This window comes from Hemibagrus wyckioides, linkage group LG25 (assembly GCF_019097595.1).
Source record: "Hemibagrus wyckioides isolate EC202008001 linkage group LG25, SWU_Hwy_1.0, whole genome shotgun sequence".
NCBI classification, from domain to species: Eukaryota; Metazoa; Chordata; class Actinopteri; order Siluriformes; family Bagridae; genus Hemibagrus; species Hemibagrus wyckioides.
The window spans coordinates 13,602,697-13,663,644 of NC_080734.1; the positions used below are offsets into that span (position 1 = coordinate 13,602,697).

The 60,948-nt window shown below is 41.3% G+C and overlaps 1 protein-coding gene across 2 annotated transcripts; it reads right to left on the reverse strand.

Moving 5' to 3' along the window:
* Positions 1-13,795: 13,795 nt before the first annotated feature.
* Positions 13,796-51,794, reverse strand: jag2b (jagged canonical Notch ligand 2b). 2 transcript variants are annotated; one of them, XM_058379011.1, is made up of 25 exons: positions 51,498-51,794; positions 50,594-50,914; positions 41,086-41,140; positions 34,104-34,358; positions 33,325-33,385; positions 30,287-30,417; positions 29,385-29,504; positions 29,164-29,277; positions 28,057-28,170; positions 26,615-26,728; positions 26,154-26,200; positions 25,875-26,051; positions 23,965-24,124; positions 23,636-23,800; positions 23,430-23,543; positions 23,117-23,344; positions 22,831-22,947; positions 22,626-22,653; positions 21,783-21,868; positions 21,267-21,380; positions 21,030-21,145; positions 20,445-20,696; positions 20,172-20,303; positions 18,642-18,792; positions 13,796-18,010 (listed from the first exon to the last, which is right to left on the reverse strand). In XM_058379011.1, the coding sequence occupies exons 1-25, from the start codon at positions 51,564-51,566 to the stop codon at positions 17,499-17,501; spliced, it is 3,753 nt and encodes a 1,250-aa protein (XP_058234994.1). In that variant the 5' UTR covers positions 51,567-51,794; the 3' UTR covers positions 13,796-17,498. The 2 variants fall into 2 exon arrangements, with proteins under 2 accessions (XP_058234994.1, XP_058234995.1); XM_058379012.1 differs by lacking the exon at positions 26,615-26,728.
* Positions 51,795-60,948: the final 9,154 nt, after the last annotated feature.

Sequence of the window (60,948 nt, forward strand, 5' to 3'; positions counted from 1 at the left end):
GTGCTAAGCAGAGAAACAGACTGTAAAACTAAAACTAAAGACTGTAACATAGCCAGAAACTGCAGGCATGGACAAAACAGCCAGAGCGGTCATTCAGTGGTCCATCACAGCATGAAACAACATCATGTAGACACAGATACAGACAAGCTACTTGGCTTCATTATGATTTGTTGAAACAAGTCTGCTGTGAAATAGTACTGGAGAGAGCTATATAGTGACCAATCCAGGACGGGGTCCTGTTTCTTTTAACACTATTGTTTTTTGATGATTTGGAGATGACTATTTTGATGTCTGTTTGAAGAGCAAGTTGAGATTGTTGTAACTGCAGGTGTATTCTTGCGGTTATTCCAATACCATTGCAAAATATCCTATGTATTAGGTGGTATTTGTGAGGTACAAATAAAGCACAAATTATTCTGCTTCAGGTGATAAAACATTAACCCAAAAAATTTCTAAACTTTTCTTAGGTCTACGTTGAGGCTGGGTTTGTAATGCTTTCTGTTAAACCTCCATCACACTATTGTAGTACCTCTTTAGGGTGCAATTGTACCCAAAGAACCCTTAAGGAACCTATTTTTCTAGTGTACACAGGCACAGAATGCCATGCTGATGAGTCTTGCATGCATCCATCTCAGATCATGTCTTAAAATCCTGTTTGCTTGGAAGAATTTTCAGCCCTTTGATGCTTATCCACACTTGGCTATTTATACACCAACACTGTTGTCCCCTTTCGACTGAAAGATTGTTTTCACCCAATGTCCAAATGCACATAAACACTACTTGGCTACTAACAGCCAACAGCTTATCAACAGGAACCCAGAGTTCCTTCTATGGAAATGACATTGTTCCCTTGCTACAATACACATTATGGAACTTTCTGTAATCAGTTATGAGAACTTAGAGGCTGGGAGAGAATTTTCTCCATTCAGCCAGAAGGGTGGTTTACAATCATAAACTTTGAGGGTACTTTAACTAAACCAAACAAAGACAAAAACGAACAATGGCTCATATCTGGAAAAGGGTAGAGGGGGAAAACCCTACATCATTAAATCCTAAATAAATACTCAAACTAAGCTCTTAATTCATCTGGGTTTTCATCCTTGTAATGTTGTACAAAGAATATCAATGTAACCTGCTTCTCTCTGCTGCCTGAATTCTGTTATTCACTATGAAGGTAGTGAACAATAACACTTGATAATCTTGATCAAAAGCTTATTATGAATAAGAATGCACAATATTTAGCAGCATCTTCAAGTCACAATTCTATACATAAGGCAGGTTATTGCTGGAAAGCTCCTGAATTACATTAATTAAAAATTTATTCTATTCAAAACCAGCAGGCATTAAATGGCCTCTGTTACTGTTGGAATGTGAGAACATTTTTAGGGTGTGTAAAAGACGAGCCTGTGTGAAGGCTCAAGATGTCCTCCCTTCATAATTATTTTCCTCACAGCAACAATCCAGCAGGTTTGGAGAACATGAATGTTGTTATGGAGTTCTTTTATTATTAACTCCATTACTTCTCAACATACCTAGATCACACTGACATAATCAGACAGGATACTACAGTAAACATATTCAACCCTGAATTCTGTTCTTTCTTTATCCTTTACCTTAGACTCTCTTTATCAAATTATTGAAGTTAGACACATGCAGGATTTGCACACAGGGCAAATAGCTTGATGTAAATCTTGAGAGAAGCATTCTGGTTTCCCAGACAGACAGAACGATGTGACTCTAATTCAGACGATTAGCATTAAAAACAGGAAATAAGCTGTGGGCATTTGTATAGTGAAAAGACACATTGAAAAGGTGCATTATGTAAAAAATAGGAAGCATAAAATGGTCTTAAAGATGTATAGCGTTTAGTCCAAGACATCCTTATTTACTGCTATTACATAACAACATGATTTTGTTCAGGAGCCATGTCCTCACTGACTTGACTACTCCATTGTGAAACCTGTATAAAGGGTTGTTTTTTGGAGGATATTTTCAGAAGAAATATTTTGTTTTGCAAAGGGAATGGGAGTTTCACAGTTTAATGAAAAAAGAAGGACTCGAAGGATTTGCGTTTAAGCAACAGAGAACATTTTGGCAAACACTGCATTATCACATAATACAATGAACATGCACATATTCTCTATATTTTCTCTAAAATACTTTATCAAAGGAAAGATATCATGAAAGATACAAGCAAAAATAGATATACCATATATATAGTGTATGTATATGAATAGTGTACCATTTTTGGAAGGATTCTCTAATGTATTTTTGATGTAACTATTCCTTAAAGTGTTTTGACTCAAAAAATTCTTTAGGACAGAGGATTTTGTGAATTCTGATTTATCTGTACTATGACAGGGTGCTATGACGGGAGAGAGAGAGAGAGAGAGAGAGAGAGAGAGACAGAGAGAAAGAAAGAACCAGCTTGTGTAAATGTAAATTGATTAAAAAAAAAGTTATATCTAGCATTGGAAAATTGCTGTGGTAAGAGGAATTAAATAATCTTGCTGTCAACAGAGGCGTAGTGCCTGTCATGTCTTACTCTTAACTTTACAGATCTCCAAATGCTTTGATTGACTTTATGGTATTACATAATAAAACCATGTTTGGATATAAGCATTATAAAATCCTGTCATATTTTTTTAGCACTCACAATATTCTCTTAAACACACACAATCCCAAAACACTATCAGACGTCTCTCAATGAAATGTTAGAAAGGTATGACATGACTGTATTTTCAAAAGAAACTACTGTTTTGGACATGAACTGTGTCATTTAAAAAAAAAAAAAACCCGAATGCTAATGGATGTGAATTCATGTCAGAAGCTTACATCACATAAAACTGAAGAATTGGCTCAGTTCCAGTTTAAATCTTCCTTCATTTCTTCATGTGTTATTCACAAAACAGAACACCCTGCAGAGGTCCTGCAGACTGACCATGCCCACATTTTGCAAAGCTCCTCCTTCAACTCTGCAGGCAAACTGAAGATCCAGAAAAGCTTGACACACATCTCTGTCCTCGTTACTTGATACTGAAACTCTTTGGGCAACAGTAAGGAGACATTTTAATGGTTTGAAAACCCATTAAATAATTGCATCAGTGCGATTTGTGATTGCAGATTAGAGACCAGTAAACACAGTGTGATCCAGAAAGCTGGAAAGTAATGTAGCTGAAGTAACAGAGAGAGGAGGTGAATGAGATAGTGGAGACTTTGTAAAACGAGGAAAGACAGAGAGAGAGAGAGAGAGAGAGAGAGAGAGAGAGAGAGCGAGGGCAGGTTGGAGAGGGCAGCGAAGCCATAACGCCTGCAGGAGGTTTAATTTTAGCACTAATCAATGGCACAGGCCTCCTAATGTGTTTCCACCTTTTGTCCACCCATTAGTGCAGTGTGTCATGCTCACAAATCTGTCCAAAATTTTGTCATAATTTCAATGTTCCATTAAGTGGTAGTAGCATATTTAAGACAAAGTTATAAATTAGTTTTAGTATATCTATTTCTTCAAAACTATTTCAAGAAATTACTGTTTTATGGTACACATTGCCTCCCAGGGAGCAGGGCCATTATCTCAGTGGCTAAATGTGGGTCTATTATTCTTTTGCGAAGTTGCCGGTACGGTATCTAAGGGCGTTTTCATACTTTGCCTGAATGAATCTGCATCTGTGCAATTCTGGGCTTGTTTTAAGGAGGTCATCTTTAGGGTATTAATTTATTACCATCCATAGCAATCTCACAGAAAACATTAGGCAAGAAAGAGACTTTAGAGAGAGACAGACAGAAGACAGAGTATTAGGTCCTGTAGTGTTTTGAGTAGATGTACCCTGTGCTTAGTGTGCAAACAGGGACATCAGCAAGACAAGCTATGTCAGCATGATTAAAAGGTCAATCTAAAGGTAACACAGGCATGAAGCGACCCTCCACTGACAACAAACCTGAGTGAGTGGGGTGACACCATTCAAATATCCCAGTTCACCAAAACACCCTATGCTCATAGAACATTTGAGATCTAAGCTAGATGTCAAGTCTAGTAGAAAGTCTACTAACAAAAGATGTGACAAAACAAATAGGTTTTTAGCATAGCGTTAAAGATTGAGACTCTGTCTGGATCCAAGACATTAATTGGAAGGTGGTTCAATAGCTGTGGGGCTTTGTAACAAAAAGCTATGCCCCTACTGTATTCTTCAGTATTCAAGGTACCAACAAAGAGCTGGCACCTTATGATTAAAGCATGTGTGTCAGATGATAAAAGACCAAAAGTTCGCATAAGTACTGCAGCACAAAACCATTGAGTTAAACATCATTAACAGTATTTTGTAATAGACACAACCTCGATTGTCATCAGTGTCAGCTGACTAGCTAATGAAATTTCAGTAGCTTGCTAGGTCAATAATCTATCAAATACATGTTAATAGCTACACAGTCACTTACCTGTGAAGATGTCCTTTACACATTATCCTGAGCATTACCTGTAGGCTGTACAAGCATTTTAACACAAACATGTTAAGTTTAATAAATAACATTCATAAAGGTAAATTAAACATCAAAATACTGGCTAGCTATTCTATCCCACTCACCTAGCTAATGGCTTGCCTGTTTAATTTCTTCAGGTGGGCTGTGAAATGCTCATACTACCACAGGTTTTGCCTTGCATAATTTGAAGATATTTTATTTAAAAAAAACCTCAAATGAACCATGTACGTCAAGTACAGTAATGTGAATGCATTTTGTACACTACTTCTCTGCTGTTTGCAAACTAATAGCATCCAGGAACCTCCACAGGTCCTGTGATGTGATGGGAAATATCCAATGTATTATACAATTGCATAACTGCCTTGTGAATTCTTCTAACTGGGAGATTCTCAAGAAAATGAATAATATAACTAATCAAAATCTCTCTATAACATTCTTTAATACATCTCTCTCACACACATGCACACAACTCCTTGATTCTGGCCATATGTCTTGTCAGCCAGAGCTCATGTGGTTTAATGTTTTTTTTTTCTCTTCTAAAGCAACAGTCAGCCTGCTCCTCACATCCCTGATCAGTGGGGTGCTGCATTACCAGACTTTATGTAATGTAATGTACCATGGCAGTCTGCCATTTCACTTCTTTCTGTCTTCCTCCCCTTTCTCATCATCACCTTATATCTTTTTAACTCTAAGGGTCTGTTCTAACTATGATGAATGATGTGCCTGAATGAGATGTGATAAGGGCAGGTCAGTTGTCTGGAAGAGTAAATGAAAGCCTACTTTACATGGACAGAAACAGGAATAAATCAGGTGTTGTCTATGACCAATGCATCCCCGCAGCAGGAATGTTTCTTATAACATGGTATGTGGCCAGTCCAGAATTGGTGGGATTTAGCATTACACTGAGATAATCTGAAAAAGCAGATTACTGCCTTTTTTTAAACTTTTTTTTTTACAGTCCTCACTTCCCCGCTACCTATTTTGCATAATCATTGGGAACACATGGCACTGGTACAAACTGCTGTCTTGCTATGGCCTCTTTGAAAGTGTAATACTCACCCCTTGCCTATCTACTCAGACAGGGTTCACTGGCTCAGCTGGACAGTGTTTCAGAGAGTAAGATGATGACACTTCCTCAGTTGGAATCAATAACTGGAAAGCATACCACTTCTCAAATGGAGTAAAGAACTGAAAGGCATATCAGATGTGGGAGAAATCTAAAGCATATGAGAGGCAAACTAAAATGAAAGCAGACAGCTGAAGAGATGGGGAATCTGGGACCTGATCCTGTGCCAGGTGGGGAAGCACACCTTCCACTCATTTCACCGGAGACAACATTTAGACAGCAGCAAGGTCCACATTTGGTGGCAAAGATCAAAGTTCTGCACCTCTGGCAGCTGGACAGGGGACCAGCCCACATGTACATGAGGACCTGCCAACCCCAGCTATTTGTGCCACTGCGATTATGTTTCTTATGAGAGCAAGACTAATCGTTCACATCACAACCAGTATCCCAGTGTGGAAGTTTTTTGTTGAACATGCTGCCAAAAAACTTATACATTATGACCTCCTCAAGTCCCATATGGACATCCATATGAAAAGCCATTAGCATATCACAGTCAGGACAAGAGTAGCACGTAACCTTTGGTGGATTTAGATTACTTCTACAAAAAAGATGTTCTTCCCTCAGAGAGCTACCACTCCCCAATCTTTTGTAGAAATACGTCTGAGAAAATGAAACATCTGTTGGAGTCAGCTCAGGAGTCCAGAGTTGCTGAAGCCCAACCCTGCTTTGGCATTCAAACAACTCCTTCATCTTAATTCATCTCACACTGATAAAGTTCCCTCTGAAGTCTCTTCACTCTCTCAACAGAAAAGAGGGTGTAGGAGGACAGAAAAATAGGCTTATTACCAGAATTAGAGATTGATGGACTGTACATTATTAGCAAAATGTATTCTATGAGGGTTATTTGATTTTAACATACTTGGATCTGTATGTAGAATAGGGAATAATAAATACTCTGCTGTCCTCAGAATGTACTATTCTGTGTATTATTAGCAAATACATTCCTTGCATTTTGAAGCACTATCTAGGATCCATCATGGCTCACAGTGGACTTGAAAAGTGATTAAAAAATAATAGCAGATCTCATGGGTGACAACAAGCCTATAATATCTCCAAATGTAATTTATCACTTCAATCGTTTATTCTCTGCTTTTTGGACGATTTACTTTATGGGAACAGAGTATGACTGGAAGACATGTCTAAACTGATACAGGAATGTGTTATTACAAACTTCTTTGTTTAAACCCTCATTTAGATTCCTGAATACTGCCTGGAAAAAATAAGAAGGAAATGTCAAGGGATGTCAAGCATAAATCGCTGGATTTTCATAGCTAATTTCATTTGCAGCTTTGTATGTTTGCTAGAAAATGAGTTCCATAACTTCTATTTGAAATATACTCACCAGTCATCACATCATTCAAATGAATTCACTTTGAAAACAAAATATACAAGACCCAGTCTATATTATGCAATAGCTTTGCAAGTCTGGCATTTTGCTTGAAATGAATTTGCTCTCTGATATTTTATTGTAGTAGCAATACCTCACAAGCAGGTTTGGACATTGCTGTACTGGCAGACAAAACCATATGATCTATTCAAAGTAAATATGTTGTGACCGCAGAGAGAGATAAGATTACCATTAGCTCATCACAACCAAGTTAATTGTGGACTCCCACAGACATATAACAGAAACAGGGAACATGAATTCCTATTTTTAGACCCAGTGTGTGTTGTGCAGTTGTACATGCTTGAAAATGTCAAAGAGTCTTTAGTGTGTGCTAAGAATCAAGTAGGTCAGTGTATCTATTCCTAATAGAAAATTTGAAATTCAGTGCAAATTTCAAGGAAGATATTTACCAAAATTGGCTTGTACAACAAATCCTGTGTGAAGAATCTAGTGATGTAGAACGACATTCGCGTTTGTCACCGTCTAAACTGTCAGTTTGACCTTGTCAAGTTCCCATAAAAAGTCTAATCAGACAAGAGCAACAGAACAAAGCTCACATATGGTTGTTAAAATGCATTGAAAAAAGGAAACTGGAGCGGTTACTGAATAAGTTACATCAGGATCGCCAAATCTCTTTCAAGTTCTTTTTGATGTCCAGGGGAAGAGAGAACCTGTGGATATTTGAGAGCTGAATCTGCCACAGAGTGTATATTTTGGAAACTCCTCTCTTTGATGTCCTGTTGGACTATTTCCATATACCAAGACAGTGGTCCCCAATCGTTCTATTTGCATTTTGAGAAAAGCACGAGATCTGAATGTCAGCTGGTCATAAAATGGGTAGATCTGGCCTGATGAGGAGGAAGCAAAGCAGACCAAAGTCAACAGCTCAGTATGTTGGGCGAGTGGACAAGGGCTTTAACACTAGCCTTTCTGTTCTTCTTTCTTTTTTCTTATTTATCTCTTCAGCTGGAACAATAACATCTCTGCAGGTTCTTGGGATTGTAGGTCCCACTAGCTGCTAGTTGTGTGGCTTTAGATCATATTTTTACCAATATTCTGCTTCTAATCTAAACTGGATGCAAAATTTACTTTTTCACTTTGGGAATTGCAAAAATGAAGATCCATAAATCATGACTGTGCTTTTTTTTCCCCCCAGAAACAATTTAATGAGTTTCCATACTGTGTGGAGACAGTCTTGAACTATTATTTTGAAGGTGACAATCATATGGGGCTCATGACCTTTTTCATGCTGCCAAAACCAGAACCCATGAGGATGAGCTGCATAATCCATGCCTAATCTCTGAAACAGAGGCCCCTAGGTGGGGTTCATCTGCTCTGGTCCATATTATAGTGGAGTTAGTAGGTAATAAGTATAGAAACACTTGTGTTTTATTTTCTCTAAATGGCATTCAGATGAAGAAATCCCCAATAAAGCTGTGTTCAAGGTCTTTGAAGATCTTTTTCTGCTACCCTACTTCACAATTGATCTCACTGTAGCAGGCACAGCAGATGGTTTACATAGACAAACATCCAATACTATGATGGATTGTAGGGCATGGGGAGAGGTTAAACAGCAAAAGGGGTATCTAAACACTTTGTCAGTGACCACCCCTGTGGGCAATCACCTCACTACTGGCTATGGGCCAGCACATGTTTGCCTGTTTGTTAAGCCCTGACTGCTGCCCCAGCTCAGAACAGATTTTGTCAGTGTGTCTTTAAGGTAAAGAAAATAATATGCAAAAAATGTTTCAACATTTTATGACAAAACTGTATACTGTCTGTGTTTGCTTTAATAGGGCAAATGAATAATTTATTAATGTAGTAGGACAGCCTGTAGTATTATATAGGACAATATTGCCTTTCAGTAGCTAATAAATATTATACCTGTGTGGCATACAACGTTATAAATCAAATTAAAAACTATGAAGCTTCTGCTAGTGTAAACATCTTCAGTATAAACGGTAGGTACATGGGTAACTGGGTCACCAGCATAATATATTGTACTAGTGTAATATGAGCCCTGGCAGCTGAGTGATCAGCAGTGTCATTTTCCACTCCTTTGGTTTGTTATATGCAAGAGTTATCAGAAGAAAAAAAAACTGACCCTGAAACAAACCAAAAATAAATACTAATTAAAATGGCTTAATGGAAATAATTAGAGATTTACTAATTCACTGGTTTCACAATAGCTTTTATTAAATAATCACCAGCATTTTAGTTTTATGTGCGCTAAAATTCTGATGGCAGCATGTGACTGATTCTGAATGTTTGGTGGTTTTCTAACAGGATTTAAAGCATGTGAATCTGTAATGATCTTGGATCTACCCATTACGGAGGACAATCAGCCATTTATTACAATTTAAATCAAATTAAAAACTCAATAGGATCTATGGTGAAAAATCATGAAAACAACGGTTCACTTCCAGATGATCAAGAAAACCCCATGGAAACACTTACCTAACAACATGGAAACAGACTCAAAACAGGTTCACTACATCTGGAACAGGTTCAAAACAGGTTCACTACATCTGGAACAGGTTCAAAGTAGGTTCACTACATCTGGAACAGGTTCAAAACAGGTTCACTACATCTGGAATTGTGCTACAGTAATAAACACCATTCTTTCAGTGGATATTCCCTCTGTTGGTGTTTGGATGAAGGTTGGTCCAACACCCATAGTTAGAGTTTAGTAGGGTTGATTTACATCATTTTTATTATGTATAATTAAAATGCATAATGTAGAATTTTATTAAACCATCAAATTTAGTGAGCCCTTGTGCCCTGTGAAACATGGCCATCCTGGAAGACACTTCTATACTTAAATCAGTATAGAAATGTTTCCTTTAAAGAACAAAAGTGATCAGTCAGAAGGCTTTTATATGAATTTGCGGTGATGACTGCCTCTAAGGGGACAAGTGTAACCTCACCATGCCAGCAAAATGCCTACATGCTGTGCTTGCCAAAATTCAAAGAGACTTTTACGAGCCCTGGGACAGTGGGTACCAATTATATGAAATGGGGGAAAAAAGTCAAAATTGAAAAGAAAAAAAAGCAAGACACGAAATAGAAACAAAAGTCTGAAACACAGAAATGGGGGATGTTAAATAAAAACATTTAAAAGAGAAAGAGAAGAAAAAAAGAGAGATAAAAGTTAGGTACTGGAAGAAAGTGAGAAAAAATGATGAGAAAAGTGATTAACTGTTTTTTGTGAGTCTGTGCCCACTGCAGCCTCAGCTTTCTGTTCTTGGTTGAGAGAAGTGGAAGTCGACCTGGTCTTCTGCTGTTGCAGCTTCTCCACCTCAAGCTTTGACGTGTTGTACATTCTGAAATGCTTTCTACTCCTCTAGCCCAGTCCCTTTCAACAAAACATTATAGTGTAATATTTTATTCATTCATTTGAAGTAATCAGTTCATCCTGGTCAGGGACTGGAGGCTGTAGAGCCTGGCTAGATGGGATGGCTGTAATGACACACAGAGAACAGGAGAACTCCATTCAGCCACCTTAACATCCCTAATGTCTATTTCAGCAGAGTAATCAAATCCATTCAGCTCGGATGAACTCCATAAGGAAATTGATCTTTAATCTCTAGTCCTTCTTTGCTCTTCAAACACTTGAACTCATAACCCATATGGGTTTGGGAAGCCCATAAATCTATCAGTTCGAGCATTCTGGTCTCGAACCCTTTGGGCTATCTATTTTCCACTGCCGTCATTGTTCATTCCACAGACTGCACACATTTTTAACACCGGAAGCTTCTATACTAACTGGTCAAAAAGGTCATTTACTCGGCAGATCACACCAAAACCAGTTATGTAATCATTGTAGTGTTAATGTGCATGTAACATGAGTTCAAAGACCCTGGTTCAAATATCTCTGCATGATCATTTGTACCTTACTGTCTGGAAGTACAACTCATTGAGTAAACAGTCTAGTGTAGTATTTGCTGTTAGCTTTTATGAGGACACTAGGAGCATGCTATGCTCATTCATGATAAACCTGAGAGTCAGGATTAAGGTTGTTAAAAACAGATTTTTACAGTTTTAAGCAGATGCAGCCATAAACACATTTATGTACTGAAAAATATCTTGCAATACGATGGAGTCATGCCAAGGGTAATGTGAGCTATGAGCAATACAAAGAGTAGTACTGTGCAAGAGCATTTGATCTCTTCGGCATTAGCATTTCAGTAGAAAAAAAAAGATTATTTTCCAAAAAAGAAATCTTACATCCTAAAAGCCACATGTTAAATAAGAGATGAAATTTCAGACAAACCAAATACGATGATTATGTAGTTTTTTTTTCCTGTTCAATCTGTTCAGTTTCATAGCACCATTTTTTTTTTTTAAATAATCTTTCAAAAATGATTTTACATTGGATAGTAAATAATTAAATAATGTCTTGACCAAGTTTTTCTTGAATATGAAAACATATTCTATTAAAAGGAATGGGAATTAAAAATTTTTGAAAGTCAAAATAGTTGAGTACATACTCGAGTAAAAGTAACTGTATTAACTGGTGAAATTAAATAATGTCACATTTTTATGTGAACAAAACTTTTACTACTTTTCCAAATCTGTCATTTTAAAGCAGCTACCCATGTTAGCTGGTGACTAATGATCTCAACAGTTATTCTGCAATTCTCTACATAACTACATGGTCTGCTCATGAATCACTCAGACGTAACATATCCTCTGAATACCAGTATTTACAACCATTAGACTTGTTGTCTAGCCAAATATGTTAGCTAAAGGAATCAATGGTAGTCTAACCTAGCAAAAGCAAAAAATCAGGCCATCTTAGGTAAATATAACAAAGTTGATTAGCAAAATCTCCCATAACATGCCTTCTATGGAGGCTGAGGGGACACCACATTTTATACAAGTTTATGCTTACTGAAAGAATTTACTGGGGAAAGGCCAAGACACTCATCCTCCAAGTCAACACACATTCAAACACAAACAAATAGCTGTAGCCTTAACTGCATTTTGTAGCAGCAGACAAATAGTCATAGCACAATTCTTGAAAGAGAAATGTAAACACTAATGAACACTGGGTGACAAAGTGAAATGTACATGAATTGTCCTGGGGCCAAATCTATCAATGTACAGCATATAGTCACTTGCTGGATGGGAGGAGGAGTGACCTTCAATATTTGTAATAAATACTTTAACAGAAATAAATATTTAAGTTAAGTAGCCTTTATTTGTCACATATACATTACGGCACAGAGAAATTCTTTCTTCACATAGCCTATGCTTGGAGGATCGGGGTCAGAGCGCAGGGTCAGCCATGATGCAGCACCCCTGGAGCATAATGGGGGGGTGGGGGGGGGGGGTGGGGCCCTTGCTCAAGGGCCCAACAGTGGCAGCTTGGTGGTGTTGGGGCTTGAATCCCGATCTTCCAATCAACAGCCCAGAGCCTTAACCACTTGAGCTACCACCTTTAAAAGGTTTGGAGCCTCATTACTCGGAAACTGCCAAACTGACTCATGCCAAACTTTACAGTGCTGACCAGGATCGAAGGACTCCAGCCATGATCCAATGGGACCTTGGGGCCCCAAGATACAGGCTTGGAATCTGACCACATTTAAAGCTGCGAACCATTTAAGAATAAATGCACCAAAACAAGTACAATAACTTAAGTATCCTCCACCTCGGCATGTTGTATCATCAGGTAATCTTCACAATACATTACAGAGATGGAATGATTAACTTGAAGATGAAATAATTAGCCAAACTGTCTGAAGTGACACCATTTTCAAACAAACTTGTTTGAGAAAAATATTCCTATTTGGATAGGAAATCAATAAGCTATAGTATAGAAATTATTAGGCTTGCGAATTTCAGAAATGAACAGCTTTTTATTCCTGTTGCGTGATTAAGATTTGTTTACAAGGTTAAGGTTTGTTTGATTACATTTGTATACAAAGATTTACTAGGATAAATTATCTAAACCTGTGGCGCAACATAAAATTTTCACTACTGAAATTTTTAAGTTTGTATAACAAAAAACATTTATACTCCTGACTAGGACTTACCTACGTCCATTATGTTCTAGTTGTTCTAGAAGCAGAAATGTGATGTATAGAAAACTAGTCTAGTTAATCTAGTACGATTTGAAATGGCAGATAATAAATGGGAGTGTGGCTGGGAAGTGTGGCTGTTTGATCAGCCCTCAGATTTAGGGACTGTGTTGCATCAAAGACTCACCAAAGCCCGAGTCAACCTAAATGGATTTGACTCTCCAACAAACTCTCATCCCTGCACTTCTGACAGCCTTTTTCCTGCACCAACTTGCCAGTGTGCCTGGGCAGACTCTGAAAGCATAACGGACTGTAATCAGTCAAATAGCCAATTTTGGGCCTGCTTTGAAATGGAAAATAGAGGAAGGAGGGATCTTGTGAGGTAGGAGTGGCTGTAGCAACCAAAGGATCTGACAGCAGACAGGCAGGCGTACCTGGCATTTCAGGTCATCATAGACACACACAGTGTTTATAAATGTGTGAGGGTCAGACGTCCTTGACTGCTGGGAGACGCTCCAGGAATCCGGTGTCAGCTTTCAGCCACATGCTGCAGTCTCACACAGCGAGACATGGAGCTGCTTTATGGCTCTCAGCACATGTGGGACAGTGATAGTGGGTACAATTCTGAATCGAGTAAATGACTCCATTTGCTTAGAAGCAGAGGGGGAAACTTTCACTTCTGTGCAGCATTTCCTAGAAGATGCGTCTTGTCTGTGATAAGCAGCGCTGATTGTGAATGATGAGGATATGATCAAAATGACGATGTCTCCAGAATTATTGGCACCCTTCACGGCAGTAATGATTTTATTAAAAGAATCACATACAATGAGTGATATTTTGAGCTCAAACATACAAGGGCATTGTATAGCTTTATTTAAACATGTCTTCCTTTTTCCAAACACTCACACACACACATACACAAAGATTTGTTTAAGTGGTCCAAATTTGCTCTGGAGAAAATGACTGCACTGAGTACAACCCTTCCTGTAATGTCTAAACAAGACTGAAAACACTTCTAAAGGGAACTTGGGGCACTCCTCATGCAGAGCTTTTTATGCTCCTTCAGGTTTTCAGTAGGATTTCAAAATGAATGATTTTGTTTGTTATTAACAATTATTTCAGTGTATTTAAATGTTAGTTTTAACTCATATCAAATATATGTTTGGACTTCTCATCACATGACAGTGTAATCTAAGGCCAGGTCTGGAAGACGGAATTAGAGGTTTTAGACTTAAATATCCTAGTACTTAGCCCCTAAATTACCAGTCACAAAATTGTCCAAAACGTATAGATAAACCATCACCAAATAATACTGCCCTCGTCTGTCATCTGAACATGCCGCGAATTAGCAAAAAGATTAATTTTGGTCTTCTCTGACCACAAGACACGAGGCAAATTCTAGTGCTAATGATGCTTGGTGAATTTCAGATATTTCAGATATCTCAGCATTATGTAACTAACAGGAATGGCTACTTTCTCACTGTTATAAATGTAGTAGCAGTTCATTTTGAAACTTTTGAAACAACCACAAGAATCAAGAATCATTTTAATTTTTTAATTAATTGTGCTCCAGAGGTTAAGTGACAAATTTTCCACCCTTTTAGACGTTTTTCTTCTTTACGTGGTTTGTGAAGGTCAACAAGCATCAATACCTTTTGAGTTGAAAATTCTTTGGTTTGGTTTGGATTTTAAACCCCAGGAAACAAGACATGGTTAAAGGAGTTCCTGACGACTGAGCTAATAAATAAAAAGTTTTCAAAAATAATCTATTTGTTTGCATGTATTTTAAATATAATCCTCAGGGGTGTCATATACAGGTTTGTGAGAAATTCTAATTCTTTCAATTAGTTCTAAGATGATTTTTTTTGTAATACTTTATTCTTTCTCTAAACTTTACACATTTTTTTTTTGAAAAAACAAATATTTATGAAAGGTGCAAATCATTCTGCAGGGCATTGAAAATGCTGCCGTCTGCTTATTATATGCTACACACAAGCCCACGATGCTCATAATTGTGCCGGAAAAGCGCAGTAGTACACCAATTTATCAGCCGTCTGTTCACTGGTGTTATTACCCTGCTGTATTCTATATTAACTCCCCCAGCTCTTCGTTTAGATGTACTACCGTAAGTGAAGCAAATTACAGTATTAGAAACACCTACGCAGTCTCAGCCCTCCCCTCTGAGATGTGAAACCCGACGCCATTATTCCACCAGAAGCATCCCATTAGTGGCAGCTCATGAGACAAAACCATAACAAACTCTCAGCATCATCATACGCATCCTCATGAAACATTCAGAATGGATGAAGCCACAAGAAAGCCGAAGAGCTCATTGGTCTGCGTGTAGTCAGCCGAGAACTGGAGAGCCGTTGCTATTGGTCGTTTCCTCTCAGGGCCGTCCTGACTGGAAGAAGAAAGACAGTTCCTGTATTGATCGTCTTGCTGCTCACCTCTGGCTACAGCAAGGGCAAGTAGGGTTATTTATACGGTTGATTTATTATGAAACTCTGCCCAGAGTTTCATCATTTTTGTTCCAACACCATAACCTTAGCAAATCAGAAATGAGCAGAGAAGAGCTATGGAAGAGAAAAATGATTCCTACTTCTCCTCACAGGTGAGTTAAAAGATGTTGAGTAAAAAAAAAAAATGCTAATTTCACACTAAATACCAGAACACTGTGGTTTTCTTGAGCATATTGTTATAAAATGCTTTAATAAATAGTTTGATTTATTTCTAAGAACAAACATAAATTTGACTAAATCAACCAAAACATTTGCAGAGCAATTCTTCTGTACAAAAAAAAAAAAAAAAAAATGAAAGACGACATTTTTGTTTTCCAATCTTCGTCAGACCCCGAACCCATTCCTTCCCATAATGCACATCTAGATTTTCTGTGAGCTTATTTTACCAGCTGTTCAGATTAATTCAGCATAATATTTGAATTCTTTTATTTTGAATCCTCTCATATGTGGCAGCAAGAAGCCACCCACAAGAGTAATATATTCAACATGAAAATGAAAGGGGAGAAGAAAAAAAAATATATAATAAATCAGCCACTTCTGAGGTAATCCATATTTTTTGTTTGGAGTTGGTACCTCAAACACAAATTGCTTTACAACAAAATTTGTTCCCTTCATGGAGAAAAAAAACAAACAAAACAAGCAGGAGCAAGCACAGAGTTTCACATCGTAGGAGAGACCAGCGCCGTAACCGAGGCACGTTTGGCCCCGTAGGCCTCGACACGTATCAGGAATTTCTGCAGGTTTCCAGAATTCTATTACAGCAAGGAAGGACAGATGCTGAAAGGGGCACAGAGGATTTTTTTTTTTTTGTCGGAAGCAAAAAAAAAACAAAAACAAAACAAAAAAAAAACACACACCACAATATACCATCTAAATTTAAAGAATTACTTTCGTCAATGTGAAAACAAAATCAACAACATAAAAAGAAGAAAAAAAAAAGTGAACTTTGATTACATTACTGCTCTGACTGTGGGATGCTGTATACTTGTATAAAACCTGCCTATGTCAACTGGCATAAATAAAAGGAATGGCGTTGTAAAAAAAACAAAACAAAAAAAAACAACAAACAAACCCAAATAATCATAATAATAACAACAATAATATTAATAATAATAATAATTTCAATCATAATTATAATAGTAATAAAAAAAGTGTGACTTGTCTTAATTTACTAAATTCAAATATACACAGCGACTCCTTTACTATGTACAAATATTTACACGTTTTTCTTTCTTTCTTTGATCAAATACCTCGGTGGTACAAAATGGGAGACGAGCTCCCCTTGTGATCTATTGGGGTTGACCTCGGCAGCGAGAGACGCAACGGGCTTGTCAGAAGGCACTTGCTACCAACTCAAAATACTGCAATCCTTTATCGTTTAAGGAGTGTTCAGCCAAGACAACAGACACAAGAGAAAAAACAAGGCCACTTCACAGGCACTGACCTGCGAGCTGAGTAAGGCAAGCATGGAGTGAGGAGAGGTGACGAGATGAATGAAGGTGGGGAAAAAAAATATATCACGAGAAGTTCTTACTTCTGTCCATAGCGCCAGTGCACTTCACTGGCAGTCCCATCCAAAATACAGGCCACTCACAATAGAACAAAAGCAGAATCATCTGTAAACAGCAACGAAAAAGTCTTTACACAGTTTATATATTTTTCCTCGATTTCCTGCTCAATTTCTTTCAGCAGTACATTTTGAAAACAAAAAGTGGCCATTTCTGCGCTTTTCTTATAAAGTAAAACAAATTCACTTCATCTGTACATTAGAAATAAAAAATATTTCAACGGGGGGGGGGATCTCTGACTCAAAATATCTCAGCACTTATAAATATAAAGAAAGTGAAAATGAAAGAGGGGAAAAAACCATCCATCTCTCTCTCTCTCCCTCTCTCTAACTCAACAGTCTGTTGTTTTCTTCGACAGAAAAAGAGCCTCTCTCTGTGCCCGGGTCTGTGCAATAGCGTCTATACATACAGCTCTTTGGGGTCTTGGCCAGTGGTGCTGTTTGTGTTTTTCCAGCGGTTGTCTTTGTGGCTGTGGGCTGTCCGGTGAGGCGCTTTGAGGGGTGCATTGCTGCTGTGTGTGGTGCAGATCAGCTCGCTGTTCACTTGCACCGTTGCTTTCGTGTATTTTTGGATGGGCCTCTTGCTGCCCTCTTTCCCACACCACTCCTCGCACAGCTCTAGTTCCTCTTCCTCCACATCATCTTCCTCCGGCTGGTCTTCGTCACTGCCTTTGCACGCCCGCTCGTTGCCCATCAGCTTGGCGCGCTCGTATTCAGCATCGCGGTTGTCCTTGTGCTGCTGCCGGGTCACTGGTCGCAGTGGCTCCCACTGGTTGTTGACGCTCTCCTCAACAGGTGCACGCTCGATCCTCTCACGCTCTTTTCGTCGCTTGCGTGTCCACCACACGCACACGATCACGCAGAACACCCAGAGCGCAAAGAAGATCACACACAGCACAGGCACTAGGTAATCTGCATACAAAGAAAACACATTTTTTTCTTCATTATTCATCTTAAAAAAACACCATGACATAAGAATGATGGACAATCATCATTTATTAGCCTTCATTAAGACGAATTAAAAATATAATTAAGCATTAATTCTAATTCTTGGAGCTAATTAGAAAAGAATTTTGATCATTGCAATATGAATCACTTTGTACAGAAAGCTTTCCAATTCAATTTTATTTGTATCACAGCTTTAACAATAGACAGTCACATAACAGCTTTTCAGAAACACGGGTGTAGCTCTAGATCCCTAATGAGAACGATACGAGGAAGAAAGCTCGAAAGGAACCAGACTCCAAAGAGAATCCACCCTCTTCTACTTCAAAGCTTCTCACGATTTGAGGCACCTTTTAACCTTTTGGCTCCTAAAAATTACTGCACTTCCATCAGAGAAGGCCTTGTCATTTAGGACTCTTTAGGAGTCATTACTGCCTGAAAGCACGCAGACAGTGACTTCATCTTAGTCATGCTTTTCCCATGCAGCGTCAGTTACAGTGAGAGAAGAGAGGATGAATCACACTGGCTTTATGGCCTCTGGTCTCCCGGCGTCCTCCTGTCATAGCCGTTTAATCGGCGTGAATTGGTGGATACTCACCCACAGACTGAGGCACGACCCTCGTCTCCACTTTGACCTCGATGACAGCCAGCATGATGGTGCTGTTGTGGCGCTTGGACAGCGTGCTGACGATGGTGCTGGCCGCCTCCTGGATCCGACTGTGGTCAGGCTGCTCGTCCTGCTGGAAGGACTGCACAGAGCCAACATTGGATATGTTAAGAGTGTGTGCGTGGTGAAGAGACAGTCTGACGATAAGACAGGAAGAAGTAGAAAAAGCTACACATTGCAGGAGATCCTGATGGAGGACATGAGAACGAGGGACCATGTTTAAACTCGTGGAATACAGCCATCTAAACAGGTTGATCAGAAATGTTTCCTGGGAAAAGCATTTGCTGCTCCCTACAGAACTTACATTTACAATCATTCTCTCATTTTATGCCTCCATCCCATTGATTTTTATGAAATCTGCAACATGCAAAGACCTGCAGCTCAGCATACCTCAGCAGTTCCTGAAGCTGTGAGTCAGCTTGTTATAATGTGTGTATCATATAAATCCATACACAAGTACAGGCACTTAGCAATCCACATAAGCCACAATGACTCATAAAATAGCTGAAATGCAAAGCTTTACATGTATTACAGTACAAACCTCACACATACAAGTACACCAACAGGAGCGCATGACTGAACAAGAAAATTAAATTAACCTATTAGACATAACTATTTGGATAATCTCATGAAACTTCAGCTGGTCAGTAAAATAAATGTCTTTAAAACAAAATGAGCAATTCTGAAACCCCATGCCACACGTGTAGAGGAAAGACATATTTAAAAAGACGGAACCTGTGGTTTTTACTTCCATGTCCTCTAGATAGTCAACTTATAGGCTTTGTGTATTGCAGCAAAAATACAGACCAAGTCAGAAGCAGTATTATACACTAAATATAGCTAGGAGTATGTGGACACATGACCATAACACTCACTTATACACACTTCTCACAAACTGTTTGAAACTCACAATTGTCTATGTTCTTCATATACGGTAGTGTTAAGATTTCCTTTCACTGGAACTAAGAGGCTCAAACATGTTCTAGCATGACGATGTCCCTGAACGCCTTTGGGATGAAATGGAATGCCAGCTTCAAGCCAGAACATCAGTTCTTCACCTCTTGTGGCTGAATGGGCAAATAGCCATAGCCAAGCTTCAAAACCTAGTGGAGATCCTTCTCATATGTGTGGAGGATGAAAAAGCAGCAACGTGGGAACAACTCAATGCCCATAGTTTTTGAATGGGTTGTTTATTGGTCAGGTGTCTACATAGTTTTGGCTATAAGTGTACTACATACAAACACTTTACAAAATAGCAGGAAAAGGTGTGTGTGTAATAACTTCACAGCCATTGGATGTTTTATTTCTTAACATGCCCCGTACCTCAGTCAATCACTCCCTCCCTCCCTCCCTCCCTCCGTCACTAATCCTCCCAACCCTCGCTCCCTAACACCCTCCCTCTGACCCTCACTCACTTACTCACTCCCTCCCTCACTCACATGTATAAAGTGGTTCACTTACCATGGCCACCTCTACTGCATCCTGGTTGGAGTAGGAGAGTTCACAAAGAACCAATAGGGCATCGTCTTTGGCAAGGTTCCGCGTAGCAGGCAGGTACCGCAGCTCTGAGCATACATTTTCCACTGTCGTACCCTAGGAGAGGAATCAGTACTTAACAGAACATACTGTTTACATATAAGCTGCGAAATTCAGACACGTGCCACCGTGGAATGAAATGTTTTTAAACAAAGACAAATGACACAATCAGAATCAGGATACTAATCCCAAACTTACTGGGGGTAGCTTGTCCCGGTTGAAGATGAGTGTAATTCGGGCACAGCTGTTGCCCAGGTAGCCGGTGTTCGGTTCACACTTGGTGTTAAGTGCTGGTGGGGTGTCAGGACTTGAGCAGAAGCCCCAGTGGTGACATGGGGGAGAGAGGCAGGTGAGAAAGCCATGCTCTAGGCACTCGCGACCCGCTGGACAGGCGTGATGCTCTCTCCCAGGGGCTCCTGGCAATAGGCACGGCCGTCTGCCACACACCACCTGATGGAGGGGTACACAGGTCAGAGGTCATTCCCACAAGCAAAAATAGCCACCATGTTTCCATTAATATGAAATATGAAAATTAATAACTTTCACACTTTCAATAATGCATCCTAATCACTGTGGTCTTTCATTATGTTTCTTGTGCACTGTGTTTGCACTTTGTCTTTGCACAAATGTCTGTAATTAGGTGTATTTACTTGCTTCATTTCAAACCCCTGTTCCTTATAATCACCAGAGCCTAGAGCCATTGCTTGCCCAATGACCAATACTGTATTCTTCTATACAGACAGGAAAATAAGAAAGAGTAGTGTGAGAGAAAGTAAAATGTACCTTTGTACAATCTACTTTGCCATTAATACACTGGCAGGTGTTGCAGTCTTCCTCCCAGCGGCTGCCATGAGGGAACTGCAGTCCAGTATAATGACACGTCTTCCCAATGCCTATGACTGGATCACACAAATCAAATTCATACTGAATTTATCAAAATCCTAGTCATAGCTTAGAGTAGTACAGAACAAGGTTTTGGTTTTCATTCTATAGTTAGAAAGAAGCTCAGAAAAAACATACACTCTTGGCATCGTGATCCAGAGCGCCCGAGAGGACATATGCAGCGGAAGCCATTGATCTCATCCACACATGTAGCTCCGTAGGCACAAGGCGATGACTGGCATTCGTCAATGTCTGAGGAAAGAAGCATAAATTTATCTTTACAGAAAGGTATATATATCTGAAGACTGCTGTGAAACAACAACAAAAAACCCACAATTCAAATTTTTGATCATTTATAAAGCAGACAGTGGGTCATTTAGGCAACTCCATGGGATTGCTTTCTAGACATTAAATCAGAGAAATGCATGGAATCCTTAAGAGACCATTTTCTGTCAGAGGCATCAACAGTCAGATGAGACAAAGAGACAGCTCCTGGACAGCGGCGAGGAATTTCTGCCACCACTTGAATAATTCATCTCTTCTGTCTGTGTGTAAGCAAGGGTTAACCTTTGCTCCTCACAGAGGTCAAAGTACACGGGATGCTCTGTAATCTGCCATTCATCGCTCCCACTTTTCCTCCCTCTGAATACTCACTGATGCGGCAGTCAGGCCCGGCAAAGCCTGGGGCGCACTCACAGCGGAACCAGTTTATGCCATCCACGCAGATTCCTCCATTATAGCTGCGCAAGAGGAAAAAAATGCATAATTAGTGAAAACAGGCTGATTCACAGAACTAATTGAGAAAGCATTGATTATGCCTTCTTGACAGAAATGTAGCAATATAAAGGGATGCTATGCGATGCAAATATAAGGATGCAAAGAAAAAGAAGAAAAAGATAGATACAGAGCAGGATAGGAAAGGTTACAAAAGGCCTCATCCCATTCATCAATACTGCACTTTTCAGATGCTAATCCCTGCTGGCCCCATGCCGGGCTGCCCTCCCTGTCCCCTCCTCCCTTTTCCCGTCCCTATCCACAATCCCCTGCTTGCGGGTCAGCAGGGTAGAATGGCAGGAGGGCAACGAGGGCTGCGGGAGAAAGAGTCAGCCCCGCCTCCTCCTCCCAATCCTTCAAGCCCTCACCGCTGGGGGCACCCTTTTAGGGCCATCGGTTCTATTGTGTGCCCCATTAAAACCATCCTGCGCTCTCCCATGCTGTTGGCTTAAGGGAGATCTTCCCTTGGCTTTACAACACCCCCTCCCATCCTTCAGCCTGCCCAGCCTCCTCCTCCTCCTACATATCCGTTCACAGAGAATGGAGGGCAAGAACGGGGGGTGGAACTGGGCAGAAAGCCATGCAAGAGGGGTTATTCACAGCTGGTGGTGTTGTACAGGGAAGGGGAGGGTCACCACAGACAGCAGGGACAACAGAACCACCAACAGGCCTGATTAGAGTAGAGTAAATATGGTGGAGGCGGGGATACTGCAGCTCACTTACCAAGGGTGAGGGTTGCAATCATTGGTGTCTGTTAAGAAGGGAGAAAAACAGAAAAAAAGTAACGTCAGTCAGTCAGCTGGAACTGAATCTTAAAAGCTTGTATTAACAACATAAGTTACATAACATAAGTAACACATAATATACTCAAATCAGGCAATTGAAGGAAGTCTTAACAGAAGAAGAAAGAAAGACATTAGGAACTGACTCTGTGAGCAGGTAGGTCCCTCCCAGCCGTCCTTACAAATGCAGGTAAACGTGTCTCCACCTCCAACACACGTTCCACCATTAACACAAGGACTGGAAGCACATGTGCTGTTCTTTGCTGGAGCCAACAGAGAGAATGGGTTCACTGTTACCAAAACAGTCAAGTGCCACTCAAATGTATTCTCAGTTTAGCTCAATCAACACAACACTACACATACAAATAGAAGCCCTGCTTCCTTTCACTCCAACATTCTTTTATGATAAATGCCAGAGGTCAGCAAGCTTACCCGTGTTGCACGTGCGTCCACCCCAGCCAGGCAGACAAGCGCAGCGGAAGGTGTCTCCATGGTCATAGCAGGTGCCTCCGTTGGCACAAGTACTGGAGTCACACTGGCTCTCACGTGAGTGGCATGTCTTACCCTTCCAGCCATCAGCACACTCGCAATAGAAATCGTTGACCAGGTCTTGACAGCGGCCACCGTTCTTACATGGGTTCCTGCTGCATTCGTTTACGTCTAAAAGAGAGGAAAGCAAAGTGAGCAAGAACCAAAAGGAAATGGGACAGTTAAGAAGGAAGGTGGTGATGCCAGTTGCACTCACTGAGGTCACACAGTTTGCCCTCCCAGCCATCGGGACAGAAGCACTGAAAAGAGTTGACACCATCGATGCAGGTCCCACCATTGCGACATGGGCTACTCACACAGTCATTCACATCTGAAAGAGGAAACGAGGGATCAGAGGAGTAAGAACACATGTTCAGCATGGAAAAGCAAATGAAGAAGGAACTCAATGGCAGGAGGACTCACTTTCATGGCAATACGTGCCAGTAAAGCCAGGGTCGCAGGTGCAGGTGAAGTTGCCGCTGGGCTGACTGACGCACTGGCCATGAGACCCACATACGTTGGACGAGATGCGTCTCACGCCTCCGACTGAGGTGTTGCTCGCTACAGTGATTGTGCAGCTGTCAATCACTATGAGACAGAGGGGGAAAAAAGACCAAAGCTGCAGATCAGGCACATCTATGCATATATAACCTAGATCAGGACATTCAGTATGTGTTTTATGCTGAACGGTGGTAAAAGGAGAAATGGTTTATAGAGAACCAGTTTTAGTACAGAGGGATGGTTTTCATTACCCTGGCAGGGGGCAGTCCTGCAGTGGTCCTTGAGATCAGCACAGGTCTTTCCCTCATAGTCCTCAGTGCATGCACAGTAAAAATCTCCCAGCATACTGTGGCAGGTTGCATCATTTTTGCATGGGTTGGGCTCACAAAGGTTTGGGTACCGGCTTTGCACCTGTGAACACAGAAATGGGAATGAGGGGTTGGAAAAGGCAAAATAAATAATGACACAAACAGGACAGTGGGCCAGTGAAGGTAAATGAAGTCAAGATTTACTTGGTGTCTTGGCTCTTAAGATTCCAATCTTTTTAAAAGATGGTGATAAACAGAGTGGCGTAAGCTGTGGAAGCCTGCCAGCAGCTTACAGATTAGGGTGAGTGCAGCATCATCTTCACACTGGAGACTGATCCAAACAAACCATAAAACTGAACTTATCACCTGTCCTTCCTGATCCAGCAGGAATAAAAAACATTTACATTTTTATTAGCTGTAACCTCTAGGCCACAGCTAGAGTTTACAGATTTAGACAGAGTGTGGCTAGATGATTGTTTGCTCCATAATATTTCAAAATTCAGGGCAGATACTTTGGAGTGAAATCTGCTCCCCTTGTGCAAGCTGCTAGCTCCACATCATTTCAGCAGTCTATTTCCAGTCTCCATTATACACAAAACATTTTCAAGAGGGATGAACTTGGAGTGAATTCAAACAAGACTCTTAGCGGGACAGATCTTACCAGTTGCCATGTAAGGTGTTTTGTTGGGCTGCGGCCTGGCCGTTCTTCCCTTGCTACATGTCCATGAATTGGGCTGTCTGTGGCTCCGTCGATTTATTTATTTTATTAAGGATTTTCAGTTTATACATCGGGAGGCTTAGGCCTGTTAGCAGCACTTATCCCTGCAAAAGCTGATGACAGAATGGCAGACTGCTCCAAGAAAAAAAGAGTCCATACAAAGCTGTTCAAGTGCAGGTAATTCAGCATCCATTTCAGCTGGACTTTCAGTCACCCAATGCTTAATATTAAATGTTAGAATGTTAGCTGGAATTTGTTCCACAGGGTATCAGTTTAGGGCAGGACTATTGCACACCTCTGGCTTCAGCCCTAAATGTGCAGTGTTTCTTGAAGAGGGCTATCACAGATCAAACATTTGATCTGTCTCTGTGAACGAGGAGCTCTTTGCAGGCTAACAGGAGCGCAATGGCACGCCAAGCACGAATTGAACGTAAAAAATCAAGGCCTTCTCGTTCCTGGGCTGTACGTGGGCAGCCAGCCAGTCAGCCCAAAAAAAGAGTTGCCTCATTCACTACGTCCTTTATTTTTAGCCTGTACAGTAAGCCAAGACTGGCTCCGGACCAGCTTCTAGCACCTCCATAGAGATCCACTTCAAACTCTCCGCTGGGTGGCAACAGGCCCCAGACCAGACCATCAATAACAAGACCAATGTGGCAGGAATAAAAGCTTCCAGCTCCCACTTTTACCTGTGCTGGAATAGTAGCACTGATCTGCCCTGCATCAAGGCTCCAAATAAATTCGTGCTAATTGTGAAGAGGCTTATCTATAGCTAAAATACTACCAACACCTTTGCTTGCATTCCAGAAACTGTTTGAGTGTGAAGACTTGTCTCTATATATTGTACAAAGGAGCCGCAGAATATATTTTTAAAATAATTACTAAATATTATTACAAACTTTAGATCATATGAAGATCACTATTTTTTCCCCCCAAATTACAGACACATTGTGTTTCGTAGACCAACAAATTTTGCAAGTAGACACCAAAAAATTTTTGGCAATTTTATATCATCTCAAAAACATTGTTTTGTGTATATGTTGCATTAGGAGCATATGCATCATCTTAAACAGACGGCAATCTGGCAGACTTCATAAGCTACCCTTCCCCAATTTAAACACCCACTCATGATACTCACCTCGCATAGCATCCCAGCATAGTCAGGCATGCATTCGCACACGAAGCTATCCAGCACCACGTGACAGCGACCTCCATTCTGACAGGGGTTGCTGGCACATTTGTTCCTTTGGATCTCACAGTGGGTGCCTACAAAACCTGGTGGACACTGGCAGTGATATCCTCCCAGTGCTCCTTCCTGGAAATAAACCAAGTTATCGCTTAGGCCAAATGAAATGCGCACTACTTCTTGAAAAAGGAAATGTCAGTGAAAGACACTGACCAACTGAGAAAGTTCTACCTTGCAGGTTGCGCCGTTCTGGCATTGTCCATGGCAGCCATTTACATCTATGAGGAAAAGAGCAAACCAAACAGTAAACAAAGTGAAAACCAACCAGGGTCCGGGTTGTTAATAATTAACAGCATGCAGTTAAGATGACGAAAAGCTTGCATTAGTAGGCCAAAGACAGAAACGTTAGTTCAATCAGCACAAACTAACAGGCCACTAAGCAGAAAGCAAGAACCCAGCATGCAACAGGAGCTGAAGTCTATGACACCCTATGTGGTGTACATATCCCTCCAGAGTATCGAGTGCCTAGAGAGGAAACCCTGGCTGCGGAACGGGTCATCCGTGTGTGTGAATGTGTGCTCGGATATCAGAGATAGAGAGAGACAAAAGAAGAAGGAGAATGGTCAACGCTAAAGAGTGTGGAAAGAGAGCTGTGGCACAGTGAGCAGAAGAGAACATGAGGAGATACTGACTGATGTCACAGTTCTGTCCAGCCCATCCTTGAAAGCAGTCACAGTGATATCCACCAATCAAATTTTTGCAAGAGTAAGCATTTTTGCAAGGCTTCCCCATACATTCATTCTCGTCTGTGGATTAAGGAAAAAAGAGCAAGGATCAGAAAGTGGGAGGCAAAAAAAAGTCCAGGAAAGTGAGAGAAAAACCCCAAGATCTGGCATTGTAGCACCACCACCATCAAGCACTTTAAAAAAATTCCCTCAGCCCACATCTGTACCAATCGGCAAAACTTTGCATCAAGTTATGCCTGTTATTTTGTCCTGTCCTCTCCTCAATAACAAGACATAGCCAATTTCCACAGGAAAGATTCATCAGCTTTCAAAATTGACCCTGAGAAAAAAAATGGGTGGCATGACCCTCACAGACCCTGCCGTGAAAGAGTCCGAGCTTATTAGGTTGATTAAATATTCAGCAGGGGCCCCTGGCGAGGCACCTGTCCTTCGGGAAACCTGACTCCCAGCAGCAGCGGGGCCACGAAACGCGAGCCAAGGCTATGGTTCGACCCGTAAGCTGAGCGCTCAGGCTCTAGTTCCCTTTCCGCACTTGTTTACAGGTCATCCTCTGCTTCCTCTCTTGCATCCTGCACTTCCTATGACAAGAGCATGACGAGGAACAAAAGCAAGCAAACCCTGCAGTGCAGGTAACAAGGCTGGACTGATCGCAGAAAACAAACCGTCATCTCCAGGTCTGTCCTGTGGCCACTGTACATAGTACTATCCCATCCTCCACTGGCTGGTATTAGGTTACACTCTGCTTCTCATAAAGCTTCAGCAATTACTCTCCTCTAGCACAACACAGATATTGCTAGTCACCAACCATGCATGCAACAGCAGTAGTCAAACACAATTACGTTTACCAAGTCAGTCCAGATCAGACCAGATCATGCATCAACAGCCATGTTTGCCAACACAAACGGGATGCATGAAGACGGTAGAATGTTGCATGGAATATTAGAATCGGATACACTATTGTATTATTAAAATGAGTGAATACAGAGCAGATTTTTTTTCTGTTCAACTTCAGTTATGGCTACGGTTTCCTGACTGTTCTAATAATGACTAATCCTATAATCCCATCAAATCCCTTCGCCACTATAATAATAATCATTATAATCCTACCGAATCATTGTAAAAAGAGGTTTCTATTTATTATTCCTTTTAGATTATTTTCTTACAGTATTACATCTAAGCTGTTTGTTTCATACGCAGTGAGCTCAAAAAAGAGAAAAAATGAGAGAAAAATCCAGTGTTTATAAGACGACCCATTACTGCCGATTCTGTTACTCTGCTCTTTGACCAAATGTGTAGAAAATGTAGCAGTAAACCTTCAAACCCACACATAAATCAAATTCCAATTAATTCTAATGGAATGGATAATAGTAACCATGCATCAGTCTTACCAATTCTGCAGGTCTTCCCAGCCCACTGAGGAGGACAAAGACACTCAAAGCCGTTATCCAGGTCGATACACGTTCCTCCCTGGGCACAGGGACTGGAGGCACACTCGTCCATGTCTGCAATCCAAGCCAAAATAGAGCCCGCTTCACAACCATAATAGAAATCATGTACTGGAAACTTGCAGCCGGCTGTTTCTAACTCTCAGTTCTCTCTTAGCAAAACAGTTTCATCATTAAACCATTTCTGAGGTCGATGGATCCAAATGGATTCACAAGAACAGGATTTTACTGCACAGTAAATGAGCAGTAGCTTTCCATATAAAACATTGAAACGCTGTGATTATGTGGTGGGTGGTGGTCAGCAAAATCAGTGTAAACACAGACAGGGGACACACCAAGAGACAGACACACAAACAACAGAACTAAAACCAAAGTGTGTCAGTAAGAGAGCGCTGACTTCACACTGTAAAACAATTAATCCAAAGTCTAGCAGAGTAGCTAGTTTGTGGATTAGCTGCCCAAGCCTCACAATTCTGATGCTGGTACAAATAACAAGTGAGCACATGGGCACCACAAGTCCTTCAAGGAGCCAAACACAACAATGAAATAAAGGCAGACAACACTGCCTTTTTCTGTTTACGTTATGTACATGTTAGATTGTAAAGAACAACAAAGCATAGGTGCCAAATAGGTATCTCTGCATAGGTGCAAAATTTTAGGAGTTGTCCCTCCTGTTGCTATAGTAATGGCTAAACAGCTCTGCATGTCAGCTGGAGAAACCTGGCAGTTATATGAAAAGGGAACATGCAAAAGGGGAATTAAGAGTCTAAAACATTACATATTATCTTCTTATCACCTAAGAGAGAATGAGAATTTATGTAATGAGAAGTAATGGAGATAAAGTAAATGACGCTCCTAATTTGCAGAGGATGGACCTAAGCGAAATCAGATTACGCTGCTCCATCCTCTGTCAATCAACTTGATTACTTCACTGTAATCCAGATCCATACAAGCCCTCTTCAAGACCTGACTGAGCATCCAGAAACCTAATGTGTGACGACTCGAACCTCAATCATATATACACATTTATAATGACATGCAAATACCCACCTTTAGCACAGGTGGGACCCTCCCAGCCTGGAGGACACTGACATTCAAAGCCAGAAGAAACCTCATGGCAGGTGCCTCCGTTGGCACATGGGTTTGACACACAGGCATGTTCAGCTGCAAAGACAATTCCACAGAAAACAGTAGTTACTAATTCTGCCACGCATTTTTCCTTCAACCAGTTTCAGCATCCATGAATTGCTGTGCAGCACTCAATTACTCACCTATCTCACAGTTCTTGCCTGAGTATCCCTCAGGACAAGCGCAATTGTACTCATTTGGCTCTGAGTTTATGCAAGTGCCCCCGTTCACGCAGGGATGGTGTGTCCCACAGTAGTTCAGATCTGTATGAGGAATAAAAACACAAACGCCCATAAATCAAAACAGCAGTTGCTGAAACAACCTGGGCTTGCATGGTTTTAGCAATAAAACAATTTTGACCCCTATGACATGGCCTGTCAATTGGGAGGACATCTTTTTCTGGGAAAGGCAGCTGCTTAACCATGGGCATGGGGTCTGCATGCTCCCAGCATGCCTTATACGGTGAGGCCTAGCACATAAAGCCTGGTAAATAAATAAAGAGAGGGCCACAGGGAGCAGGGACTGACGACCTCACAGCCGCCTCACATTCCTAATCGCCTTCCAGGACGCACGTCGGCCGGGGGATCAGATGTCCGAGCTCCACTCCAATCACGACATCAATATCCAGCACGTTGCCGGGTGCACTCCATCACATGACTAGGAGCTACGCTGACAGTGCAGCCAACAAATCAGCTAAATGGAAGCGGCTGGAATTCCATTTGTTGTGCAGCTACATATTGGATGGTCTGATATCTGGTATGATCTTGGTATGCATATGAGCATTGATGACAAATTTTGTAAAAATCCCAACTAATGAGTGTCTGTGTAGGACTGCTGAAGTCTTGGAAATGTGAACTGACTCTTATTGATTTCTTCTTTAATTCAATTTTTATTGTTTTTGCTTGATATACTATGCTTTAACTTGTCATTATCGTACACAACTGCTATTGTGATTATTTTTGCTGTATGCAGTTGGTGTGTGATGATAAAATTATTTTATTCAAAAATATTTACATACAAATTATTCTACTGTTATTAGTCTTACCTTTATCACACAGAAGTCCCCCCCAGTTCTTTTCGCAGTTACAGTGCCACGGGATATCACAAGTCCCATGCACGCAGCCAGGGTAGGGCAGACACTCGTCGCAGAACGGACCCTGCCAGCCATAGTTACACCTGAAAACCACAAGAGCAGCATTATGAAAGATGACAAAACAAGCCTGCATTTTCTTGCCACTGCCTCAGAGTGCTGTCTCCAGACACCCAATCTGAGCAGGGTGGCAAAGGCTATGAACACTTCCAAGCTTATAAACACATGTTTGGTGTCTTGGTTGGAGCCAGAGTGGGGATGTGGAGGAGCAATGGTGAGGAGTTAGCTAATCACTGGTTTACAGCAGCACTCTGCTATTCCAAGGCCAGTGGTTTTCTCTCCCTCTCGTTCTGTCTCAGCTGTCTTGTCATTTCTGGAGAGGGCTATTTTAAGACGTTAAGTCCTATAGGACAAACACGGCCAAACTCTGGCTGCTGCCTACAGAGACATGGCTCCTGTAGTTGTACCTCAGTGCTCAGCAGCCACAGAGACAGTTTGCATGTGACGCAGGCATCTTTACGCAATATCAAAGAACTCCATTCAAATTCTAAGCTCTTGTCTTTGAAAAGACACCAGGCTAAACTGCAAGGAAAAACTCTTGTACTTTAAAACAGTAATTGTATATGAATGAGCCACAATCTCATTTAAAGAGTAAACCATATCATGCAGTACTGTTTAACACCCTTCTACCAGTTAATGTTGTTTTATATGAGTCCTGTGCATCTCTGTTTTTTAATCTTAAACATCACTCAGAACTGTCATTTCAGTACACCCTGGGGCAAAATAAATGAAACTAGGAACTTTTTTTTTAAACCACAAATGTGCTGCAGCTCATTCAAAGTTAGAGCCAACTTGCACCTAAGCCACCTTCTTGCCAGCCTGTCTATCATATCATCTTTGAGAAGTCTTTAAAACCTTGACAAATCAATGGGTAAAAGCTTTTGTTTGACCTGATTTTACCCCAAGGCCAAGAAGAAGAAAAAAAAAACAAGTACACCACACAATTTAGCAACAAGTAAAAATTTAACAACCAAGTAGACTGAAATCAAATAAAACAAGAGTTAATAAAGAACAGCTTTTCTTTTAGATCTTTCAGTCCTTGGGGTTCGTTTGCAGACTCCTTTTTACCCACAGATGTGTCAATATTGTTCCATGTGATCTGAATGGCCTCCCATAGATGATAGACGGGCAAGAAGGTGTGTTAGGTGTATTAACACAAATTGGGTCCTAACCTGATGGTATGTAACCTTGGCCCATATTCTTCCCTACAGTGTATTTGTTCCAGATACAACTTTACTACCAGAACATGAAAGACTACATAGGCTGTCCAGCACACATTGAGGGAAGTAAAACTCACATCAGCTTGGAGGCATTCAGTGTTGCCAAGCACTTCCAAACGCAAGCTTGTTCACTCTAAAGAGAAACGACCTGGCAAATAAAGTATAATGTGCTAAGACAAGTCCACGATTGTTAGGAACAAGCCTTGAAAACCCATAGGTTGATACTTGCAGCCTTATGTGTTGCAGCCGGAAGGCCTGAATACATATTCCTGTCATCTTTGACTTAATTCTATAGTGAGATGGAACAAACAAAACCCAGCTTATGAATGTCTTTGGATAACATCTTTTCCACTTAATTCCAATGAAAAGAATGGCTGCAACTTCAGAAAGGGCCACTCCCTCTTCTCCTTCCTTCCCTGACCAACTGGTCTGATGACAACAGGGAAACAAATCACTGCATCCTGCAGGGCGTGGGGGCTCCACCATCCTCCCAACATCCTCCTTTTGGTTGGTAGCAACATGGTCAATAAATCTGCCTCCCAGTCGATAAATTAAGTCAACTGAGATGAAACAATCACAATCTCCTGAGGATGTTCAGAGCTTAAACAGCCCTCATGGCTCATGGACTACATGCCAATCAGTGAGACCCTAGAGGCATGGGTCACCCAAATATACCACTGCAGTTACAGCTTCCCAATAGCTGAGGGCTTGGTGTTGAATGTCAAAGAATATTCAACAACCAGCCATCATCGCCCCAGTATACATTCCTGGTCTGATGACTCTGTGACAGGTCCACCCATGCATCTACAAGACTCTCCACGCTCTGCAGCAGCAGGGAAATCACACAGCTGAGCTGTACTCTGGGGCCAGTTTCAGGGAGACTGAGTAGGGTTTAAAGGAGGATCTAGGCTCTTCCTGTGGTTTTAGGAAGCATGGCTAGCCAAGTGCAGGCCAAGAGGCAGGAAGAGACAGAGGGGATGGTGACGTCAGAGGATTCCACAGCAAGCTCCAGCAGAGGAAGCATCACTCTTTCCTCTGCTCCAAGCACAGATAACTAACTAAATTAATTTTTTATGATCTGCTTCAGGAGATGTTCATGTTTAAACACACCAAGATTCAACAAAACAGAACAAGGAAATATGTATATGTGTAATCCTGGGGTGCCTGGAAATCAGACATCTGAATTTTAAAGACATATAATTAAGGATGATTTGCAAACATTAAAGACTATTGACTTAAACTGAGGATTGAAAAAAAAATTTTGATTTGTACATGTAGGAATGTCAGGCAGCTTGGGCATTACATATACTTGACATTCAGTTTCTATATCCTCAGATTTTACAATCCACCAGCTGTCAAATTCATGGCAGCCAAAAGTATTTCATGTACATAATCACATCACTAATGTCTATACACTAAGCAATACGGAATGCTATAAAGCTTACAGTGTGGCTTTAAAGAAAATTGTGTACCCCCCCCAAACAATCTCCTCCAATTACTGATATCCCTGTCAGTGTGGTCTACTTTAGTGAGTGGCACAAACAAACATGGAAAAAAACAGCTTGCACAAATACCGGCTCTGCTGCACTGATTAATTAATGGTAAAGTAAACAGGTCAAAAGCCCTTATCAGCATGCACACATATGGCCTGCTGAACTTAAGCAGCCAGATCAGCTGGGCTAAGCGAGCATGAAACCACACTCTGCCACTTACGTGCATTCCCCGGGCACTGTGCAGCCTCCGTGAATCAGATTACAGCCCTGTTTACAGATTGCTGCAGAGAAATAAAGAGTGAGAGAGAAATAAAGACAGAGAGAGAGAGAGGGAGAGTGAGATAGAGGAGAGAGATATAGAGGAGAGAGATATAGGATGAGGGTGGCAGAAAGAAAGGATGGAAGAAAAAAAAACCCATCAGTCTTGTTTGTATACATTGACCCATTACAGACGTGAGAATTCATGCCGCTCCGTTTGACTTGAGCACACGACACATTTATGGCCCTACGTAAAATAAAAAAAACAAAAAACACCCCACCCCACTACCCTACCTACATCTTCATACCCTTGTTGTTCACGACAGTGTGGTGATTTAGTGTTTAACAGCCTCCCTGCCACCCTCCAACACCCAATCCCCAGCCACAAAAAAAACCCATTCAGCTCTATGATTGTTTATAGGACGCGGTGTAAACGACACCACTTCCTGCATGAACTGAGCTAATGTGGCTAATGGAAAGTGTGACTCCAGGACTGTGGAGGTGTCATTTACAGAACATCTCACTTCAGGCTGAGGAGTAAAGATTACTGGGCTGTGAAACCGCGAAGAGCGGCAGGCTTCTTTACATGGTGCTAAAGGTCATAGTTTAACAGGTTTCCTAGGTTCAAACATTCATGTCCTAATAAACTTAAGCCTGCTATAACAAATTCCCAAGATTACGTCAATGGCATGTTGGATTCTACTGTGCATCCCATTGAATAAGCATTTTGACATGTCTTACCTGTTCGACAGTCATGTCCCATCCACCCTTCCAGACAGACAATGTTTCCAGAAGGATCGCAGCGGTAATGCCCAAAGTAGTCGTCACGTGGTCGGCACTGCTTGTTACACTTGGTGCCGTAGTAGTTCTCGTCGCACTTGATGCGGACGCGGTACTCCAGACGGGCTGTGGCGCCAAGATGGACAATGACCTGCCATGGGTCCCCAGGGTTTGCCATGCCTGTGTGAGCATGTCGCTCAATCAGCAGCTCCTCACCTGAAGAGTCAGAGATGGTGATTCAGGACAGCAGACAAGCTGTGCAGCAACAACATTATTCAAAAAGCACTTAATGGAATAAAATGCTTCTTAGTCCATTGTATCCACCCCCACAACAGCTAAGCACAGACAGATCTAAAGACACCACACACACACTTGCACACGCACACACACAGTCCACCAACAAGACAGCAACAAAAGGGAGATCATTATGTCAGACAACTGTAGGGGCAAACCCCCAACATAAAGCCATAAATCCCCAACCTGCTACAATGACTCAATCGTTCTTGCCCCTGCCAACTCCCTGCACAGCAAGTCCACTTGTCTCAATAACAACCACATAACATCATCTAATAAATTCACTGCCAAAGCAGAACTGGGATTTTTGGACTACACTGATTTTAAGCAAATGTGTGTCATACTGCATTTCTCCATGGCCTGGTGAGGAAACAGTGCTGAGAGAGTGGTATAACCAAGTGCTGTTACTAGGGAGAGCTGGGCAGACAGAGACAGGAGGGGATACTCACACACACACACACACACACACACACACATACGAATTGCCTGACTTTCACATTGCAGCTTTTAGTCCTTGAAGGATTTATACATTCCACCACACCTTCCCTTTAGAAAATTCAGCCTCATCCCATGGTTGCATGATGGCACAAGCCTCAGCAAGATTCTCACCAGTGCCCGTGGGCACTAGTATTAACTCTTTCTTTTTCACCAAGCTGCCAAATCCAACAAACAAAACAATCTTTATCATGGTAGGATCAGAGACAGCAAACAATCACAGTGGAAGTAGGGGGCCTGCGATTTCCTGTGGCCTGATGCTTTGACTGTAAGCCCACCCCTTCCCCTGTGTTTAGCTATTCACTCACTCACGCAAATACACATAGGAACATACATAGGCACTCACGCACACGCATGTACACGCACATACACGCTCAACCACACACACACACACACACACACACACACACACACCTTCCTCTCCATTCACTGACAATGCCAGACGAATTAAGCAACAAAAACAGAAATAGCCCTGGCGCGTCCAGATAAAGAACAATGGAGTGAGCTTTTTGCTGGGCTGCTCTGCCCAATGTCTAAACACTACCCTGTCCAGAGCCCTTCCTGCCATGTAAACACAATGCAATGGGACCTTTCCTGAAGCCTGTGGGGCCCCACAACATGCACACGGCACTTACATACTGTACGCTCCAAAAACTCGCTTTGAATATTGTGTCACTCTTAAAAAGATGCTAATTTTCCTATACGTTTAACTAATTCTCTTAAATATAATGCCCAATAATATGGACTCTTTTAGCTATGCAAAGCTATCACTTGAGCAGTTTTAACTTGCCTTTCTTAACCAACAGGATACAAACAAAGACGAATCTGAGAGGACAAATTTTTCCAATCGACTCTCTGACACATAGAAGAATGTGCTGGAACGTGTCCAGATTGAGGAAAGGAGAACATCACACAATGTGCAGGAAACACAGCCCCTTCACACTGCATACTAAACACACTATCAATCAGCATTACAAAGCTCATTACAATGCTGCGTCTGATTTTTGAAGCTGGACAGAGTGAGGACACGTGGCAGCAATGGACTCCCACTGGGACAAGATTATTACTGCTTGGCACAAATCAGCCACAAACTGGGTCCCAATCAATGTGGGGTTTACAGCAGCATACAGGTCTTTATTGCAGCACCATTTAAGTTTCCATAGATAAACAGGTTTCACGAAAGTTTCTCAGAAGTCAGCAAATGGTAATGCATTTCCCCTGAAATACTGTTAGGCAAATAATCTAAGAAGTGCATGAAAAGATTTGAATATGGAAACAAACGAGTGCCAGCCAAATAAAATCATGGAGAGACTGGAAAACCCACTTTAGACAAAAAAAAACAAAAAACCACCTTTTAAATGCACCTTATGTCTAATAACAAATATAGGACAGGACAAATAAATAAAGTATTTGGCTCTTTTCTTGCTTTTGCATTAACAAGTGAATGGAAACCTCACTAAAGACTGTTGAGTGAGAGAAAGATTAAAATCAGGTAAATAAAGTACTGAGAAGTTAACTATGACCTTCGAGGAAAAACCACCTTGAAATCTGTTTCGACTGCAATATTTATGATGTATTTAATAGGCATGAGGTGATACACTACAGCCACAGTATGAAAGATCCTGATAATTTAGTGCATCATGAGAACCTGACAAAACCTTACATTTTAAATATACTTGTTTTGACTACATGACATTATTTTGTAAGAGAAGTAGATCAGAATTTATGAGATGTAATTCTCCTTTATAATTACTTTAGATTGACATTTCTATCCTTTTCAGTGAAACCATCAAGGTTATTAATAGGGAAAGACTGGTTGGTGCTGGATTGTGTCTTAAATCATTAGGATAAATAACAAATTTGTCCAATCAAAGCTCCTCCATCGTTGATGTTTGAGCATGCCACACTCACCAATATGAAAGCACAGATCAGGAAAACAATCCTGATTTTATTTTGTAGATTTCCTCATCCCACTGAAATTAATTTCTCGTTGCACCACATGCAGAAATAGTGCCGGACCTCACTAATGCTCTTTTGGCTAAATGGACCAGAATTTAGTTGAAAGCCTTCTCAGAAGAGTGGAGGTGATTATAAACAGCAAAAAAAGAGACTGGAATGGTATGTACAGAAAGCTTAAACAGGTAATATAGTACAAGTCAGAAGTCAGATTTTTGCTGTTAGCGCCTATGAACAAAAGAACAACAGCTTCTTTTCCATCACTGTTTTCCAGCAGCATTCAATGTCGTAATGATTAGAAATCTCACACAGAAGCAGTGGAGACTTCAACGTTTAGACTCGATGGGAGCAAAGAAGCATTTGACGCAGTGGATCGAAGACGGTGAAAGTTGAAGCTTTGGAAGCTGATCTATTTAAACAGAGTGTACTGATCAGGAGGAGAAGGAGCTTGAGAGACACAACTTTATGCTCAGAATAAATATTTTGCACAAATGAAGGTCACATTCATTCTAAATTTAAAATTAAGGGAGGATTTTTCCTTTAATGCCACCTAATCTGCCTCATCTTCAGCATGGTTAAAGATACATTCTGGACAGCTGCAGGAATGACATGACCGAGAGGTGGGAGATATTATAATGTAACCTCTGGTCCTTTCAAGTCCTCAGCCTTGTCAGGGAGCCACTTAACTACTCAGCAGCTGCTGGAAAACAAATATATATGCAACTTCATTTGCAGGCACCTGCTTGGCCGCCATCTTACGTGAACATACTACCATGACTGGCTTCGTGTTAAAATAAAAACGTCCTCCAGCATGACGGTCATAAATGCCACTGCGTGGACTCTCAGCACCCACAAGGGACAGGCCCACAGGCCTGGGTTGAGTGTGAACAGTCACTCCAGTCTCTCCCATTGTCTTAGCTTTCTGCTTTGGAAGAAGCTGGAGAGAAAAACAGGACATAATGACTTCACACTGCAGGAGAGGCTCATGTTTGCATTTTCCAGAGGCCGGGATGTACAGTCATCCTACCGATCACATCCGCACTTCAAAGGCCGCCCCCCTCTGCCAATACATTTCTTGCCAGCCAGCGTCCACCTTCTCTCGCATAAGTTAAATTCTTTCGTTCGACCCCCTTCCTCCTGACAAGTCCTCAAGCGAGACAAAGGTGGTGGAATCGGCAGCCGGACGGACGAAGGAAAACAGGATACAGCTGCGGCCTGATGGCGCCCAGATCCACTCCAGTCTCTCCATATGCTGGAACCCAGAAGAGAGGCCTAACCTATACACTACAACCCACTGGCCAGCATTAAAACTAGGAGTACTACAACTAACCCTGGAATCAGCCACAATCTACTATCCAGTGTACAACAATTCTCGCTCGGTCTAACCCATGGAGTTTGAGGTCTTCACAAAATAGCCAAAAACAGTCAGATTCAGGTGAGACTTTTCATGTTAGGAATTAATTTAGTTCCTAAATTCTCTATGGCAGGAAAAAAATGGCAGAGTGAAAAATATATGCAATAATGCACATTTATGTGCATTAATTAGCAGCATTTCAGTTTTGTGTTTAGATAGCTGCCCGCAAATAGATGATTTACATATACATCTGCATCTGCCCGCTTTAAGAATGTAATCAGGTCAGATTTTGACTTGTTCTGCTTGCCATAACAATGCTTTCAGTGTTGTGTATACAATGACAAATCCCATACAGTCTAATAAATAATAAGGAAAATGTTCGGAAACCCTTATTTTTGTTCCTTCTGTCCTTTCAATAGAGAAAGAAAAATAATAACTAGCAGTCCACCTACCAGTTCTGCAATAGATTCTAATAATGTTATGCAAAATTACTAAAATCAGCTGTTATACAGATTAGTACACTCTATGGCCAAAAGTTTCTGGACCGTATTCTGGTCTTCCCCAAACTTGCCACATATTTGTAGCAAATAATTGTCTTTGTATGCTATACTGTAGATTTACAATTTTTCTTTCAGTAGAACTAAGATGTTCAAACCTGTTCCAGCATGACAATGCCCCTGTGCACAAAGCAAGCTCCATGAAGACATGGTTTGATAAGGATGGAGTGGAAGCACTTGAGTGTCCTGCACCAAATCCTGACCTCAACACCACTGAACACCTTCAGGAATGCAGAGACCTCCCAGATCTTCTCACCCATCAGTGCCTGACCTCCCTCACTAAATTTCTTGTGGTGGAAAAAGTACAAATCACCAGAACCACACTTCAAAACCTAGTGGAAACCCTTTACGGAAATGTGACAAAGCTAACTCTGCCATAGGACGGCACACATTTGCATGATGGTCAGGTGTCCACAAACATTTGGTTATATAGTATATTTTTGGAATCATGTCCATGTATAATATTTAAGGCTATGCAATTAATCTTCCATATATTCACAAATATTCTGACTTATTTAAATTTACAATGATGGGCTGGCACAAACAAACAAATATCGTGGCAATGCCCCACTGCATAAGGTAGTGATGCAGCTTAACGAACTGATAAAAGTGTTTAGAAAAAAGTTTCCTTTAAAGAATTCCGCAAAATACGTAGGGACAAATTTATCCAGTTTTAGTGCATCAGCTCTGGTCTACTTCTTCAATGAGCCTTGCGCTAGATAAACATTATCACAAAAGCCAGTGATACAAAGCTAACAACTGTCTAAATATCCATGCATGTTCATTTCAGAATGGCGTGATTTCACTTAATTTTGCATTTCTGTGCCATCAAGAGAAGCTTATATAGAACGATGAGTTAGCAAAGCAAACAGCACGTGCACACTGCGATACACACTTAACCAATGAGGTGCTCCAACATTACGGAGGCGAAGTCTTTGATCGATGCTGATGAATAATTAACATCTAGATTCGCTCTATTGCCTACAGTTTGGTTTAACATTAGTTGCTTATGCGGCATTTTTGACAGTATACTGATCAAGCCATTTTAGAAGTCTGGTTCTGTGTCGATTTAATCACAAGCAAAGTAATTCTTTGAAAGTGTTGAGGATGATGTAGCACATGAATTCCTCATGGCTTGACAACCTACTTCTTGCACTGTAATCAGAAACTGGAACGGTAACATGATAAGACTCCGTGAGCTTCAGTGACTTTGGTGAGTGTTGTCCAGTTTGAGAGGACGGCGCCTTCTGAAAAACTACTAACACTCCTGTTGCTCTTCTCATTCAGTTTGCTAGAAGTTGTACAGGATACAGAATATCAGCAGTGAAAATTCTCAGAAAGTTACTGCTACAGATGTTTACATGCTGTATGCAATTGATGGATGCGTCTTCTTACAGGTTGCCTCTTTAACTAGTTAGCATATATTATATTATATTATATATACATACATTTTTTAAACAATAATTTTAAAAGTCTTAAAACTGTTTCCTGTCAAGAAGTTGACAGTTCTGCTGAAATTGTGCCATCCCACACCCACCCACACAGCACACACTGCTCTACTCATAGGGCCTACAGTACAGCTCACAGGAAGATTACTGTTTATGAATCATCTAAAAGAGGATTTCTCACAGATTTTTGTTCACAACAAATTTCCCTCCTGGCAACCCTGCTTCAGCTGTTACAAAACACAAGTCTTGAGTATGTCTTTTTTTTTTCTTTTTAAATTTCAAGCATGTGACAGACAGCTCTGTTTTGGGCTACGACTTCACTTCCTCTTCAATACAACCTGAACTCTAAACAAACTTTTATTTACCTAGTTCATGGTCATATTTTTGGTTACTTATTCATTATCTGTCAGTATCAATGACGGGAAAGTTTTCTCATTCTGTACTTTGAAATAAAATTAAGGTACATGGAAAATATACTATTAGTCAATAATATCACGTTAACGGCACATACACCCTCGTTCACACATTTCTCACTTCATGTTCATTTTGAAAACACTGCACAATCCAATCAAATGCCGATACCACACAATATTTTCCCCCCATGAAATCCTGTTTCATTTAGACATGCATCATGTCATGGAAGGAAAGGAAAGGAAAACACCCCAGATACAGATTTTTGGCTTGTGCACGTGTATGATTACCAGAAGAACATCAAGGCTAATCACCAAAAAAAATACCAGCCCAAAACCAAAACACTGCCACAAAACAGAGATCCAACTGATCATACATGACGCCACATGTTACCTGCGATATAAGAACAAGAAGGAAATTGTACTCACTGTTTTGAGTGATATTGTCCCAGTCCCAGGCCTCCACGATGAGTGTGTAGGATCGCTGTAGAGGAGGGAAAAACACATACAGTCAGCACGAGGCACGTATATGAGACACTACAGAAAGCGGAGGAGGATGTGTAATATCAGTGATGGGTCAGAAAAAGGGTCAGGTCCCAAATGCATCCAAAGAAGGAGACACTGTGAGATTACACCCACATTCCTCTTAAAGCAGGAAGACAAAATCCATAAGAAAAGAATCAGGTTGCAGAGAGAGAGAGAGAGAGAGAGACACAGAGAGAGAGAGAGATCACAGGTGATACATAATGCTGTACAAAATCTCAAAGTATCAGTTAAAAGAATTTGAGAAAATTTATTTTATTCTACGATGGAGTGAAGAATATAATCCAGGAAACATACTTATAATCTATAAGAATTGTACTGATGATAAACTGAAACACACAACCATAAACATAATCATGCTATTCAGTGCTTAAACTACAAAAGAAGATTAGTGACCAAAATCTAATCAAGACCGAATCTTAATCAATATTCTTCCAGAGCTTTAGATTCTTTTTCACTTCCTGTGCGGTGAAACGATCTCCAAACGTCTTCCTTGGAAACAGTATTCAAAGGACACACGTGTCAAATGAAACTAACCCCCACATAACCAAACGAGACAGTGGTGCTGGCGTAATGCACCTGTGTGTAAGGATGGTGCAAAAAGATACTGGATCACACCGCTATGATCTTTAAGCAAGCCACTGAGTGCCACTGCAACTGTGATGGCTCAGAATCATAGGACCAAAAAAGCTGCTTCATGACGGACAGCTCGGATGAAAAAGTGTCCTGTATACAAATGCTTTCTGAAATTCAGGTAAGTCATGAGATCTGTTGGGATTGGTATGAGAAATCAGTTGTTTAGCTGCGAGTTATAGAGGCAGTTGGTTAGGTTGGTACACATTCGATGGATGGTCTGGATGATGCAGGATAAGATTAACAGCATCAGCATAGGTCTTTAAAGGTCAGAATGGCGAGGTGGTTGGGGGAGGGTTGGGAATATCGACTCCACACATCCTTCCTGATGTGTTTCACGGATTACTTGGCATGGATGTGGATCGTCTTCTAAAGTGTCCGCCCTCCCTGCCCTTCCCCAAGCTCACGTATGAGAATGTATTAGCAAGATCACAATCAGTATTATCAGGAAGGAGCTATCAGGAAAAGTGGGAAAGTCGCACTGAGAGCGCGAGTGGTGCCTGGGACTGTCCTGTTCCCACACACCATGTCTCTGATTAGCTGGATTATGTGACAGCTGCCCACAAACGACTGGATGAGGATAAAGGGGATGGGGGAGGTGACCATTCAACAAAGACTTCTATCCAAAACCCAGTCCTGAGACAAGTCATCAACCAGAGTCTCTGGACTCTCAAGACACATTCCTATAGTAACACACACACACACACACACACACACACACACACACACACACACACACACAGACCACCTCAAAATAGACATCCGTGCAGACACAAGCCATCTCACTTAAAAACGGAGCAGTTTTTAGACATCTGTCTATTTCATGACACCCCTGATTAAGGATCCTGATAAATGAGAAGGGGCTAATACAGATTAACTGGAATAGATGCACTCCAATTCTAACCCTTATCATGCCCCATGACCTTATTATTAACCCATTTTGTCTCTGAAAATCTACTGGGGTTGAAATAAAAAAAAACAAAAACTCCATCTACATCAGCTACTAGTGGTTAATAGCAAAAAAATATTTTTTTAACCCAAGACTGTGGTTTGACAGCTGCAGCTTGCTTGTAGTATAGAGACTATGACGCAACAAACGAAACCTCTGACAAACCACCTGTACAAACTCTGGTGTACCTTATTATCCTGAATCTGTGAAAAGGCGGAAACTACAGAAAAGGATAATATTGATCAGCCATGCATGGTGTATGTGGGTGTGTGTGTGGTGAAAGGAGCCACAGGTGCAGCTTCCCACGGTAGGGGGTTGGGTTCTGCAGAGGGTGGGATAGAAGGGTAAAGCTGAAATTAGTGGGGGCTGTAAGGAGTGAGGCTCTGGCTGACCCCTGAGACCTCTCATCAGGGATCTCATCGGCTTCAAAAACCCTCCCATGCTGCAGAGCTAACCTGCAGCGAGTGAGCGCACACACACACACAGCTGCAACACTGCCACACAAATCTATAGACATTTCTGAGGAGGCTACAATGATTTAATCAAATCACTGTTCACTCTGAATCACAAACACCACATCCAAAGTAGCGTGAAGCATTTCATCAAAAAAAAAAAAAAGGCTAGGTGCTTTCCCTCTGGCACTCCTGTCACTACCAAGTGACATCCAGTCAAGCACTTCTCACCATGGTGATTGTGTAAAGGTCATTCTGATCATGTTGAGCGTTAGGTCACGCGACCCAAGAGCTTTCCCATGCCTTATCCAGAGCAAACCTATAACCCAGTCCCACAGAGGAGAGGGGACTTGCATAAGTGGCCTATGGACAATCTTTAACAGGACAGGTGGGAGAAGGAGAGAACATGTCTCAATATCCGAGTAGCTCTTAGCAGGGAGACAGGAAGAATGGTTCATTTCCTGGCTTCTATTAACAGGAGGAATTGTGAGAATGGACACACTTCCCGTGGCCGACACATCAGGATCCCACTGTCCTCCCACTCATGCTCCGCTTGGCTGCATCTTCCTGTAACACCCTAGAAAGACTGAGGGGATTCTGCAACCTTGTATAGGTGATTTATTTCCAAACTATTGGGGGACGGCGACTCACGTGGATTGCAAGCTGGCAGAGTTATGCTCTTTTTTTTAAAGAAAAGAGGCTTTCAGTGACAATTTTTTGATAGATGGCCAACTGAGGGCCAGCATGGTATTTATTCCTCCTAGGCTGAGTAATTACAGCATGTAATCTTCATTAATCTGGGACATCAATCCAGGCTTTCCAAATTCTCTATCCACTGACACAGACTAAGTGGGCCACCGTGAGCCGAGAGAGGCAGTGGCCAATATACAACAATTACAGCCAAATGTGCGACACCACCATGCCAATTACAAGCCGCTGAAAGGTTTTTTGTCTTGTGCCCAGAGATGAGAACGTTCCCTGTTCATTAGGTTATATGCTGTCGTGAAACCTCCTCGCAATTACATTCTGGCGATGCAATGAATTTTTCTTTACTGTTTTGTAATGTGCGATGGACCAGAACCAACTGCTGGAGGCTGGCTTCTCAAGACCACAGAAGAGCATTTTGCCCTTGAGGGATAAACCATGGCTTAACCGAAATCTAGGGGTGTAAACTGTTAAGAACTACTCAGAACCCTATCAAATCAAACGTAGTAACATATCAGGGCAAACACAAGTCCCTTTCCTCCAGGACCTCTATGTTCAGAAGGAAACTATAACAAGGCTATTAATTGTACTGAGCTCAGTGTATTGTAGTTGGTTCATTTAACACATTTAGGGCAGAACGCCCATCTCTTTTGTGGAGCAGACTGCCATTCCCCTTAGTGGAAATTTATGGGGCTTGACTGGAACAGCCTACCATGACTACCAAGTCTGATCTCTCTGTTCACCCTAGGGAAAAAAAACCTAGCCTATATGCTAATATGTACAATTTGTGCTCAGTGGCCCCCAGTGAATGTCATGAAGGAGGCGTGTCAGCCTCTGTCGCTAGCACAAGGCCACGGTTGTGTCTGTGGAGTTGAGACTTGAGTTGTGTCATGAAGAGAAGGGCTAAGGATGTCAGTGGGGTCATAGGTTAGCTTGACGTTGATGACGTTATATCTTCAATGGTGGGAAGGGAAGGAAGAAAGCAGCTTGCTGTAATCAATCATTGTGCTGGGTAAAACGTCATCTCCTCCCACACTCAGACACAGTGGTCCCAAACATGTAAGGGGCAGACAGGTTGACCTGACATTCATTTTCTAGGTGCCTGAAAGAAACAGAAGGGGCTAAATTCATAAAAATCTTTTATGTACCAACACACAAACACTGGCTCAACCTTTTCATGTTAACAGCCCCACATATTTTCCAAGAAGACTGCCTTAAACTGGAGCAACCTAATTTGTGTCTGCTTTAGAGGGTTCCTACGGCTCAGGTAATAATAGGGCAAGAGCAAGGTAGATGGATGGGGCCACATCAAAGTAAATGGCAGACAGAAATGGCTCATGTCAGTCCTATGGGAACCATGTGGAAAGAAAGGGTCTGTACATAGTTCTTGCCCTTTCCTTGTGAAAAAAAGAACTGACTTTTTAAAAGTCTCCCCTTGCCTTTCTATCTTTGGTTCTCTAGCTAATTTTTAAAGTGTTAAATATATCATAAAAACAACAGCTGAACTGCATTAAAGAAGCTTTGTGCAAAAATACAGCCTAGAGACAACCTACTTGGTTTTATATTATATTAAAAATAGAATAGACAGAATTTTGCAAAATGTTTGTCATAGATTTCCCAGATCTGGAAATCAATGCCTGTAAATTTTTATACCTTTCCATATGTTCCAGATCCTTATTAACTAGGCCTTCATTCCCAGGCCATAAGAAAAAGCCCTGTCCCACTACCAAAAATGGTTCCTTCTGTCAATCTCATGGTCTCCTTCAACACTGCCAACATCTCTGCAATCCTTTCCAAATAAAATGAAAACCCCCAGGTAAACAGCTCTATTTCAAATCAGACCTGGATGCCAGGGCTTGTTGAACTATTGGAAATCCTCATCGCATAGCCTAGCTCAGCAAAAAGCCACAGACCCCTCCAGCAAATTAGCTCATTTGCTGTGACTCTTGTTCCGACTCTGACAATTGCCATTTTCCGCAAGGCTTCCACAGCACAAAGGCAGACAATAGCTTTGTTAAGGGGCTTTGTGTGCCTCTGAGGCAGGGACACATAGCCTGACATGTACTTTGGGCCCTGAAGCTGGTAAATGATATTCGTCCATCGGAACCACCCTTCTTTCAGCTTGCTCCTTCACTGGGGTTGAGTTCCACTGGGAACAATACAGAAGCACAAGGCCTAAATACAATGCATTTTGTTAACCTCACAGACATCCAAGTGTGTGTTTTAAATGGTGGGAGCTAATAAACTGAAAAGTGACTTACTGGCAGGAGTGTGACCAGTCTAAGGTGTTTTCATGTACGTGTGTATACACACATGACCCATTTAGCATTCCCGCTACTATGCCAACAAGACCATTGGCAATGCTCTGACAACACAACATACCCCTCCCCTTCTCCTAATGAAGCAGCTAAGGCCACACACATGCATGTACACAAAAAGGTGCCACAAAGTTCTCAAAGATAAGGAGCACTCTTGAGACAAGGGCACAGTATAAACAGCAGAGCACACCATTCTGCTGAGTGTTAGAGCCAGAAGCCAGGACTAGACATTTAGAATCTACTAGAATAAGAAGAGATAGAGATGCAGAGAGATAAGAAAGAGGAGGGTCATGTTCTTTCAGTGGTAGTATTCCCAGCAGCTGAAGTCAGCGTGACCTGTATGACCTCGACCTGCAGAAGAAACAACAAGCTGAGTGCTACCACGCCTCAGCAACCAGCTTAGAATAGCCCTTAACCCCCTGTTAAAATTGAAAATCTAATATAAGGAAAACAAATCTACAAACGGTTAAGGGGCAATCAGTCTTTAGATTACAACTCACACAGCTGCTACCTGACACTCTTGATGATCAGCTGATGTTCTTGGTTCTGACAAGCAGTTACAGCTACCATTTTATTCATTAAGCTTATTTCTGCATCTACAACCAGCCCAGAAACAACACGTCTATCAAACTGGTCTCCCCTGGCAAAAACTTCACTACAAGCCAGTCTAACAGAAGTCTTAAAAACCAGTGGCCTAGTTACAGTAGCTTTAAGAAGCCTGGTTACAACCACGCTGACGCCAGCCCGAGCACCATTATCATCATTATCATTTCCAGCAGGTTCAGGGGTCAAGTGGGAATTAAAAACTGGCCGTGCACTAATGCACTTTAATTACAGCAGCGCACCTGCTCAGGGTTCGTATCCCCGCAGGAAGCGTCACACGCATACATTAGTCGTGCACATTCACAAGCATATGTAGCCTATCTGCATTAGCAAATACCCCAAAACAGACACGGCAAAACAAATCCAGCTCAATCAGAGCATGCCAATAAGTGGAAAGCAAGGAACAGTGCCAAGCTCCAGCACTGAGCAAGCTCCTGCAAATACTGCATTCCAGGCAGGAGCAATTCACTTCCAATTTCAGCAGGGAAAAAAACTTCCAATTTTCAGAGAGCTATTTGCCCAATTAGATGTGAAGTGAATCACACTGTAGAGCAGCAAAGTGTAAAGCGACTGTTGCTCTTTGGTCAGCCACTTTCTTACCACAAAGGCTTACCAATTGCCTCATTTCCTTGCCACACATTTTTGAAATCCTCATAATTAATGGTAAGTTCCTGAAAAATTCAACAGAAGATGAGCATTTCTGAATATTGCTGATGGAATTGCTAACAGGACTTAACACAAGACGAGCATACGTGTCATAGAGAGGAGGTTCACTCTGAGGTTTTTGTGATTGAGGCTGAAAAGTAGTTTTGCAAGTAGGTCTGTATGTGTGTGCCGGCTAGATGCTAGAACCGTTCTCCTATTCTTCAAACACCATGACCTTACAGGAATCTCTTCCTGTTGGATTTTTCGCATCCTAACTGCAATATATATATGGCTGCTTAAATGAACCGAGACACCACTTAATCGATTGATTGTGTTCTGGCAAGGACTTGGAAAGCATCCTGCCAAAGACGGTCTCTAAAAGGAGCGTGTTCTTTGTTTTAAAGCGCACACCATGTAGGAGTGGTGGAGTGGGAGGTGGCTGGCCTGTACTCTTCCAAAATATTCAGAAATTCCTTCTTTCTTTCTCTCGCTCTCTCTATCTACTTTGCTGCATTAGGAGTGTTTCAGTCGGAGACCAGAAAACCAGACTAAAGTACTGATACACTACACGTGTCTTTAATATTAATAGTTAAAGATGAAGGGACATCAGTTGCCAGGAAATCTTCCCTAAACCTAAGGTAAAAGTGAAAACCTTCAGAGGCTATTGAGTAAGTCACCCTTGGGCGCATCGACTTCTAATTGGCCCAATCTTTAAGCACCTAAAAATATCTCTTCCGTGACCGAAGCATTCAGGGGCAGAAAAATGCTACCATCAATTGTCCTTTCCTCCATTTCATGGGATGACACACAAAAGCAACATAGCCCCTGGTCACAAGAAAGAAAATGTTTGGTGAGGTAGTAGAACAAAAAGAGAAGGACAAGCAGAAAAACATTTAGATCACCATGAGAAAACTGAAGACAAAATTGAAGAGACATGTGAAGCACTAATTCTAGGTTTGTTTTTATATTTATATAATTGTGCTGGCTGAAAAAATCAATTACAAATCTAAGCAACATAATATAATTCAGAATAAAATTTTATTATCTCTTCATTTTTTTTCATTTATTTGATGAATATGAATGTAAATGCAATCTTTCAGGTTTACAAAATAATAAACCATAAAAGAGTTTTATCAAGCTCTTATTACCTACAACAAAGATGGCTTAAAACTCATAAGGTGAGGTCAACAAAGAGGTTTCCACAGTGTTCTCTAAAACTTACTGGACTCACAACCTCTAAACAACTTCCCTTAGGAGCCACCTGCTTCAAATGGACAATTATCGCTTTTTGTTGACTGAAGATGTAGCCAGCTGTGACCGGCTAATTGCACGGTCAATAGTGTAATCAGTAGTATGGCTCAAGCCCTTCTTTCCCAGGTGAGGCCTGAACAAGTGGCTGTACTGAATGCCCATTTAAGGGGGAAGGGAGCACCAAGGGCCGCATATAATTGTTTACTAAAGGCCCGTGTAGCTGTCTCCTAGCAACCGCCCGGCAAGCTCCCAATCAGGTCTAGCCGATGCTGCCGTTTCAGCCCTGATTCCTGGCAGCCCAGACCGGCTGTATCTGCTTTGCCCAACCATGAAGTTAAGTCTCCACAAACCCAGAGATAAGAACTCTCACTTTCATTTCGATTGCATTAATGTGAACAGTCACTACAGATTACCACTTATATCTAATATCTGACCAGTGAGAGGATTTTAGGTCATGATCATACCACACCTCAATACTCACAAACACACGCACACTCACAAATTCACACTGCCACACACCTCTAAGGTTACATGTATCAGTTACAGTATCCTCTTACAAATATAGCTGTCCATTAAAGAAACGAGCCAGTTATTGGGGAAAGCATACAACTCTGAAACTCTGAACCCTCATCAAAGACTAACCCCTGGAAAAGCAAAGCACAAATTCAAATAGTGAGAACAAATTATCTCCTCCAACAGGTGGCAGAGTCACTATCCAAGCCTGACAGAGGCGCTTCATATCTCTTTACAATACAGAGGGGATGCAGTTACACTGGGCACACATCAATTGCCTTTCCGGATGCGGCAGAACTGGAGAACTCTTTCAATTACTGGATGTTATGGATTGGCCGGAACTGCACAAGTATCATGGACAGACTGAAGCACTTAGGCTGGCCTATACATCCGTACACAAACACACACACACACACACACACATTTCACACAAGACACAAAAGGGATAGACAGCTGGTTTTCTCGGACTGACCAGCGTGGGAAACTGGCTAAACATAACACAAGTTAGGGAAGGTACACAAAGCAAGAGAGCTATGATAAAACCCACATAATAGTTTGATAGTTAGTTACACATTAACTTACACATTAAGCATGAGGATGGGGGCAGGTGGAAAGTGGACCAGGTGTATTAGAGGCAAGATGTTTGAGTGGCTGTAAACAAGGTAGTTCAAGCCAGCATGGTCAGGGAGAGCTGAACGATTTCAGAAAGTCTGGGCATGTGGCCAAAGTGGACAGCCAATACTACACGGTGTGTTTGCTTTTTTTTTGTCGTTTCAAGGTGCGACATCTCGCTCATCTGATACCTGAGATGTGAATGAGCACCTCCTGTTTCAGATACACATAGTAGAGGAATAAATCAGCATCACTTAGTGCGTGCTGAGTTGATGTGGAAAAAAAAGAGAAACGCTCAGGTGTAGCCTACCAGGTGTGTACTGCTGCAGAATGATGGAAGCTCACTGGGGAATCAGAGACACGCATCCCTAGAGCGCACCTACACACATGCGCGCGCACGCACACACACACAAGGCGCAGCTGCACCTTGCTGAGCAAGAGGCATGCATTCACCTTAGAAGTCCACGAAGTATACTAGTGTACGTGTGTCACTAGTCACACATGACGAGGATTTCATTCAGCTCTTGGTTCACACACGCACACTCTTGCTGCGCATACTGGCCTCCAGAAGAGACCACACCGGCTAGAAACCTGTCAGACTTCCCCAAACGACGGATCCTGCCACCATCAGCTTTACCAGGCACGTCCGAATAATAATATTAACAATAATAATTTTTTTCTTATTACATCAATCACAGTCAGCGCGCACTTACCGGCCATGCAAACTGGAAAGGGATGACGATCTTCCCGGCGTCGCTGATCTTGTTGCTGTTGCTCTTAGTGTTTTTAAAAGAGAATATATTTCCACCCAGCACGCCAGTAGATCCGCTGCCGAAGTTGCATTGGCCAGTGGTGGTCACCTCGCTCTGATACTCCTTTAAGCACACTTTAAAGTACGTGTCGCACTCGTCGCGCGTGCACCGCTGGTCCCGCGAGTTGCGCGCGCCGTCGCAGCATTCTCCGTCCCACAGCTCCCCGTTTACATTCTCCACGCTCATCAGCTGCAGCTCGAAATAGCCCGAAGCCCAGGACACCTAAAAATAACATCAAAAAGGAATACATCCATTACACAAAGGCCTTCCAAATGACAAACGCAATCATTTGCTATTAATCGAATTGTGTGTCTTTTTTTCTTAATCATCATTAAAACAGAACGATTGGCTGGAAACGGGCTCGTGTTTCCACCGCGTGCATATTACTGCTCATTGGTGCCTTCGCAAATTTTTTTATTTATTTATTATTTTTTAGATCACTTAGCGAGCTAATTATCGCACGGAATCTATGTAAAAATGTTCCTCTCTTCTTTCCTCTTTCAGCGCCGTTAAAACTACCAACTGTGCCTACAATCAGCTCGCCTTATTTCTCTGAGGCATGACAGGAAAATCGCGCCGGAGGAGTTACGCTGAAATTTCACACATCTGAACCCTGACCATCAAAATTGCATGATCACATGCTCCGAGCGGACGACTGCGTAATTCAATCATCGATCAGCGCGGACCGAAATGCAGCAGTCCCCCCAGAAAGAGCCGAATTAAGTAGCACGTCCCTGTCAACTTTCGTCTCGAGATCAGTGAGAATCGATCCGAAATCGCGTCGGAATTGCAGCCAGCTTCTCACCTTGGTCCACGTCGTTAACAGCAGGCACGCTACGCAAAGCCACTTGGTTATCCTCGCGCAATTCCACATGCCGCTGATTAATTAGGAACAAGCGGAGAGAGACGAAAGATGGGCAGCGGCCGATGACCGGCGACAGGATCCTCATCCGCTCCTGACATGCAAAAATTCGCAAGCGTGCTGTTTAGTGCGGCGACAGTCCAGCTACAGCAAACACACACTCACTCACTCACTCACACACACACGCGCGCACACACACTTCCTCTCCCTCCGTCAGATCACTCCACGGCAAATGATTATGTTTCCCAGCTACTGCACGCCTGGGGCCGAATCGACTGATTGGCAGCCGGATAAACCACTCACCAATCAGCATGCATACGTGTGCCAGAATGTCGTCTCTAAGCCAATCACAGAGGGCAAGGCGGGGCTCTTGAAATATTAAAAAAAAAAGGAAAAAAGGGAGAGAGAGAGAGAGAGAGAGAGAGAAAGAAAGAAAGAAAGAAAGAAAGAAAAAACGCTGCTCGTGCCACCACAGAGGTGCAACGTTTCATAATTATTAGCGAATACAAACACACCTAATGTTATAACATTGCGGTCCGTAAAGGTTAATTAGGATAAATTTCTTAATGAACGCTTGTTTATTTATTTATTTATTTATTTTTCTCAGAATACATTATTATTAATTTAGTGTCTCAACAAACACGGGGACGTAAACGACACACTAACCAGAGGTAAACAGCCGAGAGGTAAAAGGTTGAAATCTTCATATATGAAAATATCCCGTCGTTTTATTTTATTCCTCTGTTTTTGTTTCTTCAAATCAACAAGAGAAGGCAAGTCCTGTAATATCTCTATTTATTTTCTTTTCCGTTAGACGCTGGAGTGGCCGGAGTGACGCAGCTGAGGTCGCCCTCTTTCGGACATTCAGACCTTCTCCATGACTCAAGGGCTGAGGAGTTCGTGTGTCTCTGCGCAGAGAGAGTATTTACATCCGTTTATTAAAAAAAACCTTATTTATTAACTACATTTTATATGTAGCTATACGCATTGACCTTTTTATCAGGTGAACCTGGTACATAAGGTGTACTACTGGGAAAGGAGGCACTGGCACTGAGCAGAAATATTGACAGTTGCATCACAGTCCAGTGGTCATCGAAGTTTAACATTCTGTTACAGTGGTGGAAATCACAATTCGCCGTTATTATGTTAAGATATTATAGTTATTACGCCCCCCCACACACAGTACACATCAGGCATAACATTATGACCACCTGCCTAATATTGTGTTGGTCCCCCTTTTCTGACCCATCATGCACTGTGTATTCTGACACCTTTCTATCAGAAAAAGCATTAAGTTCTTCAGCAATCTGAGCAACAGTAGCTCGTCTGTTGTATCGGATCACACGGGTCGGCCTTCGTTCCCCACGTGCATCAATCTGTGACCCTGTCAGCTGGTTCACCACTGTTCCTTCACGGACCACTTTTGATAGATACTGACCACTGCAGACCGGGAACAACACATTTTTCCTGCTTCTAACACATCAACTTTAAGGACAAAATGTTGACTTGCTGCCTAATATATCCCACCCACTAACAGGTGCCATGATGAGGAGATAATCAGTGTTATCCACTTCACCTGTTTTGCCTGATCGTGTATATTAGAAACACAACAGCACTGTGTAAGGACACAGGACAGTGTTGATGTATCACAGTACAGACATGACATAAGAAACATGATTTAATCCAAACCTCAATAACAAAACAATGTCAGCTTGGACCTATTGTGTTTTGTCAGTAGAAAGTTCAGGAAGAGAAAACACAATAACTCTCACTGACTGTGTTGCCCCAAAGTATATTAATACCTCAGTATCATACCCATATGTGCTTTTTAAACATCCTTTTCCAGATCTAATCACATTTTGTTGTTATATTAAGCTTCACTATTGTGGAAAGCACTAGAATTTGGAGACTGAGTGTGTGGATTTGCTCAATCAGTCACAAGAGCATTAGTAAAGTAAGGGACTGATGTTGGGTGAGGAGGTCTAGGGTGCAGTCAGTATTCCAGTTCATCTCAAAGGTGTTCAATGGGGTTGTGGTCAGCAGTCGAGACACACATCCCTCACAGTTAAGTTCTTACACTCCAGACTTGACAGGCCATGTCTTCATGGGGCTTGCTTTGTGCACAGGAGCATTGTCATGCTAGAAAATGTTTAGACTTCTTAGTACCATTGAAGGGAAATTTTAATGCTACAGCATACAGAAACAATTGTGTTTTAAACTTTATGGCAGGAGTTTTGGGAAGGCCCAGTTATGGGTGTGATGGTCAGGTTTCCACATGCTTTTGGCCATATAGTGTATGTTCATTAAAAAATTGTGACTCCCTGGAGTTTACATTTAAAGGGACCCCTTGCTGCAAAAGCACTTAAGAACACACATCTTACAGTGTATGGTGGTAGTATGGGTGTAACAAATGGAATATCATTGCTCTCTATCTGACAGCTCATTTTTTCCTTTCACAATTTATGTTCATTGTCCTTTAATTGTTCATCAATGTCAGTTTCTGACCACAGGACCACTGTTGGCTTGAAAGTTTTGATTAGTGTAAATCCAGAAATAATACTGAGATGTTTAAACCCAGAAAGTGCTGCTTTTCTTCATACACCCCTACCAGCAACACACACACACACCTCAAAGCTGATAAAGATTCACCACCTAAATAATATCTGACCAGTGGTAGTCCTATGATGGCCTTTATTTCCTCTGGTAGGATCAGGAGATCAGGAGATTGGTTAATATAATGCTCATAATAACAGATGGGTTAGGTTCAAAAATATCTGCAGATATATGGTATGTTTACATGATTATTTGTTTGTTTGTTTGTTTACACTGTACATCATTTGTTATTTGCATCTCATGACTCACCAGACACAGCCATTATTTTCTGCTTTGATACTTGATACAGGCATTAATTACCACTTAAAAGGCATTCATTTCAACACAATCCAACCATATCCCTTTAAAGAATGTACAGCAATGAACCTGTCCATGGACAGCTAGAATAGTTGAGAGCATTAGCAGTTCTGGAGTGAGGCTGTAGGTATGTATTTACATTATGGAAAAATGGAGGTAATCTGGCCTGACATTTTCTTTCCCGCCACTAGACATGGCATAAATAAGCTCATGGCTAAAGCAGGTAACAGCCTCATTTAAGTCTAAAACCTTGGATGCTGTCATAGCAGCCTACTTCTAGCCTGATGACAGCTGGAAAGCTGGGTTAAAAGAGGTAGGAGTTCTGGGTGCACATTGCAAGAGAAGATGGGGGAGTGTTGGTCAGAGGCAGAGGTGGGCATGGTGGGGGAGGTGGCTCTCAGGAAAGGTAATGTGGATGCCTCTCCTCATCCATATTTCATGGCTTTCCTTTGGAGGCCTCACACAAAAAACATATATGCAACCAAGTCTTTCCTTTTCATGCCTAATCATCGCCTTGACCCACTTTAGCAGCTCACACTCATTGCTGACATCAGCCAAGACAGTTAATGATAAGGCCAGCCAGGACAATGTTATTAAAAAGGTGCTGATTAGGAACTTTGCAGCATATGCAAAAAAAAACAACAACAAACAAATAAACATATAGCATAAAATACCACCTTACAGAACAGCATGCTAATCAATTCCTAGGATCTGTTGCCTTGTATATATTCTCTGCTACTCTCACTATTGTATGGCACCACTATATTTGCTGCAGGGGAGTCTGGTTTCCATAGCGATGGCTCTGTGATTGTCTCTACTGTAAACCAAGCTCACAGGAAATTAATAGTGATATGATAAGGCCTCGCAATAATGACAATTTATTAATGCAAATATCACCTGACACTTTCAGCCCTACAGCTGGTGCATGTGCCACCTTGGTACAGGTGTAATTTGACCTGGAGACACTGGGGACATATTCTTGTAGTCTGCTGAAAATCTTGTAAAAAGCTTTTTGTCCAAACAGTTTTTAAAACCTAAGCAATATGTTTTCCAGTAGCTTACAGATTAACTGTGCTAGCCTCCAACATTTTACATTTGAAAGGTGGGAGGAAATGGCAGAAGTGGAGTGGGAACGGGGTGAGTTTGAAATGTGAGTTATGTAAGTTGTAATTCAAAGGAAGCAAACATTGAATTTGATATCCTTTTTAAATTTTTTGTTTGTTTGCTTGCTTACATTTAATCTCGTAATGATGTTTCACACATACAAGTGGTTATTGGTTGAAATTGAGTCATTAGCTTGTTTGCTCAAAGAAGCAAATATATCATTTTCACACTTAGATACAGTCATCCTACATAAGGTAATCTTATCCAGAAGGTTCACCAAAACCATTGTGATTTGATTCTGATGATTGAAAAAACATGGATTGTGGGCTGCTTTGGTTGACCATTGAGGTTGGGTTGCTAAGCCTTTATTTGTCACAGACACATTACAGCATAGTGAAATTATTTCTTCGCATATACCATCCTTGGGGTTTGGGGTCAGAGCGCAGGGTCAGCCATGATTCGGCATCCCTGGAGCAGGGTGGGTTGGGGGCCCAACAGGGCCCAATGGTCAGTGACCCAGAGCCTTAACCACTTGAGCCACCATTGCCCAAATATTTGTATACTGAAGTACATTTCCTGTAAAGGTGTCTCTGTAAAATAAATGAATAATTAAAATGTTTTAAAAAATTTATAAGGGTTTTGTTTTTCCTGTTTTCTTGGATTTAATTGACTTAAATTGAACTTTAGATTTCTCTCACATTTTCAGTGCGATTGTAAGCAAAGACTTTCTTTTTTTTTACCAAAATCTTTTGCCAATAAAATGACCAAAATCTTTCCAAAAGCATCCAAGAGTCTCAGAAATAACGTTTTATTTTTAGTAATTTAAACTAAATTAATTTAAATATATTGTTTAAATTTTAAATAATATATCAAAACATATGGTAGACTGCTATAATTATGGACCCAGAATGAAATTTGTAGTCTGAGTTCTTGCTTGTGAGTTCAGTTCAATTCCAAATTTAGAAACCGTTAGTAGTGTATTTTATGATTGTTACTATGTAAGTCAATTTCCACAAGTTTGGCTATGTGTTACCTGTTTCCCGCAAGCTTTGGACTTTTTTTGTTTTTTGTTTTCATCCAGTCATCATCCATGTCTCCAGCATTTTTCAAAACAAAGTTACACCAATAAATCCTGGCCTCCTGGTTCACAGACACTGTCATTACATGAGCCCAGTATTATAAGTTTCTGTCTGGCATTCTGCCTTCACCCACACAAACCCTTATAATGTTACGGTCATAATTGTTTGTCGCGTCCTTCCCTCTTTCTGGTTGAAAAATGATTTTGCCAACTTCGTAATTATACTCTGCTGCACAGGGAATCTTTGGGATTGACATGGATTTTGGGAAAACTGCACTGAAATTACTGTGTATAAAGCCCCCATGAAACTTGGCAGGCCAGTAGCTTAGCTCTGAAATGACTGGCATTAGACCCACCCAGGAGCAATACACGACTTTCATCAATCAGTGTGATTTACTGCTAAGTGACTCCATGCACGAGTCCGAGCCTGGCAGAATGAAAGAAAAATAGTCAAAATGCTTACAACAGCAAATCTTCAATTGCAAATCCATCAACATGGAAATATCAGTCACTACAGTGTGTGTGTGTGTGTGTGTGTGTGTGTGCAAAGGCAGATCACAGTGGCATTAATGTCATTGTTTCTGCTTTGTTTTTGAGTTGTATTTCTGGCTAAACCAGAGGAATTGACAAATCCAGTTTGGTTCCTTGCCACCCAGCCTGGGGCATTTCACACACTGCCAGTGTGACTGACACATTCACAATTCTGCAATGCGTCCAGAAGGTGTAGCACATTTTACTAAAACACTTTACTACATCTATCTCTGACTGATTTGCACATCCGTGGCCCATGGAATAAAGTGTAAAATTTTTGCTCCAAATGCTCATGGTTTTCAATATTACAGACCCATAATGCACAGTGATATACTGTGCTATATATCTAGAGGGAAGTGTAGACACTAATTCAGCTAAAGAAAAAAACAAAAAAACTAGTGTGTTTAGCACCCGCGTTTACATTTCGAAGGTAAATATGAGGAAGTAACAAAGCATAAGAAGAATCTGACTGTTGTCAGTTCCACCTGTTCCACCTGTGACACACGATCAGCAACAATTGTGCATTTTCCTATGACATTAAGAATTATGTTCTGAGGTCTCAGTCAAGAAGTCTTCACACCTTAACTTCAACTTTTCTGCCTAGTGAGCTGGTTTTATGTGTTAAATGATGGACTGCATGTGTTTCTCTCCATTACTCCCTACACTGTAACTGCATATTTGTAGTGAAGCAGAACATGAGGGCACTTAACACCTGACCATGCTGTGGCTGCTCACGCCCTCATCTTCGCCTGTGCATCCTTATCTCTGCGGAAACATGGCTTCCTCCTGCCCCAAAGATCACAAATCCTAGGAAGGTGTGTGGCGAAGAGCGTGCATGTGCAGTACACTGGAGACTAAAAAATACAGAAGAAGTCAACCTTAATGTGCCCTGTGAATTAAGTGAAAGAGTTCTAGATAACAGGACTGTGTCACTGTTGCTATGTGGACAGTCACAGAAATGAACTGGAACCCTTGACGTTCCCTTTTATTGAAGAATACAAAGAATATGATGATGATAAGAGACAAGAAAGTAAAAGTGAACAAAGAAATCACTTTCAAAAGGAAAAACATGATCTTTAGAGAGACAGCAGATGCACTGATATCTGAGAGTTATAGAAACTTGTTTGGACATGTTGTTTGGGTAAGTTTCAGGTTAGTTGGTGGAGTGCTTTGTGAGCTGAAGTAGGTTAAATTGTCCTGGCCAACACTGAGGCAACACCAGTACACTGTGACACACTCCTGGCCTTTCCCTCAATTCTTCTCTCCACAGGAGCAGGTGCAGATCGCTCCGCACAATAATCTTTACAATTAGAGCTTTTACAATGGGCCCAATCAACCTTGACTCCAGGGCCAGCGAAGGGTCATTCCACAGTTTAGACAAGCTTAGCCAAGGGTTCGGATGCACCAAAACAAGCCACGAGAGAAGCATGTTATGTAATTTTTTTCTTATCTAGTGCAATTTGCTTAACCTATTGTGGATTGAGTCTGTTATGTGAACTAAGACAGACCCCATTTAGTTTCACAACGTGATTATTTCATTATGTTCTCATACAATCGAACGCAGACGTTTGTATATCCTTCATACAAAATAACCAAGGCAAAGAAATGTAGATTCTAGCCACAAGGCATCAGTGTAAAAAGAACAATCGGTAAATAAAATCAGTTTGTAGTCTCCTTCCCTGAATGTATGAGGATGAATGAATGAGTATCAAACTGCATTTATTTTTTATTAATCATTAAAAGTGAGAGGGGGGGAAAAAGACTTGTGAAGAAACAAATGTCTAGCTTTTACGACAAGGACTAACCTATTTTGTGGCCATTCCACAACCTAACTATAAACAGATAAAAACATATACATTTAATAACAATGATGATTCTGATTGTTCAGGTGTTTCATTCATTTTCTTACGTCAGCAGTGCTCTAAGAGTCGCTCTCATTATGTACTCGTTCTACAGGAACATTTTTGCACAAAAACTCGTATGGCGAACACTCCACATAAAACAGACATAAAGAACATATACAGTCATTCATATAGGGAAGTTTTCCATGAGGAGATTTTTTGGAATGAGTCTCCGGTGCCAGTGCTTTATATCATTCAGAGGAACATCTTTTCTTGATTTCCTCTGAATTTCTTGATTTAATGACATGCTGTAGGTGTTGCACCTAGTTTGTGAAGAAGTGTGTGATTGTGTGAGCGGTAATGTTCTGCCATACACAGAGAGGGTGTGTCCACATGCATCCACATGTGTTCCTGGGTTAGGCCCCAGATCCACCATGACCACTGACCAGGATAAAATGCTTAATGAGGATGAATGAATGAATATCAAGCTGCATTTCTTTTTTGTGTTAATCATCAATAGTGAGAGGGGGGAAAAGAAACAAATGTCTAGCTTTTACGACAAATTGTTTTCTGTTTTTTTGCTGCGAATAATACATATGTTACTGAAGAATAATCCACTTCATAACGGTTAAACATCACACAGTGCATTGATTATTGTCCTACAACAGCATGCCCCATCATTTGTTATTCCTTACATAACGTGTGTCTCCACAGTTCACGCTTGCCTTTAGAACTGCGTCCAAGCTCTCTACATATTCTCTGAGCATTTGGATGATTACTTTTCAGTATTCAGATTGCCTGTGTTCTTCCTGTTGCACTGTTCTAATCACGCTCTCTTTTTTTTTTTTTTGACAGATTGCTTGGCAAATCTTTGGCTGCTTTTCTTAACGTTTGGCATCTGTTAATAATAAAAGCGTTTACTTCTTGTTTTGTTTTTTAGACATAATTTTCTGTTGATTTTGCCTCATGGTTTAGATTGTTTTATTGGAACACACACACGTTTCACTCTTGGACATTTTTTGTAAATAGATATGATAAAATCTTTTACTTATATCTATTTTCAAAAAGCACAAGGTTGAAAACTTTTGCATTCAACATTGAATGATTTATTAATATTTCTCAGAATCCCTATTAGAATTACTGATGTGCAAGGTGTGCATTTGTATATGTTAATGTGTAATTTGCTCTAGTTAAAATGTTCATAAGTCCACCAAAAGAGGCACAGTGCCTCCATTTCATGTAGCTTATTGAAGAGGAGAGAGACAGATACTTGCTTATGCCATAGTTTAGATACCGTTTCTCAGCGTTTTACTGAGATAATGAGGAACCATTTATTTTATCGCTTTCATTCAAGAGTGAGTAAGCAGCCACAGAGTGCATCATATCATAAATGCATAGTTTTAGTAGACATCATTTCTCATTTCCCATGATTTTGTATTTTCTCTAAAGATACGTTTGTAATGCTTAGTAGCAGAAAACTACATTATTTGTACTCTCCTTGAGAAATTGCAAAAAGAAACAGCAAAAAAATGTACATAAGGCTGCCCCTGAGCTTGTATCTATAGGAATGCAAGCTTGCACACACAAAACACATCAACTCTTGTCAAAACTTGAAGATGGTATTTTTACTGCCACACACTGAACACAGCTAATTTTAGTAAGAGAGGATGTCCGTCCTGCGGATGACATCACACGCCAGGCTAAAGGCGGCACATCGTTCACTCTTCTGAACAGCGTGTTTGTAACTCCACGTTTTGGCTGTCCCACAGCAATCCCATGCACTTATCCAGGATATCCTACTACAGAACCACGATGGTGGCTCTCCTGTCTGCTGTGTATGTTTGTGTCCTCATTCCAAGCTCGACATCCGTCCTGTGGTTCAGACAGAGTTCAGTAAGTCAAAGTGTATAAGGGCACATGAAGAACACCA

Bases quoted from the DNA above. Each gene is read 5' to 3' on its own strand.
- jag2b (XM_058379011.1), bottom strand. From the start codon at position 51,566: ATGTGGAATTGCGCGAGGATAACCAAGTGGCTTTGCGTAGCGTGCCTG. The intron at 24,125-25,874 runs GTGAGTATCATG...CTGTGTTCACAG, and splicing joins ATGCTGGGATGCTATGCGAG to GTGCAAAGCCGGTACCCAAA. The intron at 21,869-22,625 runs GTAAGTGAGCTG...CCTCTTGCGCAG, and splicing joins GATTGCAACCCTCACCCTTG to CTATAATGGAGGAATCTGCG.